This window comes from Caloenas nicobarica, chromosome 34 (assembly GCF_036013445.1).
Source record: "Caloenas nicobarica isolate bCalNic1 chromosome 34, bCalNic1.hap1, whole genome shotgun sequence".
NCBI lineage: Eukaryota > Metazoa > Chordata > Aves > Columbiformes > Columbidae > Caloenas > Caloenas nicobarica.
Genome location: NC_088278.1, coordinates 2650460 through 2722181, shown reverse-complemented (window position 1 = coordinate 2722181; position 71722 = coordinate 2650460). Strand labels below are relative to the sequence as shown.

At 51.7% G+C, this 71722-nt stretch overlaps 2 protein-coding genes across 2 annotated transcripts in view; both read left to right on the top strand.

The window, feature by feature from the left end:
- The window catches only part of LOC136000691 (olfactory receptor 14C36-like), a 13332-nt gene extending 4017 nt beyond the window's left edge, over nucleotides 1–9315 (top strand). The window contains exon 2 of the mRNA XM_065654623.1: nucleotides 9085–9315. Within this exon, the coding sequence (XP_065510695.1) occupies nucleotides 9085–9315 (231 nt within the window). The remainder of the gene's footprint in view (nucleotides 1–9084) is intronic.
- An 8365-nt stretch (nucleotides 9316–17680) lies between these two features.
- On the top strand, nucleotides 17681–66129 carry LOC136000690 (olfactory receptor 14J1-like; the record flags this gene model as incomplete). The annotated part of the gene is made up of 3 exons (XM_065654622.1): nucleotides 17681–18142; nucleotides 64857–64914; nucleotides 66035–66129. Coding segments are annotated over 3 exons (615 nt in total), but the record flags the coding sequence as incomplete, so codon positions are not given.
- Between the last annotated feature and the right edge of the window lie 5593 nt (nucleotides 66130–71722).

Below are 71722 nucleotides of genomic sequence, written 5' to 3'. Positions count from 1 at the left end.
GAATTGTGCTGAGCATCATATATTTTACTTTATGTATGTTTTAGTGTAAGTATATTATCAGTAGTAGTGTATTATTTTTATTATTTTTATTGTCTTATTTTTTTTTCTAAACCCACAAGTTTCTCCCTTCCCTTTCAGTTCTCTCCCTTATCCCACTTGGAGACTGAGAGCAGGATGTGAGCAGCTACATGGTCTTAGTTGGTGGCTGTGGTAAAACCATGACAAGAAAGAGTACTAGTAGCTTCAGAAATCTTGAAAATCACTTTCCAAGATGATGGCACTTTTTTGGGTTTGTTGGGTTTTTTTTTTTGGTAGAGGGAAACAGCATGAGAAAGGAAAACCATCAGAAACTGCAGCTCTGGAGGTCCAGAGTGGACCTCAGGGTAAAGAAATGTCATTCTGAGCGCAGCGCTGTGGTCATTCAGAAGGACTCTGGATCAGCCATGGCTTTGTGTTTCAAGGAACAGCTGGTGGGGATGGAGAGACAGCAGCACAGGTGGGGACACACTGGGGTGAGAACATGGTGGGGAAGCGCATGGGGTGTCTGCAGCCTGTGGGGAAACAGCCACAGGCCTGGGACAGTGTAGGATGGACTGTGGTGGAGATGGCCAAGGGCGCTGGCAAGGCTGGATGTCCCTGAAAGCCCCGAGGTCTTTGTCCCCTTGGCAATGGCCGATGTCCCTGACAGCGAGGCCGAAGAGGAGACACATGGTTGTCATGGCCATGGCGCCCCATTGCCTCCTTGCACCCCCCAGGGAGTGTCACACCATTGTCCTGCACTGGGCATCATCCCCACATCCCCAGGAAGAGCCCTGAGACACACGTGAGGGACAGGATCTCCCTTCCCAGGGGCAGGGGGTCAGGGCTTGGCCATTGTCCTTCATCAAACAAATCAAGGGTTTTCTCAGCATCAGAGCTGCTGCACTTTGCCTTTGCCTGATGCAATCACTGCCTCCAATTATCGGCTCTAACGAGTCCCTGGGGAGGCTTTGTCAGTAACAGCCCTCAGTGGGGCCCATTAATGCTTCAAGGTACTTTGGGCTTTGCTTCTGCCTTGGACTTCTTGAGGAGATTCTTCAGTCTGTCCTTGGTATCTGAGGTTCATGGACTCAGCACCAAATATGCCATGGGGCTCATTAAAACACAGAAAGCCCTAACAAGCCATGTTTCTTTCCTAATTTTCTTCCAATCTTCAAGACTTGTAGAACTAACTGGAGAGCTTTCAATGGGACACTTACTGATGAAGACTTCAAAGAAGATTTCATAAAGGAGGGGTTTTTCTTTCAAGGGTATTTTCTGTCATTTTTCAGTGTGTAGAAGAAGTGACAGCAGCATTCTGCAATGGACATTGATCCAGAGGGTCTCCTGAAGCCATCTGGACAGGCAGGAGAATGGTCTCTTGAGGCTGGACACTGTATGGACACCCTTGCTCCTCACCGCCCACCCCCAGTCTGCCCGTTCCCTCATTGGCCACCTGGGACTTGCATCACTTTTCCTCACATCAGACTTCTCCACTGAGCTCTGCAGGTGGATGCTGCAGCTCCTGCACACCAGCTCCCACCTGCTCTCCTGTGTAAACACTACACAATTTCATAAACACTAAAACACTTTCCTCAACTGTGTGTGTAAGCTGGGTCTAATGAGGTCCACCATCCACACGGGACATCCCCACAAGAACTGTTTTAGACAGAGAGATAGGAAAGGATAGAAATAAACACAATTAACACGTTAACTACCATGTTAATTAGACTTCTGAAGAATGGGGCAAGTTTGTAACTCCCTGAAGCTCTGAAGCAGAAAGCAGACAGTTGAGAGGCAAGTGAATGACCAAAGAGCAAGTGGAGGTGGAAACCTGAGAGCACTGGGAAGGGCAAACGTCCAGACAGTCTGCTGGGAAGTTGTCCTTTGACATGGACATTTAATCAGGAGAGGTGGAAACTCCTGAATGATGAGGGAAATGAAATAATAGAGTGTTGGTAATAGAAGTACAGGGGAAGACCAATATTTCTTTTCGTACTCTTAGTACACTTCCTGGTAATTCACTTTTTAGCATTTTTTGTGTTTCTGGTGGGTTTTTTTTTGTTTGTTTTGGAATTTTTGTTTTAATATGTTGAAAAACAAACAAACAAAAACCCCCAGAAACAAACAAACAAACAAAACAAACAAGCAAAACCCAGAAAACCCCAAAAAAACCAAACCAAACCAAACCACCAACAACAACAACAAAGTGCAGCTTTCCAGGCAGACATCAGTCATCAGTTGTCTCACCATAAAAAGCCAGGGCCATTTTCGGGGCCCCAGTGCACCTGAGGTGCTGGCCTGGGATTGGCATCTATCACAGAGGACCTGGGGGAGACCAGAGCACCTTGCAATGCAGGTGGAGCCTGGGCAGGGGTTCCTGGGGCATCTACACTGGCACCAGGTGTCTGTGTCCCTGTAGCTGGAGACATTTGTGTCCTAAATCCATTTGTAGTTCTGAAAAACTCTTTCCTTTTCAAGAAAAAGAAACCCCCCTACAAAGACTTAAAAAACAAAAGGAAAAGAAAGAAAAATAAAGACAAGTATGTTGACACCTTCCTTTGCTTTGGATCTTTGTCTTCAGTTCTTCTTATTTTAATTTTCATTGACATTAACTGACATCCGATGGGCCCACAGGCATTAAGCCAAGATCATTTTGTGTCTTGCATAGCGTCCCATGCCTTCTAAACCTTCCCTGCCCAGGACTCCTCACACTTTGCCCAGAGCGAGTCATACTGAGCTGTTGACTGGTTCACTGGTTGAGATGTTGGTTTAGATGGTCACCTACAGCACAGCTGGATTCATGGCCCATAATCATCTGCTCTGCTTCTGTTAGAAAAGAGTCCAACATCACAATGGGATTGTAAGAGAACTGAGGTTGAAGGGACCTCAGGAGTCTGCAGTCCAACCTGTCACAAACTGGGTCACACCAAGGTGTTCAAGCCTTGATTCAATCAGAGATTGAAAACCTGCAAAGACAGAGCCTGTGCAGCCTCTCTGGGTGACCTGAGACAGCACTTGGCTGAGCTCCTGGGGAAAAAGCTTTTCCTTATGTCCTGGCTGAACCTCTCTCACCTTCCACGCATTCTCTTCTGTTCTTCTACCACGCACCATGGTGAAGAGCCTGGCTGCGTGTTCTCCATGGCCTCCTGTAAGAGTCGGTCCAAAGAACAGTATTTGCCTGAACATCGCCATCAGGGACTTGGAGAACAGATACGCTGACAGAAAGAATTGGACAATGGCTTGGAGAGAGGCCTGAGGAAAAGAATTGTGTTGTACAGGTCTCTCCGACCTGGGGACAATAACTGCTGTCCAGAAGATGGATTTCACCTGCTGCCTCAGCCAAACTTGCCCCCACCTCCTCCCTGCTACTAAGGCCAATGAAGAAGAGCAAGCGCAGAGGCTTGACGAAGGGCTTGAGGTCACCCAATGGACCAGTAAGAGACCCCTGAACCGAGGCGATGCAGGCACAGACAGGCTCTGGCAAGCGAAGCGGGGACTCTTCAGGCCTGCGCAGTTCAGCCTGGATTGCGAAACAAAGGCAGAGATTGGCCACAATCCATGGGAGCGAGGCGGGGCGAAGATGCATAAAAGACAATTCCCAAGTGGACATCATGGAGCTCACACCACCAAAGGATCACACATCATGATGGAGGACCGGCAGGATGCTGCTTTCGGGACCTGAGACCATAGGGACGCCTTTGGAACTCGTGGTGGTAGCTAATCCTCTTTCCCCCTTTTTTTCTCTTTCTCTTTTCTCCACTTTCTCTATCGCGTGCCGATTTACAGACAAAATAATAAAGTTAACAATGGTTGGTTGGATTATAACCCCTTGGCATTTTGGTCGCTTCGAGATCAAAGTAAATGAACCATCACGAGTCCATCAACGAATGGACTGTGACATTAAATTTGTGTCATGGACAGGAGTACTGTGTGGTCTATAATAGGGGAAGAAAGTTTCACTCCATCCACACCTGGCCCTACACCCGATAAGGTGAGAGGTGTCCAGAAAGCAAGGGGGGCGATTCAGATTTCCCACACACCACACACACCTTGGTGTTGAGTGCTCCAAACTTGAGTTGAGGGCGCTGTCTCTCGGATCTCAAAGTGCAAAAACAGGTGTTGTTCTCATGTTGATGAGAATTGCCTGCCAGGGAGAGTGAAGGTGAAATCCTGTGTCTTCGCGTAACTATGTTGAGCCTTCCCATAGCAGATTTTTGGCCCCTTCAACCACTCGGGAAAGAGAAGGGTGACACAGCAGTTGCTGTGCTTTTGTGTAACTAAGTTGTCCCTTCCTGAAGTGGGTTGGGTCCCTTCATAATAAGAATGACTGAAAAGGCTGATAATCAAGATTTTTGGTTAGGGAAAGATCAAGACTCGCTCTATACACTTTTAGCAAAGTATGGGGCTCGACCCTCCGTACCTGGAGAAGACTGGGCTCGTGATAATTGGGCTGATTTACAGATTGTAGTGGACCGAGTGATTTCTCTACAGGCTAAGTCTAAGTTTAGATCAGATAAGAACAAAGCTATAGTCTGTGCTGTCCGAGGAGCCAGCCTAGTCGCAGTGATTGAAGATTGCCTCAGGCAACATAGTAATGAAAGCAAAATTATAGAATCCCTTGAAAATCTGGTGCAGATTTTGCAAAAAACAACCTCTAGTTTAGAAGAATAATTAGGAAATTGTTCACAACAGTTAGAAAAAGAGAGGGAAGAAAATCGCTTATTAAAAGCCACACTAAAGGAGGAATGTTTAAAAAGCACAGGAGTGCTGAGGGAGCGGCAGCTAGAGGAGAAAAGTATCCAACAAATAAACCAAATTTACCCTCAGAAAGAATTGGAGAAGACAAGAAAACGTGATGAGGAATACCCACATGTGAGACCCTTAGTGAAAACAGAATATTTTCATGCAAATGAAGAGGATACTGACCCTCACATTATAACTAAGCAAACACCTTACACTGCCACCGAGCTGACCAAGCTAAAGAGAGAGTACAGTTGCCTCCCTAAAGAACCTGAAATGGAGTACATGTGGCACGTATCCCTAACTGGGGGAGACCAAATTCAGTTAAGTGAACAGGAAGCTAATGGTTACTGGAGGTGTGAGGTTTTCCCAACAACAGGTGACAGACGTGCCCCATGGTCCCTAACCCAGCGAGCTGCTTATTGGGCTGGAGGGCTAAACCCTTTAGACAGGGGAGAGCCCCTGGCAGTCACTGGCACACCTGATCAATTGCTAGAAAGTGCACACAAAGCAGCCTGCTTGCAAATGATACATGAAAGAAAATTGATTCCCAAATGTGAATCCTCAATGATGCTGCTAGTGAGTCCTGACATGATGAGTCCCTTGATAAGGGGACTTCCAGAGACACTTAAACCTTCAAAGGACAATCGCATTGATGAGCCCAGTAGAAAGATTGGAAGGTTTGATCAGAAGCCAGGGTACCAGAAGCGGGAGCCAGAGGGATGGACCTGACACTACCATTGATTCACTGTTCACCCCTGCCCCGACTTCCCCCAACCAACCAAATACTAAAAAGGTGTGGATGTGGGGGGAAGCAGCACAAGAGTTGATACATTATAATAGGAAATATGGCCCTGTAAAAATCCTAGAAGAAAGGTCGAGAGTAATCTGTCATGTTGAAGTCAAGAATCTGCCCCTTTCGACCAGTACTGCTGCTGCTACCAGTGCTCCAAGAAAGAAGCATCCGCATATTAGAAGAGGAAAGAGGGAACAACCTAAGATCCGACAACAATGGTGGATTTTGGGAATTAAAAAGGGAGTTCCCGGAGATATAATGGAGGACGTACTTACCCCTTGATAAACTGAGTAAACTGGTATCAAGGTGGCATGATCCAAAAGAACATTCACAGAGCATGAAAGAAGTCCTACCTGTTACACCTTCAGCTCCCTTCTCCACCAAGGATGAAACTCTCCCAGAAACAGGAAAACTAGAACCTGCATTCTCTCCATTCCGCACTCATACCTGAGGGCAGGACGTGACAGGCTGTGGGCATTACAACATAGTCCAGAAGCTTCTCAGCTTCTCTGGGCACCTCCTTTGCTGAGGACCCTGTCAACTGACTGAGGGTCCCACCCCTCCTGCCCCCCCAGCTGGTGCAGGTGAAGTCACCCTGCCCAGGGCAGGGGAGGATGTGACTGTCAGCACCTTGGTACCACCCTGGTGTGTACGTGGGGACAGGCACAGTGGGGCACAAAAGGTGCGAAGGAGCCATCGACTGCCCCATTGAAGGCTCTGGATCTCAGGGGGATGTGCAACTGACACAGTGGGGCATTGTGATGTCACTGGTGATGTCACAAAGGGCCCTGCCCAGGCACCCCTTTAAAAGCAGGGCCGGGGGTTGCAAAGCTGCATCCTCTGGCAGGACAGGGAGGTGGGCACTCCACCGTGACCTGGTCCTGGTGAAAGAGGAGATGTCGCCGCAGCTGGAAACGCTGCCATGGCTGGCACTGCTACTGGAGCCGCTCTCTCTGCCGCTATGTCCCATCCCTGAAACTGTGAGGCCAATAAGAGCCAAAATTTCCCATGTCTGGATACCTTGGGCCACGCAGGATAAAATTTCCTGTCCCTGGACCCATTAGGGCACCAAGATCTAAAATGTCACATCCCTGGACCCCTTGGGCCACCGAGAGCCAGAACGTCCCATGCCAGAACCCGGATATCCCATCCCTGGAGACTTTGAGACCAAGACCTAAAATGTCCCATCCCTGGATCCAAGATGTCCCATCTCTAGACACTTTAGGCCACCCAGGCCCAGATATCCCACCTCTGGACCCCATGAAACCGTCAAGACCCAGGATGACCCATCTTTGGAAACTTCGGGGACACCAAGACCTAAGATGTCCCATCTCCAGCAACCTTGGGCCACTAAGATCAAGATGTCCCATCCCTGGACACTTTGGGCCACCAAGACCTAAAATGTCCCATCCCTGGATCCAAGATGTCTCATGCCTGGAGACTTTGGGCCACCAAGATGCAGGATGTCCCATCCCGGGACCCAAAATGTCCCATCTCCAGCCCCCTTGGGCTACCCAGGCCAAGATGTCCCATTCCTGGAAACTTTGGGCCACCAAGGCAAAGGATGTCCTATCTCTGGATCCTTAGGCCACGAAGACCTCAAATGTCCCACCCCTGGACACTTTGGGCACCAAGACCAAGATGTCTTATCTCTGGACACTCTGGAACACGAAGACCAAGATGTGTCATCTCTGGACCCAAGATGTCCCATCTCCAGCCACCTTGGGCCAACCAGACCCGTGATGTCCCATCCCTGGAACCCTTAGGCCAACAAGATGTCCCATCCCTGGACTCTGCGAGGCCATTAGGAGGCAAAATTTCCCATCCCTGGATCTCTTAGGTGACCAAGACCAAGATGTCCCATCCCTGGACCACCTGGGCCACCCAGACCCAGGATATCTCATCCCTGGACCCAAATTGTCCCATCTCCAGCCCCCATGGGCCATCAAGAGCCAAAATTTCCCATCCCTGTATCCCCTGGGCTACTCAGAGCAGGATGTCCATCCCTGGACCCCTTCGGCCACCAAGACCTAGAAGGTCCCATCCCTGGACACTTTGAGGACACCAAGACCCAGAATGTCCCATCCCTGGACACTTTGGGGACACCAAGACCCAGAATGTCCCACCTCTGGACCCAAGATGTCCCATTTCCAGCCATCCTGGGCCACCAAGATGTTAAATGTCCCAACCCTTGGACCCCTTGGGCTACCCAGGCCAAGATGTGCCATCCCTGGACCCCTTAGGCCACCAAGACCAAGGCCACTGTGAGCCAGGATGCCCCATCTCAGACCTCCGATGTCTCATCCCTGGAAACTTTGGGCCACTGAGACCAAGATGTGCCATCCCTGGATCCAAGATGTCCCATCTCTGGACCCAAAATATCCCATCCCTGGACACTTTGGGCCACCAAGATGCAGGATGTCCCATATCTGGAACTTTTAAGCCACCATGACCCAAAATGTCCCATCGCCAGGCATCTTGGGCCACCAAGACCTACAATGTCCCAACCCTTGGGCCCATTGGACCACCCAGGCCAAGATGTCCCATTCCTGAACACAAGAAGTCCCATCCCTGGACACTTTGGGCCACCAAGACCCGGATATACCATCTCCAGTCATCTTGGTCCACCAAGACCAAGATGTCCCATCACTGGACCCCTTGGGCCACTAAGACCCAGAATGTCCCATCCCTGGACACTTTGGGCCACCGAGACCAAGATGTCCCTTTCCTGGAGTGAAGATGTCCCATCTCTGGACCCAAAATGTCCCATCCCTGGACTCTCTGGGCCACCAAGACCCAGGATGTCCAAACCCTTGGAGCCCCAGAGCTCCCAGGCCAAGATGTCCTATCCTTGCACCGAAGATTTCCCATTGCCAGACACTTTGGGCCACCAAGATGCAGACTGCCCAATCTCCAGCCCCCTTGGTCCACCAAGACCAAGGATGTGCCATCTCTGGACCCAAAATGTCCCATCTCCAGCGCCCTTGGGCCATCAAGAGACAAAATTTTCCATCCCTGGATACCTTGGGCCACTCAGTGCAAGATGTCCCATCCCTGAAACCCTTAGGTCATCGGGACATAAAATGTCCCATCTCTGGACACTTTGGGCCGCCAATACAGAAAATGTACTATCCTGGGACCCCTTAGACCACCAAGACCCAAGATGTCCCATCCTTGGACACTTTGGGGAAATAAGACCAAGGACATCCCTTCTCTGGACTCAAGATGTCCCATTTGCAGCCATCTTGAGCCATCAAGATGTTAAATGCCCCAACCCATGGACCACCCAGGCCAGGATGTCCCATCCCTGGACACTTTGGGCCACCAAGACCTAAAACGTCCCATCCCTGGACACTTTGGGACACCCAGGCCAAGATGTCCCATCCCTGGACATGATGAGGCCACCAAGACTCAGGATATCCCATCCCTGGACACTTTGAGACACCCAGGCCTAGATGTCCCATCTCCAGCTCCACTGGGCCACCCAGGCCCCGATGTCCCATGCCTGGACCCCTTGGGCCAACCAGAACCAAGACTTCAACATCTCCCCCAACTTCATTCCACCTTATGTGGAGAGTGTTGAACTCCAAGACCTCAAAAATTCTCCCCAAACTTACCCCTTCCTCACCTTGGGGATGTTCAACCCCAACCGTCTCCCTAACTTCACCGCGCCTCATTTAGAGGATGTTGGACCCCAAGACCAAACATCTCCCCCAATTTCACCCCACCTCACCCGAAGGAGGTTGAACTCCAGCTGAGACCCAGCATCTCCCCCCAGTGTTGTCCCACCTGGGGAATAGAGAACCCAAGACCCCAAACACCTCTCCAGCTTTGCCCCACCTCATGTGGAGGGTGGAGAACCCCAAGACCCCAACTATCTCCCCAACTTCACCCCACATCATATGGAGGATGTTGAACCCCAACCAAGACCCCAAACATCTCTCCAGCTTTGTCCCACCTCATCTAGAGGGTGGAGAACCCCAAGACCCCCAACATCTTCCCCAGTGTTGTGCCGCCTGCAGGATGTTGAACCCCAACTAAGATCCGCAAACATCTCCCCAACTTCATCCCTCTTCACCTGGGAGCATGGAGAACCCAAGACCTGAACCATCTCCCCCAGTGTTGTCACACCTCACGCTGACGACTTTGAACCCCAAGACTCCAAGATCTCCCCAACTTTGTCCCACCTGGAGGGTGTTGAATCCCAACTGAGATCCTCAAACATATCCCAAACTTCATCCAAGCTCATCTGGAGGCTGGAAAACCCAAGATCCCAACATCTCCCGTCAACTCCTCCTGATTGGTGAGTGGAGGGGTGGGGCCTGTGGGCGGGGTCTGGGGGTGGGGCCTGCCAGGGGCAGTGGCCACTGCTGCTCTCCCAGGGAAGTTCATCTGGATCCATTTTGGGGCCACCAGGAAGTTGGTGTCGCCCAACAAGATGTGTGAGTGAGCGGAGGGCCCAGCAGGGGGCATCTAGTTGGACGGTGTCTACTTGTCCATCATCCATCTGTCCAACCATCCGTCCCTCCACATGGCCATCCCTCCATCTCCTCATCCCACCACCCACCTGACCCTCATTCTCCATCTCCTGATGTCTCCACCCTCATCTGTCCGTATGTCCATCCCCACCTTCTCACCCACCTCCTGGTTCCTCCATCATCTCCATCTCCATCTCCATCTCCATCATCTCCATCTCCACCTTCATCTCCATCTCCATCTCCACCTCCACCTCCACCTCCATCTCCACCTACACCTCCATCTCCATCTCCATCTCCATCTCCGTCTCCACCTCCATCTCCACCTCCACCTCCATCTCCACCTTCATCTCCATCTCCACCTCCACCTCCATCTCCATCTCCATCTCCATCTCCATCTCCACCTCCATCTCCTGGTGTCTCCACTCTCATCTGTCCATCTGTCCATCCCCATCTTCTCACCCACTTCCTGGTCCCTCCATCTCCATCTCCATCTCCACCTCCATCTCCATCTCCATCATCTCCATCTCCATCTCCATCTCCATCTCCATCATCTCCACCTCCATCTCCACCTCCATCTCCACCTCCATCTCCACCTCCATCTCCATCTCCATCATCTCCATCTCCATCTCCATCTCCACCTCCATCTCCACCTCCACCTCCATCTCCACCTCCATCTCCATCTCCACCTCCATCTCCTGGTGTCTCTGTCCATCTGTCCATCCCGAGCTCCTCACCCACCACCCACCCGACCCTCCCTCTCTTGGTGTCTCTATCTCCTCATCCATCCGTCTCCTCACATCGCCCTCTCCTGGCCCCTCCATCTCACAGAATCACAGAAATCAGGGATTGGAAGGTGTAAGAGTCAGTCCAAAGAACAGTATTTGCCTGAACATCTCCATCAGGGACTTGGAGAACAGATGTCCTGATAGAAAGAATTGGACAATGACTTGGAGAGAGGCCTGACGAAAAAAGTTGTTATACAGGTCTCTCTGACCCGGGGGCTACAGGTAATAATGGCTGGTGTACAGATTCCACCTGCTGCCGCAGCCAGACTTGCCCCCACCTCCTAAAAGGAATTGTGTTCTACAGGTCTCTCCCACCTGGGGACTATAGCTGCTGTGCAGAAGATGGATTTTCACCTGCTGCCTCAGCCAAACTTGCCCCCACCTCCTCCCTGCTACTAAGGCCAGTGAAGAAGAGCATGCGCAGAGGCTTGACGAAGGTCTTGAGGTCACCCAATGGACCAGTAAGAGAACCCTGAACTGAGGTGATGCAGGCACAGGCGGGTTCTGGCAAGCGAAGCGGGGACTCTTCGGGCCTGCGCAGTTCAGCCTGGATTGCGAAACAAAGGCAGAGATTGGCCTCAATCCATGGGAGCAAAGCGGGGTGAAGAAGCATGAAAGACGATTCCCGACGGGACATCGCTGAGCTCTCCCCACCAAAGGATCACGGATCACAACGGAGAACCGGCAGGACTCTTCTCACGGCACCTGAGACCATAGGGACGTCTTTGGATCTCGTAGTGGTAGCCAACCCTTTTTTTCCCCCCTTTCTTTTCTTTCCTTTTTCTCCACTCTCTCTATCACGTGCCGCTTTACGGGCAAAATAAATAAAGAAATATTGATGATTGAATTACAACCTCTTGGCTTTTTGATTGCCTTAATTTTGCACTTCAAGATCAAGGTGAACGAAGCATCACGAGTCCATCACCGAATGGACCGTGACAGGCCTGGAGCACAAGTCTTATGAGGAGCAGCTGAGGGACATGAGGCTGTTTAGCCTGGAAAAAAAGAGACTGAGGGGAGACCTTATCTGTCTCTACAACTACCTGAAAGGAGATTGTAGCATGGTAGAGTGTTGGTCTCTTCTCCCAAGTAGCAAGTGATAGGAGGAGAGGAAAGGTTCTCACGTTGTGCCAGGGAAAGTTCAGATTGGATATTAGGAGACATTTCTTCATGGAAAAGCAGTGGAACAGGCTGCCCAGGAAGTGGTGGAGTCACCATTCCTGGAGGTGTTTAGAAGACATTTAATTGGGTTTCTTAGGGACATAGTTTAGTGCTAGAGTTGGGATATGTTTGGACTCGATGATCCTGAGGGTCTCTTCCAGCTGAAATTTTTCTATAATTCTATTGACAAATCAAATTCAGGGCGGTTATTCCTTTTAGTGCCAGTAACATGTCTGCAGTGTTACGTGAGGTGCCAAGGCTCTCCCACACCCCTACATGCACTGGGCAGGGACAGCGATGGTCCTGTCCAGGGCAGCCATCCCCATCCACAGTGAGTGTGGGACAGACACCCCAGACAGCACTGCAGACAGATTCGGTGCCTTTGTGCAAGAAACTCATTCCCACCTCTGAAGCATCACAAGATCTGTCCCTTCTCTATCCAGTAGATGTAGGGCAGCCCATGAATAGGAAGCACTTCACACCGCGGTGTCCATGCGTATAGCAACACTTCCAAATCTCCTTTTTCTCTTTTCACCAAACCTGTTCTCAACTCCTTGATAACATAATCAAGGAACAGACAAACCATTGTCACATTGGGCCTGTCAGCAGCACCTTGTCATTCCTAGAGATCAGTGACACGTCTGCCCAAGTACCTCAGGGGCAGCAGAGACGCCACTGACAAAACACACGTTTCCTTCCAGGTCTGTCATTGCCAGCCCTGTTTCTCTCTGGCCTTGGTGACAGCAGGGCTTGCTCACTCTCCTGTTGCCCAATTTCAGCCCTAACTTTCCATCTGCCAACCACTGTGACATTGCTCTGCTCTGAAGTCAAACCTTTGCACACATGGGGACCTGGATTCTTGAGACCAACCAGATTTCCCTAAGCCTCTCAGAGCTTGGCCGGGTGCTACAGCTGAGGTGCCACAGCCCAACTGTGCGCTGATGCCCTGAGCCAAGGGCACAGCCAGGACAAGCTGCAGCCTGTGCTGTTTGACACCCATGGAGTCACCGCCAGGCGTGGTGGGACAAGTCACACAGCTTGGGGTGCTGCAATGGCTGAGTACAGGCTTTTCAGGAGAGATGGGCTGGAAGAATCAGCAGTGGGATTCCCTCAGAGTGAAGAAGTTGCTTGGATGTATGGAGCTCCTTTATGTGGGGAGTGACCAGATGGGTTTTCCCTTGTGAGTGAGGGCACCAATGACAAAGCCCTGGGGCTGTGGGGGCACATGACCAGTCCCCAACAATCTGGTGCCACCGAAAGTGGGGCACAGCAGTCAGGGAGAAGCACCAGGATAAGGAGGCGAAAGCAGCACTGAAAGACTGTCGTAGGGAAACTGGAAGTTATTTCCTTTTTCTTGAATAAACTCTGGATGGAACCCTGCTACTGCTGCCATTTTAGTGGCCACTTTCTGGGCTCAGGAGAGTCCTGGAGGCTGAGGCCCCTTTTCTTTAGGGGGCACCGGGGGCTCCCCGGGCGAGTGGTCCCTGCCCTGGCTGGAATTGGAGGGAATGCGGCTGCAGCAGTCCAGAGAGAGTCCAGAACTTGAGAAACTTTGGGGTTCTACCATCAGGAATCTCCTAAGTTTCAAAAGGAGAAGCGGCCAGTCCTGTATCGGGGCAGGAGAATAACCCCATCCATCAGGACAGAGCAGGACCTGACACGCTGAGCAGGGACCCTGAGGAGAAGGGCCTGGGCACTACAAGGGCCGCCACACAAGCCCGTGCTGCACGCTCACCGTGACCAAGGCAGCTGCACACGGGGCTGCATGAGGAGGAGCGTGGGCACCCAGACACCTGGAGTTCTCATCCCATTCGGTTCAGCACTGGTGTGACCCCACACACACGGGTGTGTGCCAGTGTGCGGCTCCCAGTTTGGAGAAGCAGGGAGGAACTGGAGAGTGCAGGGCTCTGCCAAGGCAGGGGTCAGGACCTTGTGCACATGGCGTGGGATGCTGAGGGACCTGGGCTGCTCTGGCCCAGCAGCGCTGGGGAGGCTGCAGCAGTGTAGGAGGAGCCTGAGAGTGCTTGAAGGGTGGTTTCAGAGATGGTGGAGGTTTTCTTCATAGTGGGAAAGAGCATGAGAAAGAAATAATGGCACACAGTGCAGCTGGGGAGGTCCAGGCTGGACATGAGCAGCAAGGAATGTGAGTGGAAGGGCAGTGCTGTGGTGGAGCAGGTCACCCAGAGGGAGTCTGCATCAGCCCAAGGCTTTGTGCTTCAAGGAACAGCTGGGGAGGATGGAGAGAGATCAGCAAAGGAAGGAAGATGCTCAGACAAGAGCAAGGTGGGCAGCAGGGGGGATGTCTCCAGCCTGCAGGAAAGAGATGCAGGTGATGCCACAGCATAGGACAGGCTGTTGTGGAGATCATCAAGGGATGTAAAGAGGCTGAAAGCCCCACCAGACATGAGCTCCTTCTCCCCTTGGCTGTGGCTGTTGTCTCCAGCTCTGATGCCTGTGAGGAGACACCTTGTCCTTACAGCACAGGGGCCTCATGGCCTCCTTGTCCCCAGCCAGGAACCTGGGAGGTGTGGGACCATAGTCCTACCCTTGGCCTTGCACAGCCCCACATCACACTGTCCCAGGAAGGGCCCTGGGCAACGTGGGAGGGACAGGATCTGCCTTCCCAGGGCTGGGGGTCAGGGCTTGGCCCTTTGATTAATGAAACACATCCAGGTTTATTCAGCATCAGAGAGAATTTCACCTTGCTTTTCCTGACCTGCCATCTCTGCCTTCGGTCTTCTTCTCTAACCAGAACCTGGAGTCATTTCCTCAGTAGTGTTCCTCGGTGGGACCCTTTAACATAACAAGAAACTTTGGAGTTTGAATCTGACTTGGACTTCTTGAGAGGTTTTATTCAACTTCCTCCAGGGTCTGTTGTTCATGGACTCAGCAGCAAACCCACCAGAGGGGTCATTAAAGTGCCTTGGGCTGCTCCTGTGCTGCTGAGCTGGGCTGGGCTCCTGGGACACAGGGAGCTCATGGCAAGCGGCAGCGCTGCAGAGAGACAGCTCTGCCCAGGAGCAGCTCCTCTGCAAAGCGCAGCAGGGCTGAGGGCTCTGCCTGGGGATCTCAGGGAGACGAGCAAGGCAGAGAGATGAAAGGTGGTCAGGATGGGGAGGATGACTGAGAGCTCACTGGAGGAGAAATCTTTGCAGCCCTTGCCATGGTAAGTCTCTGGGTGCAGGGCAATGCAGCTGTAGCTCCTGGAGGCATCTCCTCAAGTTAGCACAGGCACAGCTTGTGGGATCTGTGAGGAGGAGGCTCTTGGCAGGCAATGTTGAACAGCTGTGAAGCTGGGTGAGCAGCCAGGGGTGCCCAGGGCTGTCCTGCAGAGCAGGGTCCCTGCACCCCAGGGCTGTGCCCGGGCAGGGACTCTGCCGCCTGCCAGGGTCAGCGCTCAGCCTGCCCGGGGAGATCCCAACAACACTGAGGGGAGAAGCTGTGGAGGGAAGGAGCGACCCCTATCAGGGCAGGAAAGGTGCTTGTGCTGTGGAGAGGGTGCTGTGTGGGTCAGGGCTCCTCACAGCTCCAGATCACCCCCAGGATTTTTCCAAGTGGATGCCTCAAGCAGAAGATCAATGCAAGGATTACCAGACAGATAGGGAGCTTTCCTGAGCCTGCCTTTTCAGTTTCCTATCCCAAGGGTTGGGGGGTGCAGGAAAGGAAAAATTGAAGATGAGCTCTCATGCTTAAACAAGTCACTGTGACTCCTGAACTGCAACTCCGATTAATCATCACATCTGCCAGAAGCCTCATAACATCCCTTCAGCTGCTGCTCTGCCTCTGCACAGCACCAGCATCACATTGGCTGTACCTGTCAGTCTTACTCTGACCTGTCCTTTTCCCCAGTCTGCAAACAGGAAGATGCCCCCAGGCAGTGCCCTGTGAACAGGCAGGATCTGTAGGGCCAGGGTGAGGGCACAGAAGGTGGGATGGGGTCTGTGAGCATTGACAGGGAAAAGACATGGACAGGGAAACACCTCCCAGGAGGAGAATCTCCAGGCAATAGGGAAATGATCAGAAATGAGAGGTAACTAAACTCAGAATTGTTATGGGAGGGGGAACACAGAAAACTCCGTATGATCCCCGCAGTGCAGATCCCTCCTGTGAGCAGCCCCCTCGCCTCCTCTCCCACCCAGCAAAGCCTCTGCCCTCAGGGCCGGGGGCTCCAAGGCATGAAGCAGCTCCTGTGCAGCCAGAGCTCCAGTTCCCTCTGCAGAGCACAGGGGCTGAGAGCAGCTGCCTGGCAATGCTGGTGTGTGGGAGGTGGCTGCACAGCTGGGGAAGGGTGACGCTGTCTGAGTGCCCGGCTGCCTCTGCCCTGACCGCTCTCACACCCACCCTCACCGCAGTTTCCTTCTTGCTCCACTGCTCTGGGTCACTGTTGGTGTGATCTGGTTCTTGCTGTCAGGCTCTCTGGGGATGGGAGTTTCAGCTGCAGAGTCACAGCCTGATCTTGTGGGTCCTTTCCTGCAGCTGTGTCCATGGGAACACGTGTCCCAGCTTTGCTCTGCCCTGTGGGGCTGTGGGCAATGCAGTGTGTGGGGCTGGGGAATGAGCATTATCTGAATTCCCCACAGAGAAGTGCAGAGATGCTATGATGGAGGAAGTGCTGCTGGGTTTGTGAAATGAGCCGTGTGTGTCCTGGGATAGAAGTGGGGTGCTGAGACCTTAGGAAAGGGTGGGACATGTCATGGTCTGAGGTGAGTCCCTCTGCTCTCAGCAGTCCTGGTGGCTTTTCAGGGTAACATGGGAGTGTGATCAGCCTCCATCTCAGAAAGGTGCCAGCCCAGGGCAGCTGGAGCAAGACAGAGGGACAGAGCAGCTGCCCTCACTCTGCACTGACCCACAGGCATCCTCTGGTCTCGCAGGACTCGCTCTGTTCTCCCTGAGTGCAGCAGAAATGCTGAGGGTTTCTGACACCCAAGAACACTTCCCAGAGTGGGAGGGGAGAAGGAGCTGTAGAAACGCCAAACCTCTCAAACTCAGTTTCTCAGCCCTGTGGGTACAGATGCTGACAGTCCCTTCTGCAGCAGGAGTGGTTCCATCTGACAAAGCTGAACCCCAGGACTGGCCCCTGCCCCACCCCATCACACAGGCTCAGGCTGACTCCTCAAGAGCCCCTGGGCAGAGACCCTGCTCTTCATTGCACACTCATCAAGCACCGACGAGGGCTCCAGCCAGGATGTTCTCCTGGAAAAAGAGTCTCTTTGTGGGAGGGTCTGTGGGAAATGGCTTTGGTTTTTCCCAGAGAAGTCTCATCTAAACTGTCACTGTTTTTTCCTCCTTGCACAGGTCCTCATGCCCACAGGCAGCAAATGTCCAACAGCAGCTCCATCACCCAGTTCCTCCTCCTGGCGTTCACAGACACACGGGAGCTGCAGCTCTTGCACTTCTGGCTCTTCCTGGGCATCTACCTGGCTGCCCTCCTGGGCAACGGCCTCATCATCACCACCATAGCCTGTGACCAGCACCTCCACAGCCCCATGTACTTCTTCCTCCTCAACCTCGCCCTCCTCGACCTGGGCTCCATCTCCACCATTGTCCCCAAGTCCATGGCCAATTCCCTCTGGGACACCAGGGCTATCTCATATATAGGATGTGCTGCACAGATGCTTTTGTTTCTCTTTTTCATTTCAGCAGAATATTTTCTTCTCACTGTCATGTCCTATGACCGCTACGTTGCCATCTGCAAACCCCTGCACTACGGGACCCTCCTGGGCAGCAGAGCTTGTGTCCACATGGCAGCAACTGCCTGGGCCAGTGGGTTTCTCGTTGCTCTGCTGCACACGGCCAATACATTTTCACTGCCACTGTGCAAGGGCAATGCCCTGGACCAGTTCTTCTGTGAAATCCCCCAGATCCTCAAGCTCTCCTGCTCAGATGCCTACCTCAGGGAAGCTGGGCTTATTGTGGTTACTGTCTGTTTAGGATTTGGGTGTTTTGTGTTCATCGTGCTGTCCTATGTGCAGATCTTCAGGGCCGTGCTGAGGATCCCCTCTGAGCAGGGACGGCACAAAGCCTTTGCCACGTGCCTCCCTCACCTGGCCGTGGTCTCCCTCTATGTCAGCACTGCCATGTTTGCCCACCTGAAGCCCCCCTCCATCTCCTCCCCATCCCTGGACCTTGTGGTGTCTGTTCTGTACTCGGTGGTGCCTCCAGCAGTGAACCCCCTCATCTACAGCATGAGGAACCAGGAGCTCAAGGATGCCCTGTGGAAACTCATATCTAAGTGTTTTCTGAAGCAATAAACTGCTTCTCTCCTTCTACATAGTAGTTTTAATGTAACTAGTTAGAGGTCCAGCCTCTCATCTGTATTTTCTGTTTTTATTGAAGTTGTTTTTTATTGTGATAACATTGTCATTCCCTGTCTAAATCACTGTCTGCTTTTCTTTTTTAACCACTGGCTGTGTAAATGAGGAGCCATGGTCTGTGCGTATTTAAACAAAATAAAGGGTCCCGTAGTGATGTGTTTTTCACTATATCCTCCCTGCAAGGCCTGTTTGGAGCTGCAGGGACAGTTCCTGTGTGCATGGGAGGAGGGGAAAAGAGTCCAGCCTGGCAGCCCTGCCAGGGAGCACCAGCGCTTGGCCTTCCAGAGCTGTTCTCGTTCCACTCCCACACTCTCCTTCTCATCCCTTGCGTTGGTGCAAGGCCTGAGTGCTCTGGCAGCCTGGTCACCGTCCTGCTGTGTGTGAGTCCTGTGAGCGCAGGCAGGGACAGGCCATGGGCACTGCTGTGACAGAGCTGGCCTCACAACAGCCTTTGCAGAAAGAAGAGTGATCTCCTATGGGCAGGGCCTGAAGGTTTAGCTCTTTTTCCAAACCTTCTCTCAAAAATGTGCCCAAGAAAACAAACACCAGTGTCCAGCTGCACAGTGTGTGTGTGCAGGGCTGGGCACACAGCAGTGTCCTCTCACAGACAGGCCTCCTGCCAGAGACCTGCAGGACCAGCAGAGCAGGGGCTGGGCTGTGCCCCTGTGCACTGGACACCCCTTGAGAAGAAGTCTCAGGACAATCATCATGGACTGGCCCCTCACAACCTTCCTTTCCAGCCCTGGCCTCTCTCCCCAGCTCACAGAGGTTGCTCTTCCCTCCTTGGTGGGACACTGAATGAGTTGTTCAGCAGTCCATGTTGGCTTTGTACAGATGAGATGTAGGCACACACATCATGTACGTGAGGTGACACGCACGCGAGTGATCACAAACACCATCAATTATTCCTTGTTTTTCCATTAAGGTCTGTGGCACAGACAAGGTCTTGAGGTCACTTGATGTTGGGAGGAACACCCCATGGGAAATCACCTGAATGCAGCACTGGGATCTTCTTCCTTGAACTGAGGTCCCCGTATCCATTCCTCATGACGTGGGACATCTCAGATGAGTGCAGAGCAGGGTGACACACCACAGGGCTGAGTTGCCTCCCGTCGCTCTGGAGTGGCAACAGGAGGCCAGAGAGACACTGTGACTCCTGCCTCTGTGTGTAAAAGGGACAGACTCTGTCTCTGAACATCCCTGGGTGCGTAAGCAGTCCTGAGACCAGCTCAGACGCGGATGCCTGATGGAACCCTGGCATTTCTGTGTGTGACTCCAGGAACAAACCCCACTGGCCCAGTGAGATTCATCTCAGCTCCCTTGGACAGGCTCATTGCAAGTGCTCCTGTATGCTACATCACCCTTGCCCATGATTCTTGATTGTGCTTTCAAAAGTGACAGCAGAAACACGGGAGTTCTGAGGTCCTGGGGAACGGAAGATGTCAAACCCATCTTCAAGAAGGGCAGGAAGGACAATTTGAATAATTAGGGACTGGTCAGCTTACCTCCATCCCTGGGAACGGGATAGGCTGCATCTTCCTGCACCAATCTCCAGGCACCTGAAGGACAAGGAAGGGATTGCTGAACCAAAATGAGCAGAAAACCCAATGAGTCCCAAGAAATGCTCTGAACCCATTCTGGAGCTTTAGACCCCCGGGAAAGAGCTCAGTGACAGTGCAGCCCATGCAGTTGCATCTGTGTCCCTCACTGAGCAGCACAACCAGCGTGGAGTCACCCCATGGTCCTGCAGCCAACTTGCTCTGTAGAGCATCAGTGCCAGGTTGGGGCCCTGTGGGGAGCACAGGGAAGGGGCCAGGAGCACCAGACCAGATCAGAGGAGGGATGGGGGGAGATCAGACAGGAGCTGACCGGGGCTGGAAATTGCCTTGGAGAGAAAAATGCTGGTGTTCAGCTGCCCCAAGATAATACCCAGAGTTCAGGGTGCAGGGCCAGAGGTCCTTGCTGTCCTGGTGCTTCACCAGGCCCGGGAAGTAGCTGGAGAAGGATCGGTGTCCCCCACTTGCCATCTCTTAGTGCATCATCCCTCGTGAAGGGTGGCATGGAAAGCAAGTCTGGGACTCTGTTTCAGGATTTGCACCGAACAAAGTATTCGCCCAGAAGCCACATCATTTTGCTCTGGTACTTCAGTCCTGGTGCTCATCACATGTCCTTAAGACAAACTTATGCACCCCTCTTGTCAACCTTACCCCAAAAGTCACCCCTAGACAAGGCTCCTGAGCTGGGGCCGAGCTGGAGAACTGGGGTCCAGCTGTGACCAGAGGAAGGACAAGGCCTGTTCTGGGTCCTCTAAAGGGCCGGCAGTCTCTGTGATCTCCACCAGAAAAGGCAGCATGCAGGAAACTGTAGACCATCCCCAAGCCCATTGGAGGCCCTGAGGAAGAGTTCCTCTCTCCAAATATCCAGCCCAGCTTGTTGCTGCATGAACAACCAGGAGAAACTGCCCCAGGACCCTCATTCCAGACCCCATCTCCTCCACCCCATACAGGCAGTGCTCTCCCCCTTGTCACTGAGGTGGTTCCAGGGACCCAAGAGACACCTGTGGGGAGGAGATGTTGGGTAGTACAGTGTCCTTCAGTGCTCCCCATGGTACCTCCTGCTGGGCTTTGTGCCGCTGGTCACAACCCTCTGAGCCTGGCTGTTCAGTCAGTTCTCAGTGGTGCTAAACAGGAATATGCCCAGGAGCACATTGGGCTGCACTGGGAGGAGCGTGGCCACCCAGCCAAGGGCAGTTATTGTCCATCTTGACTCCGCACTGGTGTGGTCACATCTGGAGCGGGGTGTCCCAGTGGGAGGTTCCCCACTCTGGAGGAACGGGGAGGAGATGTCGTGTGGCCGGAGAGAGTCTGGGTCATGTGTGGAGGTGTTCAGAGACCCAAACTTCTTTAGCCTGGTGAAGTGGAGGCTGAGGAAACGTGCTGTTTTTACTGAGATTGAGTTAATTTTCTTCATGCATTTTGAATCTCTCTCCTTCATAGCTACTACAGTCTTTTGTTTAAATTTGCTACGAGAATAATAACACTGTTTCTTCCCTGGGATAGATTTAATTTTTTCTTTTAGGAGCTTTACAGTGTTTGCCATTTGGTATGAAAGGAATGTCAGAACTCACTGATATCTTGGCTGTTGTCAGGGAAACCAAGGGCTTCTTTGGCCATCCAGCTGCAGATGCAACTCGGCAGGAGGGCACACAGACAGGACAGCACCTGGATTGACATGCAGGCTGATCAATGAAATATTCCCTATGATTAGCGTCATGCTCAGTCTAAAGCTGGAGCCGGCTTTTAGGGCTTGTTACATCCGTTACTTTGGGTTTTCTGGCTAGTTTGGTTAGTTCCATTCAGAAGTTTCATTCTGTCAGGAGTTCGATGTCAGTCTGGCCTTTTGCCGTTCTGCCATTTTGCAGTTGGCCCTTGGGCCTTTTGCACTTTTACTTTCTCTTGCTGGGATCGGCTGTTCAGGACCAGGGCACTCCCTTCTCTTGGGCTGTCTGTTTGGCACAACTGGAGTTATGTGAGGGATTGCACTGAGTATCATATATTTTACTTTATGTATATTCTAGTATATTAGTAGTAGTAGTGTATTATTTTTATTGTCTTATTATTTTTTTTTTCTAAACCCACAGGTTTCTCCCTTCCCCTTCAGTTCTCTCCCTTATCCCACTTGGAGACCGGGAGCAGGATGTGAGCAGCTCTCATGGTCTTAGTTGGTGGCTGTGGTAAAACCACGACAAGAAAGAGTACTAGTAGCTTCAGAAATCTTGAAAATCACTTTCCAAGATGATGGCACTTTTTTGGGTTTGTTGGGTTTTTTTTTTTTGGTAGAGGGAAACAACATGAGAAAGGAAAACCGTCAGAAACTGCAGCTCTGGAGGTCCAGAGTGGACCTCAGGATAAAGAAATGTCATTCTGAGCACAGTGCTGTGGTCATTCAGAAGGACTCTGGATCAGTCATGGCTTTGTGTTTCAAGGAACAGCGGGGGGGGATGGAGAGACAGCAGCACAGGTGGGGACACACTGGGGTGAGAACAAGCTGGGGAAGCGCATGGGGTGTCTGCAGCCTGTGGGGAAACAGCCACAGGCCTGGGACAGTGTAGGATGGACCGTGGTGGAGATGGCCAAGGGTGCTGGCAAGGCTGGATGTCCCTGAAAGACCTGAGGTCTTTGTCCCCTTGGCTATGGCTGATGTCCCTGACAGCGAGGCCTAAGAGGAGACACATGGTTGTCATGGCCATGGCTCCCCATTGCCTCCTTGCACCCCCCAGGGAGTGTCACACCATTGTCCTGCACTGGGCATCATCCCCACATCCCCAGGAAGAGCCCTGAGACACACGTGAGGGACAGGATCTCCCTTCCTAGGGGCAGGGGGTCAAGGCTTGGCCATTGTCCTTCATCAAACAAATCAATGTCTTTCTCAGCATCAGAGCTGCTGCACTTTGCCTTTGCCTGATGCAATCACTGCCTCCAATTATCGGCTCTAACGAGTCTCTGGGGAGGCTTTGTCAGTAACAGCCCTCAGTGGGGCCCATTAATTCTTCAAGGTACTTTGGGCTTTGCTTCTGACTTGGACTTCTTGAGGAGATTCTTCAGTCTGTCCTTGGTATCTGAGGTTCATGGACTCAGCACCAAATACGCCGTGGGGCTCATTAAAACACAGAAAGCCCTAACAAGCCATGTTTCCTTCCTAATTTTCTTCAAATCTTCAAGACTTGTAGAACTAACTGGGGAGGTTTCAATGGGACACTTACTGATGAAGACTTCAAAGAAGATTTCATAAAGGAGGGTTTTTTCTTTCAAGGGTATTTTCTGTCATTTTTCAGTGTGCAGAAGAAGTGACAGCAGCATTCTGCAATGGACATTGATCCAGAGGGTCTCCTGAAACCATCTGGACAGGCAGGAGAACAGTCCCTTGAGGCTGGACACTGTATGGACAACCTTGCTCCTCACCCCCCACCCCCAGTCTGCCCGTTCCCTCATTGGCCACCTGGGACTTGCATCACTTTTCCTCACATCAGACTTCTCCACTGAGCTCTGCAGGTGGATCCTGCAGCTCCTGCACACCAGCTCCCACCTGCTCTCCTGTGTAAACACTACACAATTTCATAAACACTAAAACACTTTCCTCAACTGTGTGTGTAAGCTGGGTCTAATGAGGTCCACCATCCACACGGGACATCTACACAAGAACTGTTTTAGACAGAGAGATAGGAAAGGATATACATAAACACAATTAACATGTTAACTACCATGTTAATTAGACTTCTGAAGAATGGGGCAAGTTTGTAACTCCCTGAAGCTCAAAGCAGAAAGCAGACAGTGGAGAGGCAACTGAATGACCAAAGAGCAAGTGGAGGAGGAAACCTGAGAGCACTGGGAAGGGCAAACGTCCAGACAGTCTGCTGGAAAGTTGTCCTTTGACATGGACATTTAATCAGGAGAGATGGAAACTCCTGAATGATGACAGAGATGAAATAAAGGAGTGTTGGTAATAGAAGTACAGGGGAAGACCAATATTTGTTTTCGTACCCTTAGTACACTTCCTGGTAATTCACTTTTTAGCATTTTTTTGTGTTTCTGGTGGGAGTTCTTTGTTTGTTTTGGATTTTTGTGTTAATATGTTAAAAAAGAAACAAACAAACAAAACCAGAAACAAACAAACCAAAGAAACAAAAAACAACAAAAAAACCCCACAAACCAAACCAAACCAAAAAACAACAACAACAAAAAAGGGCACCTTTCCAGGCAGACATCAGTCATCAGTTGTCTCACCATAAACAGCCAGGGCCATTTGAGGGGCCCCAGTGCACCTGAGGTGCTGGCCTGGGATTGGCCTCTATCACAGAGGACCTGGGGGAGACCAGAGCACCTTGCGATGCAGGTGGAGCCTGGGCAGGGGTTCCCGGGGCATTTACACTGGCACCAGGTGTTTGTGTCCCTGGAGCTGAAGACATTTGTGTCCTAAATCCATTCCCAGTTCTGGAAAACTCTTTGCTTTTCAAAGAAAAGAAACCCTCCCAAAGAAAAAAAGAAAAATAAAGAGAAGTATTTTGACACCTTCCTTTGCTTTGGATCTTTGTCTTCAGTTCTTCTTATTTTAATTTTCATTGACATTAACTGACATCTGTTGGGCCTACAGGTATTAAGCCAAGATCATTTTGTGTCTTGCATAGCGCCCCATGCCCTCTAAACCTTCCCTGCCCAGGACTCCTCACACTTTGCCCAGAGCGAGTCACACTGAGGTGTTGGCTGGTTCACTGGTTGAGATGATGGTTTAGATGGTCACCTCCAGCACAGCTGGATTCATGGCCCATAATCGTCTGCTCTGCTCCAGTTAGAAAGAGTCCAACATCACAATGGGATTGTAAGAGAACTGAGGTTGAAGGGACCTCAGGAGTCTGCAGTCCAACCTGTCACAAACTGGGTCACACCAAGGTGTTCAAGCCTTGATTCAATCAGAGATTGAAAACCTGCAAAGACAGAGCCTGTGCAGCCTCTCTGGGTGACCTGAGACAGCACTTGGCTGAGCTCCTGGGGAAAAAGCTTTTCCTTATGTCCTGGCTGAACCTCTCTCACCTTCCACTCATTCTCTTTTGTTCTTCTACCACGCACCATGTTGAAGAGCCTGGCTGCGTGTTCTCCACGACCTCCTATAAGAGTTGGTCCAAAGAACAGTATTTGCCTGAACATCGCCATCAGGGACTTGGAGAACAGATGCCCTGATAGAAAGAACTGTACAAGGACTTGGAGAGAGGCCTGAGGAAAAGAACTGTGTTGTACAGGTCTCTCTGACCTGGGGCTACAGGTAACAATAGCTGCTGTCCAGAAGATGATTTCACCTGCTGCCTCAGCCAAACTGCCACCACCTCCTCTCTGCTACTAAGGCCAGCGAAGTAGAGCATGGGCAGAGGCTTGACAAAGGTCTTGAGGTCACCCAGCGGACCAGTAAGAGACCCCTGAACCAAGGTGACGCAGGCGCAGACAGGTTCTGGTAAGTGAAGAGGGGACTCTTCGGGCCTGCGCAGTTCGGCCTGGATTGCGAAACAAAGGCGGAGATTGGCCTCAATCAACGGGAGAGAGGAGGGGTGAAGAAGCGTAAAAGATGATTCCCAACTGGACATCATTGAGATGTCCCCACCAAAGGATCATGGATCATGACGGAGGACTGGCAGGATGCTGCTTTTGGGACCTGAGACCATAGGGACGCCTGTGGAGTCGCGGTGGTAGCTAATCCTCTTTCCCCCTTTTTTTTCTCTTTCCCTTTTCTCCACTTTCTCTATTGCATGCCGCTTTATGGGCAAAATATGAAAGTTAACACTGTTTGACTGAATTGTAACCCCTTGGCATTTTGGTCGCCTTAATTTTGCGCTTCGAGATCAAGGTAAATGAACCATCACGAGTCCATCATTGAATGGACCGTGACATTAAATTGGTGTCACGGACAGGATTCTGAGAATACAGACGAGTGCAGGTACTGTTTGGTCTGTAACAGGGGAAGAAAGTTTCGCTCCAGCCACACCTGGCCCTACACCCGATAAGGTGAGAGGTGTCCAGAAAGTAAGGGGGGCGATTCAGTTTTTTTGCACACCACACACGCCTTGGTGTTGAGCGCTCCAAACTTGAGTTGAGGGCTCTGTCTCTGGGATCTCAAAGTGCAAAAATGGGTGTTGTTCTCATGTTGATGAGAACTGTCCGCTAGGGAGAGTGAAGGGGCAATCCTGTGTGTTTGCGTAACTAAGTTGAGCCTGCCCGTAGCAGATTTTTGTCCCCTCCAACCACTCGGGAAAGAGAAGGGTGACACAGCAGTTGCTGTGCTTTTGTATAACTAAGTTGTGCCTTCCCGACGTGGGTTTGGTCCCTTCATAATAAGAATGACTGAAAAGGCTGATAATCAAGATTTTTGGTTAGGGAAAGATCGAGACTCGTTCTACACACTTTTAGCAAAGTATGGGGCTCGACCCTCCATACCCAGAGAGGACTGGGCTTGTGATAATTGGGCTAATTGACAGAGTGTAGTTGTGGATAACTTGTTAGGAGACATAACATGTATGTGTGGTAAGCAATCCAGGGCTCCACATGGCCGCGGTTTAGGTTTAGGCTGCCGCTTGCCGTCCTCTACCAGCAGAGACATGGAACGTCACGGCGCGTGGACAGTGGCTGATCACCGATAGCAAATGGGGATGGGACGTGTGATCAGCGCATTGTAGCCAATCATTACCGTTTCTTTAGCGCGTGCTCAGGGAAAAAGTTCTATATAGTCTTTGTTGTTATGTTGAATAAAGGAGAACGATTTAACCCACATTGGGATGCTGTCGTTATTCTGGCTGACTCTTTCCGTCCAACGAGGCTCGTCCTAAGGATCCACTCCGACATGTAGTGGACCGAGTGATTTCTCTACAGACTAAGTCTAAGTTCAGATCAGATAAGAACAAAGCTATGGTCTGTGCTGTCCTAGGCCAGCCTAGTAGCAGCAATTGAAGATCACCTCAGGCAACGTAGTAATGAAAGCAAAATTATAGAATCCCTTGAAAATCTGGTGCAGATTTTGCAAAAAAACGATCTCCAATTTAGAACAATTAGAAAATTCTTCACAACGATTCGAAAAAGAGAGGGAAGAAAACCGCTCATTAAAAGCTACTCTAAAGGAGGAATGTTTAAAAAGCACAAGAGTGCTGAGGGAGCGGCAGCTAGAGGAGAAAAGTATCTGAGAAATAAATCAAATTTACCCTCACAAAGAATTGGAGGAGATGAGAAAACGTGATGAGGAATACCCACATGTGAGACCCTTAGTGAAAACAGAATATTTTCATGCAAATGAAGAGGATACTGACCCTCACATTACAACTAAGCAAACATCTTACACTGCCACCGAGCTGGCCAAGCTAAAGAGAGAGTATGGGCGCCTCCCTAAAGAACCTGAAACGGAGCACGTGTGGCACATATCCCTAACTGGGAGAGACCAAATTTAGTTAAGTGAACAGGAAGCTAATGGTTACTGGGGGCATGGAGTTTTCTTAACAACTGGTGACAGACCTGCCTCACGGTCCCTAACCCAGCGAGCTGCTTATTGGGCTGGAGGGCTAAACCCTTTAGATAGAGGAGAGCCCCTGGCAATCACTGGCACACCTGATCAATTGCTAGAAAGTGCACACAAAGCAGCCTGCTTGCAAATGGTACATGAAAGAAAATTGATTCCCGAATGTGAATCCTCAATGATGCTGGCAGTGAGTCCTGACATGATGACTCCCTTGATAAGGGGACTTCAGGAATCACTTAAACCTTCAAAGGACAATCGCATTGATGAGCACAGTAGGTTGGAAGGTTTGATTAGAAGCCAGGGTACCAGAAGTGGGAGCCAGAGAGGTGGACCTGACACTACCATTGATTCAACCTTCACTCCTGTCCCGACTTCCCCCAACCAACCAAATACTAAAAAGGTGTGGACGTGGGGGGAAGTAGTACAAGAATTGATACATTATATAATAGGAAATATGGCCCTGTAAAAATCCTAGATGAAAGGTCAAGAGCAATCCATCATATTGAAGGAAAGAATCTGCCCCTTTCTACTGGTACTGCTGCTGCTACCAGTGCTGCGAGAAAGCAGCATCTGCATATTAAAAGAGGAAAGGGAGAAAAACCTAAGATCTGACAACAATGGTGGTTTTTAGGAATTAAAAAGGGAGTTCCCGGAGATATAATGGAGGGCGTACTTACCCCTTGATAAACTGAGTAAACTGGTATCAAGGTGGCATAATACAAAAGAACATTCACAGAGCATGAAAGAAGTCCTACCTGTTACACCTTCAGCTCCCTCCTCCACCGAGGATGAAACTCTCCCAGAAACAGGAAAATGAGAACCTGCATTCCCTCCATTCCACACTCATACCTGAGGGTGGGACGTGACAGGCTGTGGATATTACAACATAGTCCAGAAGCTTCTCAGTCTCTCTCGGCACCTCCTTTGCTGAGGACCCTGTCAATTGACTGAGGGTCCCACTCCTCCTGCCCCCCAGCTGGTGGAGGTGAAGTCACCCTGCCCGGGGCAGGGGAGGATGTGACTGTCAGCACCTTGGTACCACCCTGGTGTGTACGTGGGGACAGGCACAGTGGGGCACAAAAGGTGCGAAGGAGCCATCGATTGCCCCATTGAAGGCTCTGGATCTCAGGGGGATGTGCAACTGCCACAGTGGGGCATTGTGATGTCACTGGTGATGTCACAAAGGGCCGCACTCAGGCACCCCTTTAAAAGCAGGGCGGGGGGTGCAGAGCTGCATCCTCTGGCAGGACAGGGAGGTGGCCACTCCACCGTGACCTGGTCCTGGTGAAAGAAAAGATGTGGCCGCAGCCGGACATGCTGCCATGGCCGGCACTGCTACCAGAGCCGCTCTCTCTGCCGCTGTGTCCCATCCCTGAAACTGTGAGGCCAATAAGAGCCAAAATTTCCCATCTCTGGATACCTTGGGCCACGCAGGATAAAATTTCCTGTCCCTGGACCCATTAGGGCACCAAGACCTAAAATGTCACATCCCTGGACCCCTTGGGCCACCGAGAGCCAGAACGTCCCATGCCAGAACCTGGATATCCCATCCCTGGAGACTTTGAGACCAAGACCTAAAATGTCCCATCCCTGGATCCAAGATGTCCCATCTCTAGACACTTTAGGCCACCCAGGCCCAGATATCCTACCTCTGGACCCCATGAAACCATCAAGACCCAGGATGACCCATCTTTGGAAACTTCGGGGACACCAAGACCTAAGATGTCCCATCTCCAGCAACCTTGGGCCACTAAGATCAAGATATCCCATCCCTGGACAATTTGGGCCACCAAGACCTAAAATGTCCCATCCCTGGATCCAAGATGTCTCATGGCTGGAGACTTTGGGCCACCAAGACCTAAAATGTCCCATCCCTGGATCCAAGATGTCTCATGGCTGGAGACTTTGGGCCACCAAGATGCGGGATGTCCCATCCCGGGACCCAAGATGTCCCATCTCCAGCCCCCTTGGGCTACTCAGGCCAAGATGTCCCATCCCTGGAAACTTTGGGCCACCAAGACCAAGATGTCTTATCTCTGGACACTCTGGAACACGAAGACCAAGATGTGTCATCTCTGGACCCAAGATGTCCCATCTCCAGCCACCTTGGGCCAACCAGACCCCTGATGTCCCATCCCTGGAACCCTTAGGCCAACAAGATGTCCCATCCCTAGACTCTGCGAGGCCATTAGGACGCAAAGTTTCCCATCCCTGGATCCCTTAGGTGACCAAGACCAAGATTTCCCATCCCTGAAAACTGAGAGGTCACCAAGACAGAGGATGTCCCATCCCTGGACCACTTGGGCCACCCAGACCCAGGATATCTCATCCCTGGACCCAAATTGTCCCATCTCCAGCCCCCATGGGCCATCAAGAGCCAAAATTTCCCATCCCTGTATCCCCTGGGCTACTCAGAGCAGGATGTCCATCCCTGGACCCCTTCGGCCACCAAGACCTAGAATGTCCCATCCCTGGACACTTTGAGGACACCAAGACCCAGAATGTCCCACCTCTGGACCCAAGATGTCCCATTTCCAACCATCCTGGGCCACCAAGATGTTAAATGGCCCAACCCTTGGACCCCTTGGACTACCCAGGCCAAGATGTCCCATTCCTGAACACAAGAAGTCCCATCCCTGGACACTTTGGGCCACCAAGACCCAGATGTACCATCTCCAGTCATCTTGGTCCACCAAGACCAAGATGTCCCATCACTGGACCCCTTGGGCCACTAAGACCCAGGATGTCCAAACCCTTGGAGCCCCAGAGCTCCCAGGCCAAGATGTCCTATCCTTGCACCGAAGATTTCCCATTGCCGGACACTTTGGGCCACCAAGATGCAGAATGCCCAATCTCCAGCCCCCTTGGTCCACCAAGACCAAGGATGTGCCATCTCTGGACTCAAAATGTCCCATCTCCAGCACCCTTAGGCCATCAAGAGCCAAAATTTTCCATCCCTGGATACCTTGGGCCACTCAGTGCAAGATGTCCCATCCCTGAAACCCTTAGGTCATCGGGACATAAAATGTCCCATCTCTGGACACTTTGGGCCGCCAATACAGAAAATGTACTATCCTGGGACCCCTTAGACCACCAATACCCAAGATGTCCCATCTCTGGACACTTTGGGGACACCAAGACCAAGGACATCCCTTCTCTGGACTCAAGATGTCCCATCTTCAGCTCCCTTGAGCCACCAAGACCTTAAATGCCCCAACCCATGGACCACCCAGGCCAGGATGTCCCATCCCTGGACACTTTGGGCCACCAAGACCTAAACTGTCCCATCCCTGGACACTTTGGGACACCCAGGCCTAGATGTCCCATCCCTGGACATGGTGAGGCCACCAAGACTCAGGATATCCCATCCCTGGACACTTTGGGGACACCAAGTCCTACAATGTCCCATCTCCAGCTCCACTGGGCCACCCAGGCCCAGATGTCCCATGTCTGGACCCCTTGGGCCAACCAGAACCAAGACTTCAACATATCCCCCAACTTCATCCCACCTTCTGTGGAGAGTGTTGAACTCCAAGACCTCAAAAATTCTCCCCAAACTTACCCCCTGCTCACCTGGGGATGTTCAACCCCAACCGTCTGCCTAACTTCACCGCACCTCATCTAGAGGATGTTGGACCCCAAGACCAAACATCTCCCCCAATTTCACCCCACCTCACCCGAAGGAGGTTGAACTCCAGCTGAGACCCAACATCTCCCCCCAGTGTTGTCCCACCTGGGGAATAGAGAACCCAAGAACCCAAAGACCTCTCCAGCTTTGCCCCACCTCATGTGGAGGGTGGAGAACCCCAAGACCCCAACTATCTCCCCAACTTCACCCCACATCATATGGAGGATGTTGAACCCCAACCAAGACCCCAAACATCTCTCCAACTTTGTCCCACCTCGTCTAGAGGGTGGAGAACCCCAAGACCCCCAACATCTTCCCCAGTGTTGTCCCACCTGCAGGATGTTGAACCCCAACCAAGATCTGCAAACATCTCCCCAACTTCATCCCTCTTCACGCGGGAGCATGGAGAACCCAAGACCTGAACCATCTCCCCCAGTGTTGTCACACCTCACGCTGACGACGTTGAACCCCAAGACTCCAAGATCTCCCCAACTTTGTCCCACCTGGAGGGTGTTGAATCCCAACTGAGACCCTCAAACCTATCCCCAACTTGATCCAACCTCATCTGGAGGATGGAAAACCCAAGACCCTACATCTCCCGTCAACTCCTCCTGATTGGTGAGTGGAGGGGTGGGGCCTGTGGACGGGATCTGGGGGTGGCGCCTGCCAGGGGCAGTGGCCACTGCTGCTCTCCTAGGGAAGTTCATCTGGATCCATTTTGGGGCCACCAGGAAGTTGGTGTCACCCAACAAGACGTGTGAGTGAGCGGAGGGCCCAGCAGGGGCCATCTAGTTGGCCGACGTCTACTTGTCCATCATCCATCTGTCCATCCGTCCGTCCCTCCACATGGCCATCCCTCCATCTCCTCATCCCACCACCCACCTGACCCTCAATCTTCATCTCCTGGTGTCTCCACCCTCATCTGTCCATCTGTCCATCCCCATCTTCTCACCCACCTCCTCGCCCCTCCATCTCCATCTCATGGTGTCTCCATCTCCTCGTGTCTCTGTCCATCTGTCCATCCCCATCTCCTCACCCACTACCCACCCAACCCTTTCTCTCTTGGTGTCTCTATCTCCTAATCCATCCATCTCCTCACACCTCCCTCTCCTGGCCCCTCCATCTCACAGAATCACAGAAATCAGGGATTGGAAGGTGTAAGAGTCAGTCCAAAGAACAGTATTTGCCTGAACATCACCATCAGGGACTTGGAGAACAGATGCCCTGATAGAAAGAATTGGACAATGACTTGGAGAGAGGCCTGACGAAAAAAATTGTGTTGTACAGGTCTCTCCAACCCGGCGGCTACAGGTAACAATGGCTGCTGTACGGATTCCACCGGCTGCCGCAGCCAGACTTGCCCCCACCTCCTAAAAGGAATTGTGTTCTACAGGTCTCTCCCACCTGGGGACTATAGCTGCTGTCCAGAAGATGGATTTGACCTGCTGCCTCAGCCAAACTTGCCCCCACCTCCTCCCTGCTACTAAGGCCAGTGAAGAAGAGCATGCGCAGAGGCTCTCCAAAGGTCTTGAGGTCACCCAATGGACCAGTAAGAGACCCCTGAACTGAGGCGATGCAGGCACAGACGGGTTCTGGCAAGCGAAGCGGGGACTCTTCAGGCCTGCGCAGTTCAGCCTGGATTGCGAAACAAAGGCAGAGATTGGCCTCAATCCATGGGAGCGAAGCGGGGTGAAGAAGCATGAAAGACGATTCCCGACGGGACATCTCCGAGCTCTCCCCACCAAAGGATCACGGATCACAACGGAGGACCGGCAGGACACTGTACGGGACCTGAGACCATAGGGACACCTTTGGAACTCGTGGTGGTAGCCAACCCTTTTTTCCCCCTTTCTTTCCTTTCCTTTTTCTCCACTCTCTCTATCGTGCGCCGCTTTACAATCAAAATAATAAAGTAACACTGTTTGATTGAATTATAACTGCTTGGCATTTTGGTTGCCTTAATTTCGCGCTTCGAGATCAGGGTAAATGAACCATCACGAGCATATCACCGGATGGACTGTGACAGATGGGACCTTGAAAGCTCATCCAGTCCAATCCTCCCGCCAGAGCAGGAGCACCCAGATGAGGTTACGCAGGAAAGTGTCCAGGCGGGTTGGAATGTCTGCAGAGAAGGAGACTCCACAACTTCCCTGGGCAGCCTGGTCCAGGCTCTGTTACCATCACTGAGAAGAAGTTTCTTCTCGTATTTAAGTGGAACCTCCTGTGTTCCAGTTTGCACCCATTGCCCCTTGTCCTATCACTGGTTGTCACCCAGAAGAGCCTGGCTCCATCTTCATGACACTCACCCTTCACATATTGATCCCCATGAATGAGGTCACCCCTCAGTCTCCTCTTCTCCAAGCTCAAGAGCCCCAGCTCCCTCCGCCTTTCCTCACACAGGAACTGCTGTCCCTGAGGCTTTTTCAAGGTGAGGGGTGGGAGTGTGATCGCCATCACTGTGGTAACGCCCACGCCACGTCCGCCACTCTCGCAAGGACTCCTAGGGGCTTCCAGGTGGCGAAATCAAAACCCAAAAAGGTCCTTCAGCAGAGGGAATCTCACAGTTAGGGTTCCAGTTAGGTGCCTTCCGCTGCCCTGTCAGAGACACTGGAAGTTGTGAGCTTAAAAGCACACATCCCAGAAACAAGTCATGAGCTGAACTATCAGCTATTAATATTCCAGAAAGGATCATAGAATCATAGAATCATTTCCGGTGGAAGAGTCCATTGAGATCATCGAGTCCAACCATAACCCAACTCTTACACTAAACCCTAAGAACCGCATCTGTACATCTTTTAGACACCTCCAGCAATGGTGACTCAACCAGTTCCCCGGACAGCCTGTTCCACTGCTTCGCAACCTTTTCCATGAAGAAATGTTTCCCAATATCAATTCTGAACCTTCTCTGGCACAAGCTGAGGCCATTTCCTCTCATCCTATCACTTGCTACCCAGGAGAAGACCAACACCCTCCATGCTGCAACCTCCTTTCAGGTAGTTGTAGAGAGCAAAAAGGTCTCCCTTCAGTCTCCTTTTCTCCAGGCTAAACACCCCCAGGTCCCTCAGCTACTCCTCAGAAGACTTGTGCTCCAGACCCTCAACAGCCCTGTCCCCTCCTCTGCACTCACTCCAGCACCTCAAGGTCTTTCCTACAGTGAGGAACCCAAAACCGAACTGAGGATTCGAGTTGTGTCCTCACCAGCACCAAGTACAAGGGGATGATCGCTGCCCCGGTTCCGCCCACTACACTATTCTTGATGCACACCAGGAGGCCATTGGCCTTTTTGGCCACCTGGGCACACGCTGGCTCATGTTCAGCACCTGTCAATCAACACCTCCAGGTCTTTTTCCGCCAGGCAGCTTTCCAGCCATTCTTCCCCAAGCCTGTATTGTTGCAGGGGATTGTTATGACCCAAGTGCAGGACCCGGCGCTTGGCCTTGTTGAACCTCATGCAATTGACCTCAGTCAGGCAAGATCCCTCTGTATGGCCTTCCCACCCTCCAGCAGATCGACACTCCCACCCAATTTCGTGTCATCTGCAAGCTTACTGAGGGTGCACTCGATCCCCTCATCCAGATCATTGACAAAGAGATTAAACAGAACTGGCCCCAATACTGAGCCCTGGGAACACCACTAGTGACCGGCCGCCAACTGGGGTTGGCTCCGTTCACCACAACTCTTTGGGCCTGGCCGTCCAACCAGTTCTTTATCCATCGCAGATACACCATCCAGGCCATGAGCTGCAGCTTCTCCAGGAGATGCTGTGGGATACGGTGTCAAAGGCTTCACTGAAGTCTAAGTGCACAACATCCACAGCCTGTGTGGCGGATTCACTCCCCCACGACAGACTTTCTCTCATCTGCTAAGCCGGTCACCTTGTCACAGGACGAGATCAGGCTGGTCAAGCAGGACCTGCCTTTCATAAAGCCATGCTGATTGGGCCCGATTGCTCGTCTCGTATGTGTGACCTCCCAGTCCCTTTCCCAGCCCTGTTCCTGCTGTTGGCCTGTCCCCTGCAGGGGCACAAGTGACTCACAGTCCCCTCCACAGCCATTGGCTTCCTACTGGACTATGAGTTCCTGAGACACAGCTGAGCACATGGCATCGTACCCAGCCATCGCCCTCCTTGTGCTCCAGTGTGTGAGCAGGTAAAACTAAGCTGGTTTCATCAAATGTATCTAATAGATTTCCTATCAAGGGTTTGAGTGGAGAAACGTTCCTCAGAGGAGCTGCTGTATTTACACTGGGGCATTTTATATCTCTGCTTCTGTCTCTTTTTTTTCTTCTTCCTCTGTCTATTCTGTCTTGAAAGAGCTCTCCAAGGAAAAGATTCATGGAATCCTACAATAACACAGGTTGGAAGAGACCCCTGAACACCATCTCTGTCCCACTGACCTTTATGGATCCCTAATGAATAGCTGAAAGCATTTGCGCTCCCTTGGGTTCATCTCACCACATGCACACAGTGGACATGCACATGATGTGTATGTTTGCAACTCATCTGTACAATGAAAACATGGGCTTTTGACCTAGTATTTCATAGAATGATAAAATGTCCTGAGTGGGAAGGGACCCACAAGGATCACAGAATCACAGAATCGCAGAATGTTGGGGATTTAAAGGGACCTCAAAAGATCATCTAGTCCAATCCCCGTGCTGGAGCAGGAACACCCACGTGAGGTTACATAGGAACCAGGCGGGTTTTGAATGTCTGCAGAGAAGGAGACTCCACAACCTCCCTGGGCAGCCTGTTCCAGGCCCTGTCACCCTCATTCTGAAAAAGTTTCTTCTCATATTGAAGTGGAACCTCTTGTGTTCCAGGATCATTGAGTCCAACTCCTCTCCTTCCACAGGACAACCTCACAGTTCACACCATGTGTCTGAGGATGTTGCCCCGTTTCTTCTTGATCACTGTCAGACTTGGGGCCGTGACACCTCCCTGGGGAGCCTGTTCAGTGTCCAGCACCTCTGGGTGAAGAACCTTTTCCTCATGTCCAATTCACCCTCCCCCGGCACATCTTCCTGCCATTCCCTTGGGTTCTGTCACTGGTCACCAGAGAGAAGAGATCAGTACCTACCCTTCCTTCTCCCCTTGTGAGGAAGCTGTAGCCACCGTGAGGTCTCCTTTTAGTGTTTTCCTCAGCTCTGATGCTGAGAAACCCCTTGGTTTGCTTTCTGAAGCAGAAAGGAGAAGCCATGACCTCCAGGCAATGGGAAGGGGGATCCTGTCCCTCACACACGGCTCAGGGCTCTTCCTGGGACTGTGGGATGTGGGTGTGCAAGGCCGAGGGAAGGACAACACTGGTACAACACCTTCCAGCTTCCCCATGGGGCTGCAAGGAGGCAACGAGGCCCCAGTGCCATGAGGACAACATGTCTTCTCCTGGGCCTCAGTGGTAGAGACAACTGCCATGGCCAAGGGGACAGAGACCTGGGTCCTGTTGGTTCCTTCCAGCCTCAACAGTGGCCTTTGTCATCTTCATCGCAGACTGTTCTGCACAGTCCTACACCTGCCCCTCTTTCCCTGCAGGCTGCAGACACCCATCTGCTTCCCCACCTGCTCTCACCCCAGCATTTCTGTCCCTTCACTGGTGTGTCTGCACCCTCACTGGCTGTTCTTTGGAACACAAACCATGGGCTGATCCAGCTGCCTCTGGGTGGCCTCTTGCACCACAGCACTGCCCTTCCAGTGACATTTTTTCCTCCTGATATCCAGTCTCCACTTCCCAATCTGCACTTGGTAGCTTTTTTTTCCTCTCCTGGTTGTTCCTACTACTTGGGAAAGCTCAGCCACCTCAGAAACTGCCCATCAAGCAGGGAACCCTACCTGTTAGTCTTCTTGTGGTCTTCCACTAGACCAGAGAGAAGTAACCTCACCATGACTGCTGCTGGACCTTCAGCTTCTCTGATAGACATGAGCATGTCCCTGTTTCTGTCCCATCATGTACTCAGGTGGGATGGACATGACAACCTGTCTCCAAGGCCTCTTCCTGGGTAGGGCCTGTGGGTACTTATGCAGAGGTTCTTTCCCAGCCACGTTCCTGCTGCTGGGCTGTCACCTCCAGAGACAGAACTGACCTCACTGTCCCCTTCACAGTCACATACTGCTTACTGGATTATGAGTGCCTGAGACACAACTGATGTCATAACACACCATACCCATCCATAAAACCCCTATGGCCCAGGACCTGACCAGATGATTGTATGTTTCTTCTATCAAAGTTATCAAATATATTTCCTACTAACGATTTAAGTGGGGAAATATCCCAGTGCTGCATCTAGGCTGATTTCTCTGGTATGTAACATCCAACATGAAGCGAGCTCTAGACACTGTCTGCCCCACAGGCCTTCATGGAACCTCAAGGAATGGCTGTTTGTTTTCACCTGGGCTCATCTCACCTGAGGTTCCTCTCACCTCACATACATGACGTGCATGCTCACAGCTCATCTGTTCAATGAAAACCTCCTGTTGCCACTCCGAAGGGATGGGAGGTACCTCAGCCCTAAGGTGTGTCCCCCTGCTCTGTATTCGTCTGAGATGTCCCATGTCACGTGGAATGGACACAGGGAGGGATCTCAGTTCAAGGAAGCACATCCCAGTGCTGCATTCTGGTGGTTTCCCATGGGATGTTACTCTCAACATGAAGTGACCTCGAGACACTGTCTGTCCCATGGGCCTTCATGGAACCCCCTGGAATAACTGATGGCGTTTGTGCTCACTTGGGTTCATGTCAACTCGTGTACATGATGTGCATGCTCACATCTCATCTGTACAATACAAACTTGGACTGCTGAGCTACTCATTCAGTGTCCCTCCATGGAGGGAAGAACAACCTCTGTGAGCTGGGGTGAGAGGCCAGGGCTGGAAATGGTGGTTGTGAGGGGCCAGTGCATGATGATTGTCCTGGGGCAGCTTCCGTGGGGTGTCCAGTGCACACGGGCACAGCCCAGCCCCTGCTCTGCTGGTCCTGCAGGTCTCTGGCAGGAGGCCTGGCTGTGAGAGGACACTGCTGTGTGCCCAGCCCTGCACACACACACCTTTTAGCTGTACACTGATGTTTCACCTGCCAGTTTCTTGGGCATATTCTTCAGAAAAGCTTTTGAAGAAGACCTAAACCTTCAGGCACTGTTCTCAGGAGATCACTGTTCTTAATGGAAGGCGGTTCTGAGGCCAGCTCTGTCACAGCAGTGCCCATTGCCTGTCCCTGCCTGCGCTCACAGGACTGACACACAGCAGGACGGTGACCAGGCTGCCAGAGCACTCAGGCCTTGCACCAACACAAGGGATGAGAAGGAGAGTGTGGGAGCGGAACGAGAACAGCCCTGGAAGGCCAAGCGCTGGTGCTCCCTGGCAGGGCTGCCAGGCTGGACTCTTTTCCCCTCCTCCCATGCACACAGGAACTGTCCCTGCAGCACCAAAAGGCCTTGCAGGGAGGATATAGTGAAAAACACATCACTACGGGACCCTTTATTTTGTTTAAATACGCACAGATCATGGCTCCTCATTTACACAGCCAGTGGTTATAAAAGAAAAGCAGACAGTGATTTAGAAAGGGAATGACAATGTTATCACAATAAAAAACAACTTCAATAAAAACAGAAAATACAAATGAGAGGCTGGACCTGTAACTAGTTACATTAAAACTACTATGTAGAAGGAGAGAAGCAGTTTATTGTTTCAGAAAACACTAAGATATGAGTTTCCACAGGGCATCTTTGAGCTCCTGGTTCCTCATGCTGTAGATGAGGGGGTTCACTGCTGGAGGCACCACTGAGTACAGAACAGACACCACCAGGTCCAGGGATGGGGAGGAGATGGAGGGGGGCTTCAGGTGGGCAAACATGATGGTGCTGACAAACAGGGAGACCACGGTCAGGTGAGGGAGGCACGTGGAAAAGGCTTTGTGCCGTCCCTGCTCAGAGGGGATCCTCTGCACGGCCCTTAAGATCTGCACATAGGAGAAAAGAATGAAAATAAAACACCCAAATATTACTGAGAGAGTAACCACAAGAAGCCCAAGTTCCCTGAGGTAGGAGTTTGAGCAGGAGAGCTTGAGGATCTGGGAGATTTCACAGAAGAACTGGTCCACAGCATTGCCCTTGCACAGTGGCAGTGAAAATGTATTGGCCGTGTGCATCAGAGCATTGAGAAACCCACTGGCCCAGGCAGCTGCTGCCATGTGGACACAAGCTCTGCTGCCCAGGAGGGTCCCGTAGTGCAGGGGTTTGCAGATGGCAACGTAGCGGTTGTAGGACATGACGGTGAGAAGAGAATACTCTGCACCAAATAAGAAACCTGCAAAGAAGACCTGGGCAGCACATCCTGCAAAGGAAATGACCCTGGTATCCCAGAGGGAGCTGGCCATGGATTTGGGGACAGTGATGGAGATGGAGCCCAGGTCAAGGAGGGTGAGGTTGAGCAGGAAGAAGTACATGGGGGTGTGGAGGTGCTGGTCACAGGCTATGGTGGTGATGATGAGGCCGTTGCCCAGGAGGGCAGCCAGGTAGATGCCCAGGAAGAGCCAGAAGTGCAAGAGCTGCAGCTCCCGTGTGTCTGTGAACGCCAAGAGGAGGAACTGGGTGATGGAGCTGCTGTTGGACATTTGCTGCCTGTGGGCATGAGGACCTGTGCAAGGAGGAAAAGACAGTGACAGTTTAGATGAGACTTCTCTGGGAAAAACCAAAGCCATTTCCCACAGACCCTCCCACAAAGAGACCCTTTTCTTTTTCCAGGAGAACGTCCTGGCTGGAGCCCTCGTCGGTGCTTGATGAGTGTGCAATGAAGAGCAGGGTCTCTGCCCAGGGGCTCTTGAGGAGTCAGCCTGAGCCTGTGTGATGGGGTGGGGCAGGGGCCAGTCCTGGGGTTCAGCTTTGTCAGATGGAACCGCTCCTGCTGCAGAAGGGACTGTCAGCATCTGTACCCGCAGGCCTGAGAAACTGAGTTTGAGAGGTTTGGAGTTTCTACAGCTCTATCTCCCCTCCTACCTCGGGGAATGTTCTTGGGTATCAGAAACCCTCAGCATTTCTGCTGCACTCCAGGAGAACAGAGTGAGTCCTGCAAGACCAGAGGATGCCTGTGGGTCAGTGCAGAGTGAGGGCAGCTGCTCTGTCCCTCTGTCTTCCTCCAGCTGCCCTGGGCTGGCACCTTTCTGAGATGGAGGCTGATCACACTGCCATGTTACCCTGAAAAGCCACCAGGCACTGCAGACAACAGAGGGATCCACCTCAGACCATAACATGTCTCACGCTTTCGTCAGCTCTCAGCACCCCACTTCTATCCCAGGACACACACGGCTCATTTCACAAACCAAACAGCATTTCTTCCATCATAGCATCTCTGCACTTCTGCATGAGTAATTCAGATAATGCTAACGTGCTATAGGACAGGTTTGCATCCTGGAGGGAAGCTCACAGCTTGGAAGAAAAAATCAAGGAGACAGCCAAGGGTCCTAATGATGGCATTTGATTCAGGGAGACTCAGCTCATTCCCCAGCCCCACACACTGCATTGCCCACAGCCCCACAGGGCAGAGCAAAGCTGGGACACGTGTTCCCGTGGACACAGCTGCAGGAAAGGACCCACAAGATCAGGCTGTGACTCTGCAGCTGAAACTCCCATCCCCAGAGAGCCTGACAGCAAGAACCAGATCACACCAGCAGTGACCCAGAGCAGTGGAGCAAGAAGGAAACTGCGGTGAGGGTGGGTGTGAGAGAGGCCAGGGCAGAGGCAGCCGGGCACTCCGACAGCGTCACCCTTCCCCAGCTGTGCAGCCACCTCCCACACACCAGCATTGCCGGGCAGCTGCTCTCAGCCCCTGTGCTCTGCAGAGGGAACTGGAGCTCTGGCTGCACAGGAGCTGCTTCATGCCTTGGAGCCCCCGGCCCTGAGGGCAGAGGCTTTGCTGGGTGGGAGAGGAGGCGAGGGGGCTGCTCACAGGAGGGATCTGCACTGCAGGGGATCATACGGAGTTTTCTGTGTTCTCCCTCCATAACAATTCCAGGTTTAGTTTCCTCTCATTTCTGATCATTTCCCTGCTGCCTGGACATTCTCCCCCTGGGAGGTGTTTCCCTGTCCATGTCTCTTCCCTGTCAGCACTCACAGACCATCCCACCCTCTGTGCCCTCACCCTGGCCCTACAGATCCTGCCTGTTCACAGGGCACTGCCTGGGAGCATCTTCCTGTTCGCAGGTTGGAAAACAGGACAGGTCAGACTAAGGCTGATGGGTTCAGCAGATGTGATGCTGCTGCTGTGCACAGGCAGAGCAGCGGCTGAAGGGATGTTATGAGGCTTCTGGCAGATGTACTGATGACTCTGAGTTGCGATTGAGGAGTCTCAGTGACTTGTTTAAGCATGAGAGCTCATCTTCATTTTATCCTTTCCTGCACTCCCCAACCCTTGGGATAGGAAACTGAAAAGGCAGGCTCAGGAAAGCTCCCTATCTGTCTGCTAATCCTTGCATTGATCTTCTGCTTGAGGCATCCACTTGGAAAAATCCTGGGGGTGATCTGGAGCTGTGAGGAGCCCTGACCCACACAGCAGCCTCTCCACAGCACAAGCACCTTTCCTGCCCTGATAGGGGTCACTACTTCCCCACACAGCTTCCCCCCACAGCCCCGTGGGGATCTCCCCGGGCAGGCTGAGCGCTGACCCTGGCAGGCGGCAGAGTCCCTGCCCGGGCACAGCCCTGGGGTGCAGGGACCCTGCTCTGCAGGACAGCCCTGGGCAACCATTGGCTGCAAAATCATCTGCTTTGATTTTCAAAATATCTGAAGAAGAGTCCCCTCCATAGCGATCCCACAAGCTGTGGCTGTTCCAGCTTTAGGAGATGCCTCCCGGAGCTACAGCTGCATTGCCCTGCACCCAGAGACTTACCGGGTCAAGGGCTGCAAAGATTTCTCCTCCAGTGAGCTCTCAGTCATCCTCCCAATGCTGACCACCTTTCATCTCTCTCTGCCTTGCTCGTCTCCCTGAGATCCCCAAGCAGAGCCCTCAGCCCTGCTGCGCTTTGCAGAGGAGCTGCTCCTGGGCAGAGCTGTCTCTCTGCAACGCTGCCGCTTGCCATGAGCTCCCTCTGTCCCAGGAGCCCAGCCCAGCTCAGCAGCACAGGAGCAGCCCAAGGCGCTTTAATGACCCCTCTGGTGGGTTTGCTGCTGAGTCCATGAACCTCAGATACAGAGAGGCAGTTGAAGAAACCTCTCAAGAAGTCCAAGTCAGATTCAAACTCCAAAGTTCCTTCTGGTGTTACTGGGTCCCCCTGAGGAACACTAGTGAGGAACTGACCCCAGGGTCTGGTTAGAGAAGAAAACTGGAGGCAGAGATGACAGGTCAGGACAAGCAAGGTGAAGGTCTCTCTGATGATCAGTAAACCTGGATGTGTTTCATTAACCAAAGGGCCAAGCCCTGATCCCCAGCCCTGGGAAGGCAGATCCTGTCCCTCCCACGTTGCCCAGGGCCCTTCCTGGGACAGTGTGATGTGGGGCTGTGCAAGGCCAAGGGCAGGACTATGGTCCCACACCTCCCAGGTTCCTGGCTGGGGACAAGGAGGCCATGAGGCCCCTGTGCTGTAAGGACAAGGTGTCTCCTCACAGGCATCAGAGCTGGGGACAACAGCCACAGCCAAGGGGAGAAGGAGCTCCAGCTGTTAGTGTTTACATGCAGACGGTTTATCCTGATGAGAGCGTCTATCCCAAGATAACATCATGAGGAGTTACAGGACACTATGAACACCACCTGCAGGAGAAACTTTGCGGTCTTGGGGGGCTAGTGCTCGTAATGCCAGAGGTCTGGACTTAGAGGGGAAGTTTCCCTTCATGTGAGAGAACATCAGGAATGTGTGGAGCTCTGCCTGGGGACAGAGAATATCAGCTGAAAGTTGAGGACTCAGCATGAGAGGGCAGAACAACATGGACAATGTTGTGGTGGGTGGACATCAGCTACTGACTCACTGATGAGGAAGAGGAATTAGATGAGGCCTCCTTCAGACAAATGAAAGAAGCCTCATGTTTCCAGGCAGTGTCCTCATGGCAGACCTAAGATATCCCAATAGCTGCAAGGTACCAGCCATGCAGGAGGGTTTTGCAGCTCATGGACAACATCTTCCTGACACGGGTGGCTGAGGAGTCAGTGAGGTGAGGTGCCCTGTGGGACTTCACACTTACAAACCAGAAAGGGTTGGTCAGGGATGGAACAGTCAGGGATGGGGAAGTGGAGTTGAGGCTCCTGGAAGATGATAACAAGGCAAAGAGCAGGATTTCAGGAGAGCAGGCTTTGGCCTGCTGAGGGACCTGCTTGGGTCCCATGGGATATGACCTTGGTGTCTGCAGCAATTTTTCTCTCACATTTCCTCCCTCCTCTCTCCCACCTGCTGTTGTGCAGTGTTTTTTACCCTTTCTCAAATACAATATCACAGAGGTGCTGCCAACATCCCTGAGTGGCTCAGGTTTGGCAAGGAGTGGGTCCATCTTGGAGCCAGCTGAAATTGCCTCTGCCTGATGCCGGTCAAACTCCCGTTGTCTTCTCAGAGAGGTGACAACTGTAGCACACCCACACTCATCCCCAGTTACGAGACTTTGCCATGTAAACCCAGTAGACGGTGACAATGTGTTGGGTGTTACAAACTACTTGATCATGGAGAAGAAATGGAAAAGATCTGTCAGCAACCTGAGGAAGTCACCAGTAAATGAGCAGGTTCCTATAAGGAACTGTAATTGCCCTGGCATTCACTGGCCAGGCAAAGCAGTGGGTATCAACAGTCCAGAAGATCTTGGGCTAAGTGCTTAACGTGGCTGCCTGGTGGGACAACAAGGGTGATGCTCACCTGGATCTGGAACTGGGAAACAAGGAAGAGCTGGTGAGGGATGTGAACATCAGTGTCCACCTTGGCTGTGGTGATCAGGCAACAGTGGCATTCCAGGCACCAGAGGGGAGGGAGGAAGGCCAGCAGCAGAGCACAGGCTGGTGAGCTCCAGAGGAGAAGACTTTGACATACGGAGGGACAGCAACCAATAGAGGTGGTGACATGGAAGGCTGTCTGATGGGTGAAGGAGCTCAGGAAATCTGAGAAGCCTTGCAGGACAGCCTTGTGCTCCAGACGAGTGTGATTCCTCTTGAGCTGTCCTGGCATGTCTCCTCACTCAAGTGGTGCATCAGGCACCCACTTTCCTACACATATTGTTTTGTCTTCATCAGAAAATGCTCCAGATCAATAAGATACCACCTCTTTGGGAAACGGGGAGGAGGGAGAGGGGCAAAGACAATAGAAGAAATACTGATTTATTCTTCTTTATTATGGAAATGCTCTCTATTTGGCTATTCCTGAAATCTCCCTAATCATCAAGACCAGACTTGAAGCCTTTAGGAAAATGATGCACAGAGCCTTGGCTTGTAAGGGCATTTTGGATGTTAATGAGCCCTCTGCTGCCGTGATCCTGAACTGCAGCTGCTGAAAGAATGAACAAACCTCTGATGAAGTGAAAGGCAGAAGTGGAACTCAAGTTTCTGAGGGTGCTTGGGACCCCATGAAGGGCCAGCACTGACGCAGCTGTGAAGAAAACAACCAGTCGAGGTCCCTGTCCCTGGAAGCTGGTGGAGGAAAGACTTGGAGACACTGGTTACAGGTGGTGAGGGCAATGTGGAGGTGGCTCTGATGCCCTGTCAGCCCTTGGTGCTTGTTTATCACCAGAATGGCTGAGACTTGACCCCTGGGACCTGGTAGATTTTTCTCAAATGTTTTTCAAGGCTTTTCGTGTGGTCAGTGTGAGTGTTTTGTGTTTTGGGGGTGGGTTTTATGTCAAGTGCTGTTGCTTTAGCTGCAAGGCTCTGGTTTTCTGTGGAGTTGGAAATGCCTGTGAGTTCCTCACAACTCATCAATCTTCTTTTATACCCCTGGCAATGGTCACCAATCACCTCAATGTCCCAGTCTCAAACTTGCTTGAATCCTCTATTTGGATCCATATCCCATCACTCCAGGATGTTCATGCATCCACCAGGTTCATGGATATTTCCTGAGGTCCATCCAGGACTGGGCAGTGTAAGAGAGGAGCAGAGCAGGGAAACCTCATGGGCCATGCCTGAGCACAGCCCCCCCAGCAGCAGCCATTCCCCATCTCCCAGGCACAGCCATGCCCACAGCATGCAAATGTCACTGCCATATATGATTAGCCCAAGAGAGGCCTTTCTTCCTTCCTTCCATATTCCCAGGAAAGTCTTGCTCCTATTCCTCCTCCACCTGCAGACAACAACTGCTTTCCATTCCTGGGCTCAGACATGGCTGTAAGGGTTCACTAAACCATCAGCCATCTCATTGCTTCTCCCTGACATGCCCTGACCCTCTCCCATACCTGCACATGGCCAATCTCTGCTGCTCAGGTCCTCCCGCTCTTCAGAAGAGGCCTTGAGCTCTTTGGTTCTTCCTGGTGCTTATTATAAACTTCCTCGCTCTCCCCAGAGTTCATGGTGAGCTTTCTTGTCCATAAGAGCCCCTTTATGACCATGGCTTACTAAATGGGTGTCTTTTTATGATCATTTGTGCAGAAAGGGTAGTCACAGGAAGCACCCAACATGTTAAAACTGATGCTGAGTGAACTGCCATGAAGACCTGAGGAGTTACTCCCATTGCTGTGTCTCTCCTGGAAGGAGTCTGTCCCGAGAAGGGGATCCAGCTTCTGCCACTCTCTGCAGAGGCACATGAGCAGTGTCTGTGCACCTGGGGACACAAAGGGTGACTTTTGCCAAACCAGCCTTCATCTGAACCACTTAGATGTGTACTTGTGGATGAGGTATGGTCTTATAGTGCAAATACCTATTTAATTGTCATTGGAGGGGCTACCACAGACGCAGAGTACTATATTACAGATATTTAAATGTAAGCATGTGAAACTTTTTTTTTTTCTTTAAAAACTGACATTCCTAGACAAAGTACACAAACACTTGAAGGATTATTCATGCCTTTTACACATGACTATCCACAGAAGGCCCACCAACTTTGCATCTCAAGAAACTGGATGGGAGAGTTGAAGGGAAGGATGGTTTGGGCTCTGTCCTGGGACCTGGGAAACTGAAACGTGCTCCCATCCCCCCAGCACCCTGCCCTCCTCAGTGAGGGGTGTGAGACATTCTGCCAGCGAGGTCTGAACTCACAGGCATGACAAGTATCTTATGTCTAACTGCAGCCAATGGTGTCCCGCCAGCTAAAGATTTGAGCTTCCGTCCCTGGAATTATTTAAAAGATGTGGAGATGTGGCACTTAGGGATATGGTTTAGTGGTGGCCTTGGCAGTGTTTGATTTATGGTTGGACTCCATGTTCTTAAGGGTCTTTTCCAGCCTAAATGATTCTATGATGCCATGATTCTATGATTTGTGGTGAAACCATTTCAATTCCCATCACCTCCAACTCCCCTTGAGTGCGGCTGTTGCTTTGCACAGCTCTCCTGGCTATCCAGGCAGGTTGGGCACTGGTTTGGTGCCTACATTGGAAGTTTTACCCTTCCTGGGGTAAAAGACTGTTGAGGAAAGACTGTTGTAGAGATTTGGGTCACAGGGGTTTGAAGCAATCCTTCCAAAATCTGAGCAGGCTGAGCTTTGGAGCCCAGGAAAAATCGAGATGCTCTGAAGGATGTTTTAGAACAGTGGTACTACCACTAATAACAGTAACAGGGAACTCCTTATTCTCACTGATGATGATGATTAACTAAAAGTCTTTAGTTTCATTCCTAACAGTCATTCTTGCTTTTCAAAACATCTACTACACCTCAGTAGTTGTCTTGAGAGAAGTTCTTAAAACAATGCTTTTTCTCTCTTTTTTTTTTTTTCTATTGTATAAAGAGTACACCTCTTGGACAGAATTACCCCCAAATCATGCTTCTTTCATAACTTTTCTCCTTTTTTTTCCCTGGTGTGAGGTGGAGGTGGCATAGGAGAATAGTTTCTTTTTGAGACAAAGAAGGCCAAGGAACAGATCCCAGGTCAGCAAGAAGGCACAAAGGAAGCCAGAATCTTTATGTAGTGTGCACTGACACAACACTGTTACCTGCATTTCCATTCTCAAAAGTCCCAACTGTGCAGCAGACTCTGGACTTCTGAGCTCCTTCATCTGCCCTGTGTGACACCATGTAAAATGGAACTACCCCAGCCAAATGGCTGGTTTTGATTCTCTTCACAGCCTGAAGTACCACATGGCTTAGGAGACAAGACAGGATGCACAAAAAAACCTCACATACTCTTCACTTAAAGTTCAGGTGTTCAATGGCATCTCAGGAGACAAGACATGCTGATTCCTGGGTTCAAGGAGCTTGTCAAGTGCTTTGTCATCATGTCTGTAATGGTGGCTTTGATATCTGTCTGATGTACAGGCTCTGTACATGGATGCTGACACCTCTCGAGCAACCTGCTCTGAAAGGGTTAACAAGTTGGGCATGAGTATAGCAAAAAAGAAGAACTTGGGTTTGGGCAAATGAAAAGAGTGCAGAAGTTGTTGTCAGGCCTGTTTGGGTACTTTTAAAGCAGCCCTGCACCTCATGTGATGTATTTCTGTGATCAGACGGAACCTGAGAGATTTCTCTAAATTGAAAATATGAGGAGGAAGGAAGGACAGCATCATTCAGGCTGGATGGGATCTCAGGAGGTGTCTTGACCAACCTCCTGCTCAAAGCAGGGTCAGACCAGATTACTCAGGGTTTTATCCTACCTTATACAGAAGAATACTGCACGGGATGATGCTGAATGCCTTGCTGACTTCAGGTAACGGACCATCAATGTTCTCCCCGCATCCAGCAACACAGTCCTTTCCTCACAGAAAGCAAAGAGGATGGACAGGGACAACCTGCCCTGGGTAACCCCTGTCACCTTCTCTTTCAGACACCCAGAAATGGGGTCAGGGTGGACATGCTCTGGGACACAGCCTTTAGTTACCCTGCTCACTGTCCTGGTTTTATCAGAAACAAGTTACTCTTTTAGTGAATTTCCCTGTCATCTAAAGTCTTCTTACTAACTGCAGTTTTCCTGAAAGTTAGATACATGTTTTGGTAGACATAGCAATGGAATGCAAGGTCATTGATAATGATGCATCTCGCGAGATGTGCAAGCAGGAGGTGAACTGAAAATTGACCAACTAAAGTATTCGATCCCATTAACGTCATACTTCATATAAAAGTGGGGGATCACGAGGATCTCATCCCTGTTTTCCTTATGGCCAGTATTGGGAGAGGACCTTGCGAGTTGTCCCTGCAAACTGAGGGCTAGTGACAGACTGAATCCAGCTCCGGTTGGCTGCAGTGTCCAGCCCAGGACTTCGGGTGCCGGCCCCACATCTGCCGGAGCAGTTGCCGGGACTTTCAAGATTGGTTTTGTATATTTTGTATTATTTTCTCTATTTCATATTAGTAGCATTAGTAAAACATTTTTAATTTTTCCAACTCTCTTGTCTCTGTCCTTCTTCCTCCTCCCAATTGCCTGTCCTTAGTGGGATGAGGGGAGAGGGAGGGGCTGAAGGGGGAAGGGGTGGAAGAGGGAGTTAACAATACATCTGCCACGGTTTTATTTTCACCCCGCAAGCAAACCACAGCACTCAACCATTGGCCATTTCGAAAAGTGCACACGATGTGTGAGAGCTGCCAGTGGTCAGGGAGTCCCCCCAGTCTCCATGAGCTTTCAAAGATGGTGGAGAGTGGCCTCACTGTGACATGGTCCTGCTGTCTCAGCTCCTGGGATGCTGCCCCTCCTGTCCCATAGACTGGAAAGGATTGTGTTAGTTCCAGGGACCCCTGACTTGATCCCCATCCACTGCTGGTTGTTCTGCCTCCAGTGACAGAGGCCTGGGAGACCTTGCTGGTGAAGATGGAAGACCAGAGACACAGAGAATATCACTTCTTTCCCTTATTAAATTCATCAGTAACTACAAGTTGTTTGTTTCTCCTTTAACTGTTCCTGCAGTAGGAACAGCTCATTATAGGGCCCTTGAATTGCCTTACAGGTCTAGACTGAGTTTTGATCTGGCCTGTTGCTGTGCTTGGAGGCTGCTGTCCTTGCAGACCAGATGAACTAACTTCTGCCACCCTGCCTTGGCAGTTTATTCCATCCGTGTCACAGCTCTGTCTGCAACACTGACAGCTCCAGCTCAGCCAGTCAGGTCCCTGGCTGAGGACATTGCCTCACATCTGGGCTGAACCACCCCAGCTGTGGCACCAGGAAACCTCTGAGTTGCCCCATGGAAACCTGGTACCAAGTGTCCAAGATCCCATGTGTGCAAAGGCTTTGCTTCAGAGCACAGACATGACATGGCCAGAAGATTGCTGAATGTCTTTCTAGATCTAGGAGTATAAACCCAGAATATAATGCCTAAATTCATTCCGGTGAACATACTCCTCCCCCAGTTTGCAGAAATTAGATCCTTTGCTGTAACCTTTCTGGTGTTCTGTCTAATAATGGGACAAGAAAAGCTGATTCTCCTACCGATTTATTTTCTAATAGGAAGAATACAATGCTGGCAAGAAGTGCCTCTGCAGAGGAGAGAGAATCAACTTCACTGATTACTTGAGGTTGTTTCAAAGGATGTGCCCCCGGAGCCCCAGGGACACATGGAGGGAGACCAGAGGGGACAGAGGAAGGGGCATCATGGGCTGCTCTTGTGCTGCTGAGCTGGGCTGGGCTCCTGGGACAGAGGGAGCTCATGGCAAGCGGCAGCGCTGCAGAGAGACAGCTCTGCCCAGGAGCAGCTCCTCTGCAAAGCGCAGCAGGGCTGAGGGCTCTGCCTGCAGCACCGAGGACAGAGGAGCCAGGCACAGAGAGGGAAACGCAGTCTGGGGTGGTGAGATGGCTGAGAGATCACTGGGGGAGAAATCTTCACAGTCCTTAACACAGTAAGTCTCTGGGTGCAGGGTGGTGCAGATGAGGATCCTGCAATTATCTCCCAGAGCTGGCAGATCCCATGGCTGGAGTGGAGGAGAAGGATCTGTTCCTTAGCATGGACAGGGCACGACAGCTGCCATCTCCCAGCTGCAGGGTGCCCAGGGCTGTCCTGCAGAGCAGGGTCCCTGCACCCCAGGGCTGTGCCGGGGCAGGGACTCTGCCGCCTGCCAGGGTCAGCGCTCAGCCTGCCCGGGGAGATCCCCACGGTGCTGTGGGGAGAAGCTGTGGGGGGAAGGAGCGACCCCCAGCAGGGCAGGGTCATTCTGCCTCTGGGTTCTCCGTGGGTCAGGGCTGCTCTTCCAATAGGAGGTTTCAAGGAGAAGATCTATACAGGTATTACTACAAAGATCAGGTGCTTTCCCGAGTCTGTCCTTTCGGTTTCCTATTCCAAGACTTGGGGAGTGGGGGGATGGAGGAAAGGATAAATGCAAAAGGAGCTCTCGAGTTGTAAGCAGTCACTGAGACTCCTGAACTGCAACTCAGAGTCATTAGTACATCTGCCAGAAGCCTTATAACATCCCTTCAGCCACTCCTCTGCCCATGGACAGCAGCAGCATCACTTTGGCTGTGCACATCTGACTTAGTCTGACCTGTCCTTTTTTCCAACCTGCAAACCTCTGCTCTCAGCAGTGCCTGGTGGCTTTTCAGGGTAACATGGCAGTGTGATCAGCCTCCACCTCAGAAAGGTGCCAGCCCAGGGCAGCTGGAGCAAGACAGAGGGACAGAGCAGCTGCCCTCACTCTGCACTGACCCACAGGCATCCTCTGGTCTCGCAGGACTCGCTCTGTTCTCCCTGAGTGCAGCAGAAATGCTGAGGGTTTCTGACACCCAACAACACTCTCCAGGGGAGTTGCAGGAAGCTGCAAAAAAACAAGCCTCTCAAACTGCCTTGTTCCGTCCTGGTTCATTATCACTAGGAGAGCAGATGCTGACAGTCCCTTCTGCACCAGGAACGGGTCCATCTGACACAGCTGAACCCCAGGTCCGTCCCCTGCCCCCCATTCCATGACCCCTGCTGCAGAGCAGGGCTGACTCCTGGGCAGCCAGCGGGCACAGGCCCTGCTCCTCACGGCACCTCCAGCCAGCACCACCCAGGGCTCAGCCATGGAGCTGAAGGAAGGTCTGGAAAAGGACACGGGGGTGTGGAGCAGGGGGAAGGCATATGTGAAATGGCTTTGGTTTTTCCCAGAGAAGTCTCATCTAAACTGTCACTGTCTTTTCCTCCTTGCACAGGTCCTCATGCCCACAGGCAACGAATGTCCAACAGCAGCTCCATCACCCAGTTCCTCCTCCTGGCGTTCACAGACACACGGGAGCTGCAGCTCTTGCACTTCTGGCTCTTCCTGGGCATCTACCTGGCTGCCCTCCTGGGCAACGGCCTCATCATCACCACCATAGCCTGTGACCAGCACCTCCACACCCCCATGTACTTCTTCCTGCTCAACCTCGCCCTCATCGACCTGGGCTGCATCTCCAGCATTGTCCCCAAATCCATGGCAAATTCTTTATGGGACACCAAGGTCATCTCATATGTAGGATGTGCTGCACAGATGTTTTTGTTTCTCTTTTTCATTTCAGCAGAATATTTTCTTCTCACCATCATGTCGTACGACCGCTACGTTGCCATCTGCAAACCCCTGCACTACGGGACCCTCCTGGGCAGCAGAGCTTGTGTCCACATGGCAGCAGCTGCCTGGGCCACTGGGTTTCTCCATGCTCTGCTGCACACGGCCAATACATTTTCACTGCCACTGTGCAAGGGCAATGCCCTGCACCAGTTCTTCTGTGAAATCCCACAGTTCCTCAAGCTCTCCTGCTCAGACAGCTCCGTCAGGGAACTTGGGCTTATTGTGGTTAGTGCCTGTTTAGTTTTTATGTGTTTTGTGTTCATCATACTGTCCTATTTGCAGATCTTCAGGGCTGTGCTGAGGATCCCCTCTGAGCAGGGACGGCACAAAGCCTTTGCCACGTGCCTCCCTCACCCTGCCATGGTCTCCCTCTATGTCACCACTGCCTTGTTTTCCTACCTGAAGCCCCCCTCTATCTCTTCTCCTTCCCTGGACCTGGTGGTGTCTGTTCTGTACTCAGTGGTGCCTCCAGCAGTGAACCCCCTCATCTACAGCATGAGGAACCAGGAGCTCAAGGATGCCCTGTGGAAACTCATATCTTAGTGTTTTCTGAAGCAATAAACTGCTCATCTCCTTCTACATAGCAGTTTTAATGTAACTAGTTAGAGGTCCAGCCTCTCATCTGTATTTTCTCTTGTTATTAGCCTTTTTTTAAATTGTGATAACATTTTCATCCCCTTTCTAATTCACTGTCTGCTTTTCTTTTATAACCCCTGGCTGTGTAAATGAGGATCCATGATCTGTCTGTATTTAAACAAAATAAAGCATCCTGTAGTGACTTGTTTTTCAATATATATCCTTCCTGCAAGGCCTGTTTGGTGCTGCAGGGACAGTTCCTGTGTGCATGGGAGGAGGGGAAAAGAGTCCAGCCTGGCAGCACTGCCAGGGAGCACCAGCGCTTGGCCTTCCAGAGCTGTTCTCGTTCCACTCCCACACTCTCCTTCTCATCCCTTGTGTTGGTGCAAGGCCTGAGTGCTCTGGCAGCCTGGTCACCGTCCTGCTGTGTGTCAGTCCTGTGAGCGCAGGCAGGGACAGGCCATGGGCACTGCTGTGACAGAGCTGGCCTCACAACAGCCTTTGCAGAAAGAAAGGTCATCTCCTATGGTCAGGGCCTGAAGGTTTAGCTCTTCTTCCAAGCTTCTCTGTAGAACATGCTGAAGTGACATGCAGATGCAAACAGCAGGGTACAGCTGCACAGTGTGTGTGTGCAGGGCTGGGCACACAGCAGTGTCCTCTCACAGCCAGGCCTCCTGCCAGAGACCTGCAGGACCAGCAGAGCAGGGGCTGGGCTGTGCCATGTGCACTGGACACCCCTTGAGAAGAAGTCTCAGGACAATCATCATGGACTGGCCCCTCACAACCTTCCTTTCCAGCCCTGGCCTCTCTCCCCAGCTCACAGAGGTTGCTCTTCCCTCCTTGGTGGGACACTGAATGAGTAGCTCAGCAGTCCATGTTGGCTTTGTACAGATGAGATGTAGGCACACACATCATGTACGTGAGGTGACACGCACGTGAGTGATCACAAACACCATCAATTATTCCTTGTTTTTCCACTAAGGTCTGTGGCACAGACAAGGTCTTGAGGTCACTTGATGTTGGGAGGAACATCCCATGGGAAATCACCTGAATGCAGCACTGCGATCTTCTTCCTTGAACTGAGGTCCCCGTGTCCATTCCTCATGACATGGCACTTCTCAGATGAGTGCAGAGCAGGGTGACACACCACAGGGCTGAGGTGCCTCCCGTCCCTTTGGAGTGGCAACAGGAGGCCAGAGGGACACTGTGACTCCTGCCTCTGTGTGTAAAAGGGACAGACTCTGTCTCTGAACATCCCTGGGTGCATAAGCAGTCCTGAGACCAGCTCAGACGTGGATGCCTGATGGAACCCTGGTATTTCTGTGTGTGACTCCAGGAACAAACCTCAGTGGCTGAGTGAGATTCATCTCACCTCCCTTGGACAGGCTCATTGCAAGTGCTCCTGTCTGCTACATCACCCTTGCCCATGATTCTGGATTGTGCTTTCAAAAGTGACAGCAGAAACAGAGGAGTTCTGAGGTCCTTGGGAAAGGAAGATGTCAAACCCATCTTCAAGAAGGGCAGGAAGGACAATTTGAAGAATTACGGGCCTGTCAGCCTACCTCCGTCCCTGGGAACGGGATAGGCCGCATCTTCCTGCACCAATCTCCAGGCACCTGAAGGACAAGGAAAGGATTGCTGAACTGAAACGAGCAGAAAACCCAATGAGTCCCAAGAAATGCTCTGAACCCATTCCAGAGCTTTAGACCCCCGGGAAAGAGCTCAGTGACCGTGCAGCCCATGCAGTTGCATCTGTGTCCCTCACTGAGCAGCACAACCAGTGTGGAGCCACCCCATGGTCCTGCAGCCAACCTGCTCTGTAGAGCATCAGTGCCAGGTTGGGGCCCTGTGGGGAGCACAGGGAAGGGGCCAGGAGCACCAGACCAGATCAGAGGAGGGATGGGGGGAGATCACACAGGAGCTGACCGGGGCTGGAAATTGCCTTGGAGAGAAAAATGCTGGTGTTCAGCTGCCCCAAGATAATACCCAGAGTTCAGGGTGCAGGGCCAGAAGTCCTTGCTGTCCTGGTGCTTCACCAGGCCCGGGAAGTAGCTGGAGAAGGATTGGTGTCCCCCACTTGCCATCTCTTAGTGCATCATTGCTCGTGAAGGGTGGCATGGAAAGCAAGTCTGGGACTCTGTTTCAGGATTTGCACCGAACAAAGTATTCGCCCAGAAGCCACATCATTTTGCTCTGGTACTTCAGTCCTGGTGCTCATCACATGTCCTTAAGACAAACTTATGCACCCCTCTTGTCAACCTTACCCCAAAAGTCACCCCTAGACAAGGCTCCTGAGCTGGGGCCGAGCTGGAGAACTGGGGTCCAGCTGTGACCAGAGGAAGGACAAGGCCTGTTCTGGGTCCTCTAAAGGGCCGGCAGCCTCTGATCTCCACCAGAAAAGGCAGCATGCAGGAAACTGTAGACCATCCCCAAGCCCATTGGAGGCCCTTAGGAAGAGTTCCTCTCTCCAAATATCCAGCCCAGCTTGTTGCTGCATGAACAACCAGGAGAAACTGCCCCAGGATCCTCATTCCAGACCCCATCTCCTCCACCCCATACAGGCAGTGCTCTCCCCCTTGTCACTGAGGTGGTTCCAGGGACCCAAGGGACACCTGTGGGGAGGAGATGTTGGGTAGGGATGTGGTGTCCTTCAGTGCTCCTCATGGTACCTCCTGCTGGGCTTTGTGCCGCTGGTCACAACCCTCTGAGCCCGGATGTTCAGTCAGTTCTCAGTGGTGCTAAACAGGAATATGCCCATGAGCACGTTGGGCTGCACTGGGAGGAGCGTGGCCACCCAGCCAAGGGCAGTTATTGTCCATCTTGACTCCGCACTGGTGTGGTCACATCTGGAGCGGGGTGTCCCAGTGGGAGGTTCCCCATTTTGGAGGAACAGGGAGGAGCTGTTGTGTGGCCAGAGACAGTCTGGGTCATGTGTGGAGGTGTTGAGAGACTCAAACTTCTTTAGCCTGGTGAAGTGGAGGCTGAGGAAACGTGCTGTTTTTACTGAGATTGACTTAATTTTCTTCATGCATTTTGAATCTCTCTCCTTCATAGCTACTACAGTCTTTTGTTTAGATTTGCTCTGAGAGTAATAACACTGTTTCTTCCCTGGGATAGATTTAATTTTTTCTTTTAGCAGCTTTACAGTGTTTGCCATTTGGTATGAAAGGAATGTCAGAACTCACTGATATCTTGGCTGTTGTCAGGGAAACCAAGGGCTTCTTTGGCCATCCAGCTGCAGATGCAACTCGGCAGGAGGGCACACAGACAGGACAGCACCTGGGTTGACATGTAGGCTGATCAATGAAATATTCCCTATGATTAGCGTCATGCTCAGTCTAAAGCTGGAGCCAGGTTTTAGGGCTTGTTACATCTGTTACTTTGGGTTTTCCAGCTGGTTTGGTTAGTTCCATTCAGAAGTTTCATTCTGTCAGGAGTTCGATGTTAGTTCGGTCTTTTGCTGTTCTGCCATTTTGCAGTTGGCCTTTGGGTCTTTCTGCCTGTTGCCCTTTTGCTCTCTCTTGCTGGGATCAGGTGTTCAGCAGCACACGTGGGGACACACTGGAGTGAGAACAGCTGGGGAAGCGCATGGGGTGTCTGCAGCCTGTGGGGAAACAGCCACAGGCCTGGGACAGTGTAGGATGGACTGTGGTGGAGATGGCCAAGGGTGCTGGCAAGGCTGCATGTTCCTGGAAGTCACAAATGTCTTTGTCCTCTTGGCAATGGCCGATGTCCCTGACAGCAAGGCCTAAGAGGAGACACATGGTTCTCATGGCCACGGCGCCCCATTGCCTCCTTGCACCCCCCAGGGAGTGTCACACCATTGTCCTGCACTGGGCATCATCCCCACATCCCCAGGAAGAGCCCTGAGACACACGTGAGGGACAGGATCTCCCTTCCCAGGGGCAGGGGGTCAAGGCTTGGCCATTGTCCTTCATCAAACAAATCAAGGGTTTTCTCAGCATCAGATCTGCTGCACTTTGCCTTTGCCTGATGCAATCACTGCCTCCAATTATCTGCTCTAACGAGTCCCTGGGGAGGCTTTGTCAGTAACAGCCCTCAGTGGGGCCCATTAATGCTTCAAGGTACTTTGGGCTTTGCTTCTGACTTGGACTTCTTGAGGAGATTCTTCAGTCTGTCCTTGGTATCTGAGGTTCATGGACTCAGCACCAAATACGCCATGGGGCTCATTAAAACACAGAAAGCCCTAACAAGCCATGTTTCCTTCCTAATTTTCTTCAAATCTTCAAGACTTGTAGAACTAACTGGAGAGGTTTCAATGGGACACTTACTGATGAAGACTTCAAAGAAGATTTCATAAAGGAGGGTTTATTCTTTCAAGGGTATTTTCTGTCATTTTTCAGTGTGTAGAAGTGACAGCAGCATTCTGCAATGGACATTGATCCAGAGGGTCTCCTGAAGCCATCTGGACAGGCAGGAGAACAGTCCCTTGAGGCTGGACACTGTATGGACACCCTTGCTGCTCACCGCCCACCCCCAGTCTACCCGTTCCCTCATTGGCCACCTGGGACTTGCATCACTTTTCCTCACATCAGACTTCTGCACTGAGCTCTGCAGGTGGATGCTGCAGCTCCTGCACACCAGCTCCCACCTGCTCTCCTGTGTAAACACTACACAATTTCATAAACACTAAAACACTTTCCTCAACTGTGTGTGTAAGCTGGATCTAATGAGGTCCACCATCCACACGGGACATCCACAAAAGAACTGTTTTAGACAGAGAGATAGGAAAGGATATATATAAACACAATTAACACGTTAACTACCATGTTAATTAGACTTCTGAAGAATGAGGCAAGTTTGTAACTCCCTGAAGCTCTGAAGCAGAAACCAGAGAGTTGAGAGGCAACTGAATGACCAAAGAGCAAGTGGAGGAGGAAACCTGAGAGCACTGGGAAGGGCAAATGTCCAGACAGTCTGCTGGAAAGTTGTCCTTTGACATGGACATTTAATTAAGGAGAGGTGGAAACTCCTGAATGACGAGGGAGATGAAATAATAGAGTGTTGGTAATAGAAGTACAGGGGAACACCAATATTTGTTTTCGTACTCTTAGTACACTTCCTTGTAATTCACTTTTTAGCATTTTTTTGTGTTTCTGGTGGGGTTTCTTTGTTTGTTTTGGATTTTTGTGTTAATATGTTAAAAAAGAAACAAACAAACAAAACCAGAAACAAACAAACAAACCAACCAAACAAAAAACAACAAAAAAAACCACAAACCAAACCAAACCACAAAACAACAACGACAAAGTGCAGCTTTCCAGGCAGACATCAGTCATCAGTTGTCTCACCATAAACAGCCAGGGCCATTTGAGGGGCCCCAGTGCACCTGAGGTGCTGGCCTGGGATTGGCCTCTATCACAGAGGACCTGGGGGAGACCAGAGCACCTTGCAATGCAGGTGGAGCCTGGGCAGGGGTTCCCAGGGCATCTACACTGGCACCAGGTGTCTGTGTCCCTGGAGCTGAAGACATTTGTGTCCTAAATCCATTCCCAGTTCTGGAAAACTCTTTGCTTTTCAAAGAAAAGAAACCCTCCCAAAGAAAAAAAGAAAAATAAAGACAAGTATGTTGACACCTTCCTTTGCTTTGGATCTTTGTCTTCACTTCTTCTTATTTTAATTTTCATTGACATTAACTGACATCTGATGGGCCTACAGGTATTAAGGCAAGATCATTTTGTGCCTTGCATAGCGGCCCATGCCATCTAAACCTTCCCTGCCCAGGACTCCTCACACTTTGCCCAGGGCAAGTCACACCGAGGTGTTGGCTGGTTCACTGGTTGAGATGTTGGTTTAGATGGTCACCTACAGCACAGCTGGATTCATGGCCCATAATCGTCTGCTCTGCTCCAGTTAGAAAGAGTCCAACATCACAATGGGATCGTCAGAGAACTGAGGTTAAAGGGACCTCAGGAGTCTGCAGTCCAACCTGTCACAAACTGGGTCAGACCAAGGTGTTCAACCTTGATTCAATCAGAGATTGAAAACCTGCAAGGACAGAGCCTGTGCAGCCTCTCTGGGTGACCTGAGACAGCACTTGGCTGAGCTCCTGGGGAAAAAGCTTTTCCTTATGTCCTGGCTGAACCTCTCTCACCTTCCACCCATTCTCTTTTGTTCTTCTACCACGCACCATGGTGAAGAGCCTGGCTGCGTGTTCTCCATGGCCTCCTATAAGAGTTGGTTCGAAGAACAGTATTTGCCTGAACATCGCCATCAGGGACTTGGAGAACAGATGCCCTGATAGAAGGAACTGTACAAGGACTTGGAGAGAGGCCTGAGGAAAAGAATTGTGTTGTACAGGTCTCTCTGACCTGGGGCTACAGGTAACAATAGCTGCTGTCCAGAATATGATTTCACCTGCTGCCTCAGCCAAACTTGCCCCCACCTCCTCTCTGCTACTAAGGCCAGCGAAGCAGAGCATGTGCAGAGGCTTGACGAAGGTCTAGAGGTCACCCAGTGGACCAGTAAGACACCCCTGAACCGAGGTGACGCAGGCGCAGACGGGTTCTGGCAAGCGAAGCGGGGACTCTTCGGGCCTGCGCAGTTAGGCCTGGATTGCGAAACAAAGGCGGTGATTGGCCTCAATCAACGGGAGAGAGGAGGGGTGAAGAAGCGTAAAAGACGATTCCCAACTGGACATCATTGAGATGTCCCCACCAAAGGATCATGGATCATGACGGAGGACTGGCAGGATGCTGCTTTTGGGACCTGAGACCATAGGGACGCCTGTGGAGTCGCGGTGGTAGCTAATCCTCTTTCCCCCTTTTTTTTCTCTTTCCCTTTTCTCCACTTTCTCTATTGCGTGCCGCTTTACGGGCAAAATATGAAAGTTAACACTGTTTGACTGAATTGTAACCCCTTGGCATTTTGGTCGCCTTAATTTTGCGCTTCGAGATCAAGGTAAATGAACCATCACGAGTCCATCATTGAATGGACCGTGACATTAAATTGGTGTCACGGACAGGATTCTGAGAATACAGAGGAGTGCAGGTACTGTGTGGTCTGTAACAGGGGAAGAAAGTTTCGCTCCAGCCACACCTGGCCCTACACCCGATAAGGTGAGAGGTGTCCAGAAAGTAAGGGGGACGATTCAGTTTTTTTGCACACCACACATGCCTTGGTGTTGAGTGCTCCAAACTTGAGTTGAGGGCTCTGTCTCTGGGATCTCAAAGTGCAAAAATGGGTGTTGTTCTCATGTTGATGAGAATGGTCCGCTAGGGAGAGTGAAGGGGCAATCCTGTGTGTTTGCGTAACTAAGTTGAGCCTTCCCGTAGCAGATTTTTGTCCCCTCCAACCACTCGGGAAAGAGAAGGGTGACACAGCAGTTGCTGTGCTTTTGTATAACTAACTTGTGCCTTCCCGACGTGGGTTTGGTCCCTTCATAATATGAATGACTGAAAAGATTGATAATCAAGATTTTTGGTTAGGGAAAGATCGAGACTCATTCTACACACTTTTAGCAAAGTACGGGGCTCGACCCTCCATACCCAGAGAAGACTGGGCTTGTGATAATTGGGCTAATTTACAGAGTGTAGTTGTGGATAACTTTTTAGGAGACATAACATGTATGTGTGGTAAGCAATCCAGGGCTCCACATGGCCGCGGTTTAGGTTTAGGCTGCCACTTGCCATCCTCTGCCAGCAGAGACATGGAACGTCACGGCGCGTGGACAGTGGCTGATCACCAATAGCAAATGGGGATGGGACGCGTGATCAGTGCATTGTAGCCAATCATTACCGTTTCTTTAGCGCGTGCTCAGGGAAAAAGTTCTATATAGTCTTTGTTGTTATGTTGAATAAAGGAGAACGATTTAACCCACATTAGGATGCTGTCGTTATTCTGGCCGAATCTTTCCGTCCAACGAAGCTCGTCCTAAGGATCCACTCCGACATGTAGTGGACCAAGTGATTTCTCTACAGACTAAGTCTAAGTTTAGATCAGATAAGAACAAAGCTATGGTCTGTGCTGTCCTAGGCCGGCCTAGTAGCAGCGATTGAAGATCACCTCAGGCAACGTAGTAATGAAAGCAAAATTATAGAATCCCTTGAAAATCTGGTGCAGATTTTGCAAAAAACAATCTCCAATTTAGAACAATTAGAAAATTCTTCACAACGATTCGAAAAAGAGAGGGAAGAAAACCACTCATTAAGAGCTACTCTAAAGGAGGAATGTTTAAAAAGCACAGGAGTGCTGAGGGAGCGGGAGCTAGAGGAGAAAAGTATCTGAGAAATAAATCAAATTTACCCTCAGAAAGAATTGGAGGAGATGAGAAAACGTGATGAGGAATACCCACACGTGAGACCCTTAGTGAAAACAGAATATTTTTATGCAAATGATGAGGATACTGACCCTCACATTACAACTAAGCAAACACCTTACACTGCCACCGAGCTGGCCAAGCTAAAGAGAGAGTATGGGTGCCTCCCTAAAGAATCTGAAACGGAGCACGTGTGGCACATATCCCTAACTGGGGGAGACCAAATTCAGTTAAGTGAACAGGAAGCTAATGGTTACTGGGGGCCTGAAGTTTTCTTAACAACTGGTGACAGACGTGCCTCATGGTCCCTAACCCAGCGAGCTGCTTATTGGACTGGAGGGCTAAAGCCTTTAGACAGGGGAGAGCCCCTGGCAATCACTGGCACACCTGATCTATTGCTAGGAAGTGTACACAAAGCAGCCTGCTTGCAAATGATACATGAAAGAAAATTGATTCCCGAATGTGAATCCTCAATGATGCTGGCAGTGAGTCCTGACATGATGACTCCCTTGATAAGGGGACTTCCAGAGTCACTTAAACCTTCAAAGGACAATCGCATTGATGAGCCCAGTAGGTTGGAAGGTTTGATTAGAAGCCAGGGTACCAGAAGTGGGAGCCAGAGGGGTGGACCTGACACTACCATTGATTCACTGTTCACCCCTGCCCCGACTTCCCCCAACCAACTAAATACTAAAAAGGTGTGGATGTGGGGGGAAGTAGCACAAGAATTGATACATTATATAATAGGAAATATGGCCCTGTAAAAATCCTAGATGAAAGGTCAAGAGCAATTCATCATATTGAAGGAAAGAATCTGCCCCTTTCTACCAGTACTGCTGCTGCTACCAGTGCTGCGAGAAAGCAGCATCCGCATATTAAAAGAGGAAAGGGAGAAAAACCTAAGATCTGACAACAATGGTGGTTTTTAGGAATTAAAAAGGGAGTTCCCAGAGATATAATAAAGGGCTTACCCCTTGATAAACTGAGTAAACTGGTATCAAGGTGGCGTAATCCAAAAGAACATTCACAGAGCATGAAAGAAGTCCTACCCATTATACCTTAAGCTCCCTCCTCCACCGAGCATGAAAGTGTCTCCCAGAAACAGGAAAACTAGAACCTCCATTCCCTCCATTCCGCACTCATACCTGAGGGCAGGACGTGACAGGCTGTGGGCATTACAACATAGTCCAGGAGCTTCTCAGTCTCTGTGGGCACCTCCTTTGCTGAGGACCCTGTCAATTGACTGAGGGTCCCATCCCTCCTGCCCCCCAGCTGGTGCAGGTGAAGTCACCCTGCCCGGGGCAGGGGAGGATGTGACTGTCAGCACCTTGGTACCACCCTGGTGTGTACGTGGGGACAGGCACAGTGGGGCACAAAAGGTGCGAAGGAGCCATCGATTGCCCCATTGAAGGCTCTGGATCTCAGGGGGATGTGCAACTGCCACAGTGGGGCATTGTGATGTCACTGGTGATGTCACAAAGGGCCGCACTCAGGCACCCCTTTAAAAGCAGGGCGGGGGGTGCAGAGCTGCATCCTCTGGCAGGACAGGGAGGTGGCCACTCCACCGTGACCTGGTCCTGGTGAAAGAGAAGATGTGGCCGCAGCCGGACATGCTGCCGTAGCCGGCGTCGCTACCAGAGCCGCTCTCGCTGTCGCTATGTCCCATCCCTGAAACTGTGAGGCCAATAAGAGCCAAAATTTCCCATCTCTGGATACCTTGGGCCACGCAGGATAAAATTTCCTGTCCCTGGACCCATTAGGTCACCAAGATCTAAAATGTCACATCCCTGGACCCCTTGGGCCACCGAGAGCCAGAACGTCCCATGCCAGAACCTGGATATCCCATCCCTGGAGACTTTGAGACCAAGACCTAAAATGTCCCATCCCTGGATCCAAGATGTCCCATTTCTAGACACTTTAGGCCACCCAGGCACAGATATCCCACCTCTGGACCCCATGAAACCATCAAGACCCAGGATGACCCATCTTTGGAAACTTTGGGGACACCAAGTCCTAAGATGTCCCATCTCCAGCAACCTTGGGCCACTAAGATCAAGATGTCCCATCCCTGGACACTTTGGGCCACCAAGACCTAAAATGTCCCATCCCTGGATCCAGGATGTCTCATGGCTGGAGACTTTGGGCCACCAAGACCTAAAATGTCCCATCCCTGGATCCAAGATGTCTCATGCCTGGAGACCTTGGGCCACCAAGATGCAGGATGTCCCATCCCGGGACCCAAGATGTCCCATCTCCAGCCCCCTTGGGCTACCCAGGCCAAGATGTCCCATCCCTGGAAACTTTGGGTCACCAAGACAAAGGATGTCCTATCTCTGGATCCTTAGGCCACGAAGACCTAAAATGTCCCATCCCTGGACACTTTGGGCCACCAAGACCAAGATGTCTTATCTCTGGACACTCTGGAACACGAAGACCAAGATGTGTCATCTCTGGACCCAAGATGTCCCATCTCCAGCCACCTTGGGCCAACCAGACCCCTGATGTCCCATCCCTGGAACCCTTAGGCCAACAAGATGTCCCATCCCTGGACTCTGCGAGGCCATTAGGAGCTAAAATTTCCCATCCCTGGATCCCTTAGGTGACCAAGACCAAAATGTCCCATCCCTGAAAACTATGAGGTCACCAAGATCAGGATGTCCCATCCCTGGACCACTTGGGCCACCCAGACCCAGGATATCTCATCCCTGGACCCAAATTGTCCCATCTCCAGCCCCCATGGGCCATCAAGAGCCAAAATTTCCCATCCCTGTATCCCCTGGGCTACTCAGAGCAGGATGTCCATCCCTGGACCCCTTCGGCCACCAAGACCTAGAATGTCCCATCCCTGGACACTTTGGGGACACCAAGACCCAGAATGTCCCACCTCTGGACCCAAGATGTCCCATTTCCAGCCATCCTGGGCCACCAAGATGTTAAATGTCCCAACCCTTGGACCCCTTGGACTACCCAGGCCAAGATGTGCCATCCCTGGACCACTTAGGCCACCAAGACCAAGGCCACTGTGAGCCAGGATGCCCCATCTCAGACCTCCGATGTCCCATCCCTGGAAACTTTGGGCCACTGAGACCAAGATGTGCCATCCCTGGATCCAAGATGTCCCATCTCTGGACCCAAAATATCCCATCCTGGACACTTTGGGCCACCAAGATGCAGTATGTCCCATATCTGGAACTTTTAAGCCACCATGACCCAAAATGTCCCATCGCCAGGCATCTTGGGCCACCAAGACCTACAATGTAGCAACCCTTGGGCCCATTGGACCACCCAGGCCAAGATGTCCCATTCCTGAACACAAAAAGTCCCATCCCTGGACACTTTGGGCCACCAAGACCCGGATGTACCATCTCCAGTCATCTTGGTCCACCAAGACCAAGATGTCCCATCACTGGACCCCTTGGGCCACTAAGAACCAGAATGTCCCATCCCTGGACACTTTGGGCCACCGAGACCAAGATATCCCATTCCTGGAGTGAAGATGTCCCATCTCTGGCCCCAAAATGTCCCATCCCTGGACTCTCTGGGCCACCAAGACCCAGGATGTCCCAACCCTTGGACCCCTGGAGCTCCCAGGCCAAGATGTCCTATCCTTGCACCGAAGATCTCCCATCGCTGGACACTTTGGGCCACCAAGATGCAGAATGTCCAATCTCCAGCCCCCTTGGTCCACCACGACCAAGGTTGTGCCATCTCTGGACACAAAATGTCCCATCTCCAGCGCCCTTGGGCCATCAAGAGCCAAAATTTCCCATCCCTGGATACCTTGCGCCACTCAGCGCAAGATGTGCCATCCCTGAAACCCTTAGGCCACCAGGACATAAAACGTCCCATATCTGAACACTTTGGGCCATCAATACTGAAAATGTTCTGAACCGGGACCCCTTAGACCACCAATACCCAAGATGTCCCATCCTTGGACACTTTGGGGACAATAAGACCAAGGACATCCCTTCTCTGGACTCAAGATGTCCCATTTGCAGCCATCTTGAGCCATCAAGATGTTAAATGCCCCAACCCGTGGACCACCCAGGCCAGGATGTCCCATCCCTGGACACTGTTAGGCCACAAGACCCAGGATGTCCCATCTCTGGACCCCTTCGACTACCAAGATCAGGATGTCCCATCCCTGGACCACCTGGGCCACCCAGACCCAGGATATCTCATCCCTGGACTCAAATTGTCCCATCTCCAGCCCCCTTGGGCCATCAAGAGCCAAAATTTCCCATCCCTGTATCCTCTGGGCTACGCAGAGCAGGATGTCCCATCCCTGGACCCCTTAGGCCAACAAGACCTTGAATGTCCCATCCCCGGACACTTTGGGCCACCCAGGCCAAGATGTCACATCCCTGGACCCTGTGAAGCCATCAAGACTCAGGATGTCCTATTCGTGGACACTTTGGGGACACCAAGTCTTATGATGTCCTATCTCCAGCTCCATTGTGCCACCCAGGCCCCGATGTCCCATGTCTGGACCCCTTAGGCGAACCAGAACCAAGACCTCAACATCTCCCCCAACTTCGTCTCACCTTATGTGGAGAGTATTGAACTCCAAGACCTCAAAACTTCTCCCCAAACTTACCCCCTCCTCACCTGGGGATGTTCAGCCCCAACCATCTCCCTAACTTCACCGCACCTCATCTAGAGGATGTTGGACCGCCAGACCAAACATCTCCCCCAACTTCACCCCACCTCACCTGGAGGAGGTTGAACTCCAGCTGAGACCAAACATCTCCTCCAATGTTGTCCCATCTGGGGAATAGTGAACCCAAGACCCCAAACACCTCTCCAACTTTGTCCCACCTCATCTAGCCGGTGGAGAATCCCAAGACCCCAGCCATCTTCCCAAATTCACCCCACCTCATATGGAGGATGTTGAACCCCAACCAAGACCCCAAACATCTCTCCAACATTGTCCCACCTCATCTAGAGGGTGGAGAACCCCAAGACAACAAACATCTCCCGCAGTGTTGTCCCACGTCATCCAGAGGATGTTGAACTCCAACATCTCACTCAATTTTGTCCCACCTGGAGGATATTGAACCCCAAGACCCCAAACACCTCCCCAACTTCATGCCTTCTTCACCTGGAGGATGTTGAACCCCAACCAAGACTCCAAACATCTTTGCCAACTTTGTCCTACCTCATCTGGAATGTGGAGAACCCAGGACTCCAAAACATCTCCCACAGTGTTGTCCCACCTGGGGGATGGAGTACCCAAGACCCAACCATCTCCCCCAACTGCATTTCTCCTCATCTAGCTGGTGGAGAACTCCAAGACCCCCAACATCTCCCCTAGTGTTGTCCCACCCGGAGGATGTTGAACCCCAAACAAGACCGCAAACATCTCCCCAAATTCATCCCTCTTCCCCTGGGAGGATGGAGAACCCATCTCCCTCAATGTTGTCCCACCTCACGCTGACAACATTGAACTCCAAGACTCCAAGATCTCCCCAACTTTGTCCCACCTGGAGGATGTTGAACCTCAACTGAGACCCCCAAACATCTTCCCAACTTCATCCAACCTCATCTGGAGGATGGAAAACACAAGACCCTAACATCTCCCTCAAACTCCTCCTGATTGGTGAGTGGAGGGGGTGGGGTGGGGTGGGGTCTGTGGGCAGGGCCTGCCAGGGGCAGTGGCCACTGCTGCTCTCCCAGGGAAGTTCATCTGGATCCATTTTGGGGCCTCCAGGAAGTTGGTGTCACCCAACAAGACGTGTGAGCGGGCGGAGGCACCAGCAGGGGCCATCTAGTTGGACGGTGTCTACTTGTCCATCATCCATCTGTCCAACCATCCGTCCCTCCACATGGCCATCCCTCCATCTCCTCATCCCACCACCCACCTGACCCTCATTCTCCATCTCCTGGTGTCTCCACCCTCATCTGTCTGTATGTCCATCCCCATCTTCTCACCCACCTCCTGGTCCCTCCATCTCCATCTCCTGGTGTCTCCACCCTCATCTGTCCATCTGTCCATCCCCACCTTCTCACCCACCTCCTGGTCCCTCCATCATCTCCTACTCCATCTCCATCTCCATCTCCATCTCCACCTCCACCTCCATCTCCATCTCCATCTCCATCTCCATCTCCATCATCTCCATCTCCATCTCCATCTCCACCTCCATCTCCACCTCCATCTCCATCTCCACCTCCATCTCCTGGTGTCTCCATCACCTCGTGTCTCTGTCCATCTGTCCATCCCGAGCTCCTCACCCACCACCCACCCGACCCTCCCTCTCTTGGTGTGTCTATCTCCTCATCCATCCATCTCCTCACATCTCCCTCTCCTGGCCCCTCCATCTCACAGAATCACAGAAATCAGGGATTGGAAGGTGTAAGAGTCGGTCCAAAGAACAGTACTTGCCTGAACATCGCCATCAGGGACTTGGAGAACAGATGCCCTGATAGAAAGAATTGGACAACGACTTGGAGAGAGGCCTGACGAAAAAAGTTGTGTTGTACAGGTCTCTCCAACCCGGGGGCTACAGGTAACAATGGCTGCTGTATGGATTCCACCTGCTGCCGCAGCCAGACTTGCCCCCACCTCCTAAAAGGAATTGTGTTCTACAGGTCTCTCCAACCTGGGGACTACAGCTGCTGTGCAGAAGATGGATTTTCACCTGCTGCCTCAGCCAAACTTGCCCCCACCTCCTCCCTGCTACTAAGGCCAGTGAAGAAGAGCATGCGCAGAGGCTTGACGAAGGTCTTGAGGTCACCCAATGGACCAGTAAGAGACCCCTGAACCGAGGTGATGCAGGCACAGACGGGTTCTGGCAAGCGAAGCGGGGACTCTTCAGGCCTGCGCAGTTCAGCCTGGATTGCGAAACAAAGGCAGAGATTGGCCTCAATCCATGGGAGCAAAACGGGGTGAAGAAGCATAAAAAATGATTCCTGACGGGACATCGTTGAGCTCTCCCCACCAAAGGATCACGGATCACAACGGAGAACTGGCAGGACTCTTCTCACGACACCCGAGACCATAGGGACGCCTTTGGATCTCATAGTGGTAGCCAACCCTTTTTTTTCCCCCTTTCTTTTCTTCCCTTTCCTTTTTCTCCACTCTCTCTATCACGTGCCACTTTACAGGCAAAATAAATAAAGAAATATTGATGATTGAATTACAACCTCTTGGCTTTTTGATTGCCTTACATTTGCACTTCAAGATCAAGGTGAATGAAGCATCACGAGTCCATCACCGAATGGACCGTGACAGGCCTGGATCACAAGTCTTATGAGGTGCAGCTGAGGGACATGAGGCTGTTTAGCCTGGAAAAAAAGAGACTGAGGGGAGACCTTATTGGTCTCTACAACTACCTGACAGGAGGTTGTAGCGTGGTGGGTGTTGGACTCTTCTCCCAAGCAGCAAGTGATAGGACGAGAGGAAATGGTCTCAAGTTGTGCCAGGGAAGGTTCAGGTTGGATATTAGGAGACATTTCTTCATGGAAAAAGTTGTGAAGCAGTGGAACAGGCTGCCCAGGGAAATGGTGGAGTCACCATTCCTGGAGGTGTTTAGAAGACATTTAATTGGGTTTCTTAGGGACATGGTTTAGTGCTAGAGTTGGGTTATGGTTGGACTCGATGATCCTGAGGGTCTCTTCCAGCTGAAATTATTCTATAAATCGATTGACAAATCAAATTCAGGGCAGTTATTCCCTTATAGTGCCAGTTACAGGCCTGCAGTGTTACGTGAGGTGCCAATGCTCTCGCACACCCCTACATGCATTGGGCAGGGACAGCGATGGTCCTGTCCAGGGCAGCCATCCCCATCCACAGCGAGTGTGGGACAGACACCCCAGACAGCACAGCAGACAGATTCGGTGCCTTTGTGCAAGAAACTCGTTCCCACCACTGAAGCATCGCAAGATCTGTCCCTTCTCTATCCAGTAGATGTAGGGCAGCCCATGAATAGGAAGCGCTTCACACCGCGGTGTCCATGCGTATAGCAACACTTCCAAATCTCCTTTTTTTCTTTTCACCAAACCTGTTCTCAACTCCTTGATAACACAATCAAGGAACAGACAAACCATTGTCACCTTGGGCCTGTCAGCAGCACCTTGTCATTCCTAGAGATCAGTGACACGTCTGCCCAAGTACCTCAGGGGTAGCAGAGACGCCACTGACAAAACACACGTTTCCTTCCAGGTCTGTCATTGCCAGCCCTGTTTCTCTCTGGCCTTGGGGACAGCAGGGCTTGCTCACTCTCCTGTTGCCCAGTTTCAGCCCTAACTTTCCATCTGCCAAGCACTGTGACATTGCTCTGCTCTGAAGTCAAAGCTTTGCACACATGGGGACCTGGATTCCTGAGACCAACCAGATTTCCCTAAGCCTCTCAGAGCTTGGCCGGGTGCTACAGCTGAGGTGCCACAGCCCAACTGTGCACTGATGCCCTCAGCCAAGGGCACAGCCAGGACAAGCTGCAGCCTGTGCTGTTTGACACCCATGGAGTCACCGCCAGGCGTGGTGGGACAAGTCACACAGCTTGGGGCGCTGCAATGGCTGGGTACAGGCTTTTCAGGAGAGACGGGCTGGAAGGGTCAGCAGTGGGATCCCCTCAGAGTGAAGAAGTTGCTTGGATGTATGGAGCTCCTTTATGTGGAGAGTGACAAGATGGGTTTTCCCTTGTGAGTGAGGGCACCAATGACAAAGCCCTGGGGCTGTGGGGGCACATGGCCATGGCCCCCAACAATCTGGTGCCACCGAAAGTGGGGCACAGCAGTCAGGGAGAGGCACCAGGATAAGGAGGAGAAAGCAGCACTGAAAGACTGTGCTAGGGAAATTGGAAGTTATTTCCTTTTTCTTGAATAAACTCTTGATGGAACCCTGCTACTGCTGCCATTTTAGTGGCCACTTTCTGGGCTCAGGAGAGTCCTGGAGGCTGAGGCCCCTTTTCTTTAGGGGGCACCGGGGGCTGCCCGGGCGAGCGGTCCCTGTCCTGGCTGGAATTGGAGGGACTGCGGCTGCAGCAGTCCAGGGAGAGTCCAGACCTGGAGAAATTTTGGGGTTCCACCGTCAGGAATCTCTGAAGTTTCAAAAGGAGAAGCGGCCAGTCCTGTATCGGGGCAGGAGAATAACCCCATCCATCAGGACAGAGCAGGACCTGACACGCTGAGCAGGGACCCTGAGGAGAAGGGCCTGGGCACTACAAGGGCCGCCACACAAGCCCGTGCCGCACGCTCACCATGAACAAGGCAGCTGCACACGGGGCTGCATGAGGAGGAGCGTGGGCACCCAGACACCTGGAGTTCTCATCCCATTCGGTTCAGCACTGGTGTGACCCCACACACACGGGTGTGTGCCAGTGTGCGGCTCCCAGTTTGGAGAAGCAGGGAGGAACTGGAGAGTGCAGGGCTCTGCCAAGGCAGGGTTCAGGACCTTGTGCACATGGTGTGGGATGCTGAGGGACCTGGGCTGCTCTGGCCCAGCAGCGCTGGGGAGGCTGCAGCAGTGTAGGAGTAGCCTGAGAGTGCTGGAAGGGTGGTTTCCGAGATGGTGGAGGTTTTCTTCATAGTGGGAAAGAGCATGAGAAAGAAATAATGGCACACGGTGCAGGTGGGGAGGTCCAGGCTGGACATGAGCAGGAAGGAATGTGAGTGGAAGGGCAGTGCTGTGGTGGAGCAGGTCACCCAGAGGGAGTCTGCATCAGCCCAAGGCTTTGTGCTTCAAGGAACAGCTGGGGAGGATGGAGAGAGATCAGCAAAGGAAGGAAGATGCTCAGACAAGAGCAAGGTGGGGCAGCAGGGGGGATGTGTCCAGCCTGCAGGGCAAGAGGTGCAGGGGATGCCACAGCATAGGACAGGCTGTCGTGGAGAGGATCAAGGGACGTAAAGAGGCTGAAAGCCCCCACAAGACATGAGCTCCTTCTCCCCTTGGCTGTGGCTGTTGTCTCCAGCTCTGATGCCTGTGAGGAGACACCTTGTCCTTACAGCACAGGGGCCTCATGGACTCCTTGTCCCCAGCCAGGAACCTGGGAGGTGTCGGACCATAGTCCTGCCCTTGGCCTTGCACAGCCCCACATCACACTGTCCCAGGAAGGGCCCTGGGCAACATGGGAGGGACAGGATGTGCCTTCCCAGGGCTGGGGGACAGGGCTTGGCCCTTTGGTTAATGAAACACATCCAGGTTTACTCAGCATCAGAGAGGCCTTCACCTTGCTTGTCCTGACCTGCCATCTCTGCCTCCAGTTTTCTTCTCTAACCAGACCCTGGGGTCAGTTTCTCAGTAGTGTTCCTCAGGGGGACCATTAACATTACAAGAAACTTTGGAGTTTGAATATGACTTGGACTTCTTGAGAGGTTTCTTCAGCTTCCTCCAGGGTCTGAAGTTCATAAGCTCAGCACCAAACCCACCAGAGGGGTCATTAAAGCGCCCTGGGCTGCTCCTGTGCTGCTGAGCTGGGCTGGGCTCCTGGGACAGAGGGAGCTCATGGCAAGCGGCAGCGCTGCAGAGAGACAGCTCTGCCCAGGAGCAGCTCCTCTGCAAAGCACAGCAGGGCTGAGGGCTCTGCCTGGGGATCTCAGGGAGACGAGCAAGGCAGAGAGAGATGAAAGGTGGTCAGGACTGGGAGGATGACTGAGAGCTCACTGGAGGAGAAATCTTTGCAGCCCTTGATCCGGTAAGTCTCTGGGTGCAGGGCAATGCAGCTGTAGCTCCTGGAGGCATCTCCTCAAGTTAGCACAGGCACAGCTTGAGGGATCAGTAAGGAGGAGGCTCTTGGCAGGCAATGTTGAACAGCTGTGAAGGTGGGTGAGCACCCAGGGGTGCCCAGGGCTGTCCTGCAGAGCAGGGTCCCTGCACCCCAGGGCTGTGCCGGGGCAGGGACTCTGCCGCCTGCCAGGGTCAGCACTGCCCGGGGAGATCCCCACGGTGCCGTGGGGGGAAGCTCTGGAGGGAAGGAGTGACCCCTATCAGGGCAGGAAAGGTGCTTGTGCTGTGGAGAGGATGCTGCGTGGGTCAGGGCTCCTCACAGCTCCAGATCATCCCCAGGATTTTTCCAAGTGGATGCCTCAAGCAGAAGATCAATGCAAGGATTACCAGACAGATAGGGAGCTTTCCTGAGCCTGCCTTTTCAGTTTCCTATCCCAAGGGTTGGGGGGTGCAGGAAAGGAAAAAATGAAAATGAGCTCTCATGCTTAAACAAGTCACTGTGACTCCTGAACTGCAATTCCGATTAATCATCACATCTGCCAGAAGCCTCATAACATCCCTTCAGCTGCTGCTCTGCCTCTGCACAGCACCAGCATCACATTGACTATACTCATCAGGCTTACTCTGACCTGTCCTTTTCCCCAGTCTGCAAACAGGAAGATGCCCCCAGGCAGTGCCCTGTGAACAGGCAGGATCTGTAG